Source organism: Vidua macroura, chromosome 3, assembly GCF_024509145.1.
Source record: "Vidua macroura isolate BioBank_ID:100142 chromosome 3, ASM2450914v1, whole genome shotgun sequence".
Lineage (NCBI taxonomy): Eukaryota > Metazoa > Chordata > Aves > Passeriformes > Viduidae > Vidua > Vidua macroura.
The window spans coordinates 11,031,704-11,090,398 of record NC_071573.1 but is presented as its reverse complement, the minus strand read 5'-3'; the positions used below and the strand labels follow the sequence as shown (position 1 = coordinate 11,090,398).

The 58,695-nt window shown below is 43.8% G+C and overlaps 1 long non-coding RNA gene across 1 annotated transcript; it reads left to right on the top strand.

Moving 5' to 3' along the window:
• Positions 1-17,291: 17,291 nt before the first annotated feature.
• Positions 17,292-42,631, top strand: LOC128805780 (uncharacterized). Its single transcript, XR_008436560.1, has 6 exons — positions 17,292-17,422; positions 17,552-17,597; positions 26,711-26,823; positions 26,951-27,218; positions 41,907-42,031; positions 42,571-42,631. It is a non-coding gene; the product is annotated as an uncharacterized LOC128805780 (long non-coding RNA).
• Positions 42,632-58,695: the final 16,064 nt, after the last annotated feature.

Sequence of the window (58,695 nt, the reverse complement as noted above, 5' to 3'; positions counted from 1 at the left end):
TCATCTTTGCTGTTACTCTGAGTGTCAGCTGCCTGTACCCTGTAGTCCTGGCCTGGAGTGTGGGCACAGCCTTACCTTCTGTGATGTCTTTGGCTGCACTGTGCAAACCCCCTCCTTCACCCATCCGGATCCCTAGAGAGCAGAATTGTGTTGACCTTTCTTACCTCTTGCACCAAGTCAGTAATACCTGTTTATGGTCACGTTCATGTCAGGAATTGCATTTCTAGGTCTGCAAGTTAAAGCTAGATGTGGAGTTTAGAAATTTTTTATCAATAGACTTTATCATCATTCTACCAGCATTGTCTGTGTTTTGGTATGTTTATGGGGGATGGCCTGACACTACTAGATGGCTCTTTGTTGTAGTTGCCTTGAGGCAGTACAAACTTAACCATTATCAGTGTCAGAATAATGAGAGACATTGATAGAAAAAGTATAAAGTGAAGTCTCAGAAATTACTCTTTCATGTTGGTATTCAGGTCTACCAGCAAAAGTAAAGAGACTTAGTCCAACTGTTTTCTTGGTGACCCTGTGAAGTTCTCAAATAGTTAAAAGTAGACAACTGACAGCCAGTTCCTGTTGAGTTGAACTCTAAAAATAAACAATCACAAATAATCAGTAACTCCCAAGGAAAGTGTTTTTTGTTGTTGTTGTTGTTTTTTTTTTTTCTCACAAAGTAGCATAGCATATATTTGTCCTTAATTTCTGTCACAGTATTTTCACTGTTTTCATCTTCAGCAATAAGTAAGGTTACTTCTTTGAAGAGTAAACTGGATAAACTCAGAGGTGAGGTTCGAAGAAAAAAGCATCAAATAATGGCACACCTCAAGACTGCATCATTTCAGCAACTTATCAGTAAATGAAGGTGTTTTCTCTAAAGTTCATGTATTTTTAAGCATCTTACACAGACAAGAGGCTAAGCAGAATTTTTTTTTTTTTTTGTGGGACCTTTTCAGAATGAATTCTATAGATTTTCAGTTCACTGAGGGTGACCTTTATTAAGCAGGTGGTTTATTAACTTCCTGAAGGCAGGAAGTTCCCAGGTCTTCCTACCATAGGTCAGTCATTGAGCAAACAAGTGTTCAGTGTTGATTCTGGTTTGCTTTCATACTCATGTGAAAATGAAGTCCTGTATTTTGTATCTAGGTCTTCTTAATATCTTGACAGATACATCAGTCTTTACCTCCTAGAGTAGTGTTTTAAAGGATTTGTTTCTAATTGAAGTTACTTCAGTGAAAAGGCAGGTTGAGTGAGCAAGAGTGTTATGGGAAATGTGTTAATACATGATAAAGACACTGGGATCACTGTTTTAGAGTCTTACTCTGTTGTGTGTATTAGAAACCCACAATGAAATGTTAGTGTAATATTTATCTTGTTATTTGTCAACACCTTTCCAATTATAATTTCCAGACAAGGTGGTTTTCATGAGACTAAAACTACTTTGTGCAGTTCAGAGGCAGGGAAACGACAAGGTAACCAGATCACTCCTGTGTATGTGCATTTTCATAGAGCACAGCCTCTTTAAGGTCTTGACCTCAGATATTGGGTAAAACATTGTAAATTTGTGATGCAGGGAGCACAGTTTATTTGTTAGCCTATCTGCTAACCAGTGAAAGTTCAAACATCGCTACCAGTTCAGAAATGTTACTGCACGTTAATTGCTGTGGCAAATTCCATGTCCTGTTTTTAACATAGATGCAATCTGGAGACCTTCACATGCATACTACTCTAGTTAATCTCTGGATCATTTTCATGATCTTTCATGAAGAGTGGATCCAGCACTGCTGAGGGGGCCACAAGGCCATTACTTGCATGCCCTTGTATGACTTTTCCCATATAACCTTAGTGATGAGACAATTTTGATTCTTTCTCTGAAAGGCAACGAATGAAGCAGATCTCCAGCTTTGTTTCTGAGAGAAAATAGGAAATGTATACCAGTGTGGACTGAAAGAAGATAAAGAATAACAATAATGTCAGAGCTTTGAACCCTGTCCTGAACAGATGACTGAAAATTACTCTGGACTTTATATAAGCCAGGAAGAGGAGACAACCCTAAACAAGAGCAGCACTGTCAAAGCCATACTGTGTTGACAAGAAGTTCATCAGAGACTGTAGGCTGGAATTTTAAGTGAAGAAAATTGAAATTATCTCAGGCCTTGAAGAACTGGTTTACCGTATCTCCCTGTTACCTTAAGCAAGGTTGCTAATTTCTCTGTTGGAAATTTTTCCCTTCTTCAGCTAATTTGAATTTCTTGTTCTTTTATTCTAAGGTTCTGCCCTGCCCCCTTCTGTGCTGTCTTGCATTTCATAGACAAATTCTCCCTTCATTAGGACGGTGAGGTGGCACAGGTCATTCTTGGTACAGAAAAACAACAAGCAAGACTTAAGGTCTAGATCAGGATGATGAAAAAAAAGAAAGCCTGTTTTGCCTACACGTAACTCCAAGCAGATGGAAGAGAATTATTTCGATTCTGAGGGCACAAATCTAATGTTTGTAATGCCTGGGTTTCAGGTGCTTCTTTCATTGCTGATGATTTGTGCAGTTTTGGGCAAGACCCCTGCAGCCAAATCCACAAAATACCACCATCACCTCAAGTGATGTGTCAAGATACGGAGAGTGGTCACCGAGGTTTTCATCAAAAGAATCTTTTTCACGGTTTGCCAGAAAAGAATACACCACTGCCTTCTCTCCTTTTATCTGTTTCAAGCAACACCATCACCCAGAAAGAAAACCCCTGGTACCCAGAGACAATATATCTGCCTGGGTGCAGGGGGGAAAGCACTGGTCAATAAATCCCCATCGTTCCACCTCACCCACAGTAACCAGCTAGGGAGCTTGCCTGCTTGGGTCCATCTCTGAGGCGTGTTTCCCCCCATTTTCACATGCATAGCATGCGTGACTGCAACTTTGCCTTTTGCATTCCCCAGCTACCCATGAAAGCTGCTCTTTTACTCAAGTACCTTTGGTGCTCTTGTTCTGAATCTTTGGCCCTCAGTTTCCTGACAGTGAAATGAGGTTAACAGGAGAACCCCAGTAGAGTGTAAGTTGTGGATGGCCACATTTAAGTTTGTAGTGCTTGAGCTGTACAATGCTGAATGCACTCCAGTATCATCACAATGTCCAAGTGTCTCACAATCTTGAATGTACTTAAGAATAAAGCATGAAAGCAAAACAAAATACCTTTGACTTCTTACTTAATGAAACCCATGATACAGTTTCCAGAATCTTGTAGGCCAGCTGAGTCCTTGTCTCAGACCAGATCACCTCAGAGGTTACCTACCAGTAGTGCTGTCTCAAGGGGTGGTCATCTCAACAAACAATGGGCACAAGTAACTCCTGGGAATATTCTGGTTGGGTACAAGAGGAAATTTTTTTTACAAGGTGGACAGCAGCCATTGGACTAATCTCCCCAGAGAAATGGTGGGTTCTTCAGTTTTGGACACAGGTTCTGCTGGACAGCCTGCTAGCCCATGTCTAGACCTTGCTTTTACCAAGAAAGGTTGGACTAGGTGGTCCTTGCCATCCCTTTCAACCTGGTATTGTGTGATTGTGTTCATAAACCTCAGTCCCACAGGCTCACTGGGGATGGACGGAGCTGTGTTCCCATTTTTCACAGTTGGCAAGACCAAGGAGAGGCAAAGGGACAGCGATGCAGTTGCAGGAAGCAGAGCTGCTTTGTCTCTTCACCAGTGAAATGTAGAAGTGGGGAGCACTGAAGTGCTTGAGACCTGGGAGGAAAAAAAATGGGATTATATTGAAAACCTGGTTGGCAGGAGTGAGATTTGCTCTGCAGTCATGCAAGTTTCACATTGTTCAACTCTCAGCATAACATACAACTTTTGAAAGTGAAATGCCTTAAAATATTAACTTCAAAGCAAGAACAGTTTTTGCAGGCCTTTAGTTGTGCATGGTTACATTCAGGATGGAAATTTTTCAGTGAGCTTTCAATGTGCTTTGGAAGGAGAGAGATAAATGCCATTTGTGAGAGACAAGTTGGGGTTTCTCAAGAAAGAACCAGGGTTAGCAGGTAGATATAAAACAAAATCACCTCATCAGCCATATCACTAACCTCAGCAAAATCCAGCATTAACCAGTTTATCCCTGGTCACACTTAACCACAAGACAGCTAGCAACCAAACATTTTTGGCCAACAGCAGTGTAGTGGAAGGTGGAGAATTTACCTCCTCAGGTGGAAAATTTAACTCCTCAGTCAAGACTCTTCCAAAATTTCACCTTGGTGAAGTAAACAACTGCATTTTACTAGTTGTCATGTGCCTCACAATGATGATAATAATAAATTATATTTATGAAGTAGGACTTTCACCTGCTGCAGATTTGTCTTCAGGCTTTCGTGTGCGAAGGAACCTTGAAATAAATGATATCTGCTCTGGCAAGCACCTGGTTTAAAACAAAGGTGAAGCCAATGAATGAAATAGTCAAAACACCTGACTCCTTTTAGGAAGGAGGGAAGCAGTAAATAATGTTGCCTTAGAGCAATTTCTCCCTTGTCATGCCTTTCCCCTTGCAGTTTGCTGTCACTAATCACTGTGAGCCAGGCTGTGCACGTGGAAGAATCCTTCAGACGGAGTCAGTGGGGCTGCTCATGTGAGTAATTTGCAAAGCACTCAATCAGGGCAGTCGAGCCCCGTGGTATTAGACTGATTTTGGCTATAAATTCCCCAAGCAAGGACTTTTATTCTTGTCAGTAAAACAGTGCATGCAATTCTGGTGCAGTGCTTTTTTTATTTTTATTTTTTTTTCCCTCTCCACAACTTCTCATTTCTTCTCACCTTTTTCTTCAGACACACACGTGGAGAGCACTAAGAGACTCAGAGAAGCAGCAGCTTTGACAAGCAATGCTAACATGCCTCCCTGCTCTGAGCAATTCCTTTGGGCAATTTAGCAATGTCACTCTGGCTCTCAGCATTTCTTTCAAGTCAGGAGCCTCACTGCTTATAGCAGCTTGGGAAAGGGAGAGCCCAGGTGCAAAGGCAGGAAAAAAGTTCCATCAGTGGCTGGCAGCAACAGGAGAGTCTGGTTGTGCCTGTGAGTCAGCCAAACAGCTTGCTCCACTTGCTTATTCCAGCCACATACAGGCAAGTGCAGGCAGGGAAAATTCCCAGCTTTGATTGTGAGGAAAGGGCCTGCTTATACTGCCACAATAAACTCTGTTTTCCCAGAACGAAATCTCACCAGGCATAATTGCCAAAATCCTGGGACAAAATACTTCTGCTTAACCCCTGACACATCTTGTTCTTTTCACTGGGAGAAAAGCAGTCGTTTATGGTTCGGTGTTTTGTTTTGTTGGTTGGTTTTTGTTTTGTTTTGTTTTATTTTTTTTTTTAATTCAATAACCAGCTTTGATGTGTCTAAGATGGGAATAATGGCAGAGAATACAATATCTCCTGTCTGCACTGCTACCTATACACTTGCATATAAAGAGCAGTTTTGTTTCATGGGTTGGAGTAGAGGTTGAAGAGACATACTGACAGTTCAGCAGCTCTTTTCCTTTGTAGTGGGTCTAATAGGCCTGCAGTATGAAACATGCTACTTATGCTTTGCTTTTAGGCTGAAACTCACTCTGTACAGAGGTCTAGCAGAGGGCAGAGGCCCCCCTTAAATCCTGCTGATTTAAGGGGGCTGAACCTTCAGAAAGGCTTTCCATGTTCCCCTATGGTAGGTGTAAGGATTCAGTCAGTTTTGCATTCTTTTTGTGGATAAAGGCATGTAAATAAAACCTTTATGACTCAGGTATGTCTTGAAATATGCAACCTGATGGCAGAGAGTTCTGCTTTATTGTGCAGATATTTGTTCTGAACCACATAGCTTGTAAGTCATGAAATATTAATGGCCATGCAAATCTTCTCTTCTGTATCACAAGCTTTTCTGTGTTCCTGACCCCTGGCTTCCTTTAATCATCTCCTGGGTGTGTGGTCTGTTACTATTCTGAGATATCTTGTGAACAGGGGCAAAGTAATTACTTGATCCTTGCCTGCTGCAAGAATCTTTTTGAAAAGAAAATTGATAACTTCAGAGACACTTCCTCCTTGCATTAAAATCAGCCCTACCTGCTTGCTTCACAAGATTTCTCCTTTGGTGGCCTGAATGCAGACCTGCAGTGTTCAGTACTATTTTCATGACTGTAAAAACAGCATTCTTGGATCTCCTAAGTTGTCACCTGCTTGTCCACAGATTAATTACAATTTTTGGTCAGATGTTTTCTCTCCTTCTCTCTCTCCCCCCTACTGATTTTTTCTGAAGGCATCCTTATAAATACGCTGTTTTATTGTGGCTTGTTACAGGAAGGCACAATAATCTTTCAATGAACAGCTGTAGGGCCTCTTATTTATAAGGTTATCTTTGCCATCTCCCTAATAATTGGAGGCTGAATTAATGCCTGAAACATTTTTTTTTTTATTATTTTTTTTTTTTTTTAAGAACAAGAGCGTGTATTTTTGGCAGAAATCTAATTTCTCCACCTGTTTTCTAGCATCCCAAACACTAAGAATAAGGACATTACCAATGTGGGGAAATCAGGAAATGCTCCTTAGCTCCCTGCCAAACATAGGAGAGGTTGGTGGTTTGGTGCCATGCAGGTCTGACAGCCAAAGGAGAAGGAGATGTACAAGCAACATGGCTGGGACAAGAGAAGACTAACCATGAAAATGCATTTCCCATATGGGAGCTATTTTAGTAAACCAGTGTGATGAAAGTACAGACATGAGTAGGTATTTGTACAAATGAGTTCATAGTGACTGCCAAGAGCATGGTGTAACACAAGGGCAAGAATGACCACGGAGCTTAATACAAGGTTAATAAATGTTGACCTACAAGTTTCTGATTTCTGGAGCAATTTTGCCCCAGTTGCAGGAGTCAGCAATGCAGCACCAAAAACACTGCTTCTGAAATGGTGGGTATATACAGATTAGGAGGTGGGGAAGACTAGCTACAGTCAAAACATTCATTATCAGAGCAAAGATAAAGGAGCTGGGATACCTCAGGTGCTTGTAATGTGCCACTTTGCAAAACCTGGGATGACACATAAGAACCTTTCTGGGGCTCTGCTGTTCAGTCCTCAGTGTGTGCTGTTTCTGAGGATCAGGTGCCAGCCTGGGAGGAATCCACACTCTGGGTTTTAAAATGTGCAAATAAAGCCCACTTCACCTTGATTTCATGCAGCAGCAGGTGCCTATGTGTCTTTGAGGACATAGATGTCTCTCGTTCACACTTTCCTTTGAGCTTTCTTTCCCCTGAAATGACCTTGGTGACTTCTGGGCCGTGTGAGAAGGGCGGACCCACAGCTTGGCTCACACAAGTGGCTGCTGTGAAGCAGTTATTTGGTGGCTTAAAGCCTGGCAGCCTCCAACCTGGGGACCACCCACACAGTGACTGACTGTTCCCAGTGCAGGGAGCAGCAGTTCCTGCACAGGGTGGTGGAAAGCTGATGTGCCACCAGCTGCTGGGTGCTGTGGGAGTTGTAGAGAAAGCAGATGGAGCAGAGAAGCCAGAGCATCCCTCCTGGTCCATGTGCAGCACCGTGGTGCCCCCCTCCCCTCGGGTGATTGATACAAGTCTAAATGATGGTAATGAGCCCTGCTGCAAGTCTGGCTACCCTGCAGTCTGCAAAGGTCACAATTGCTAACTCAGGTTTTGGAAGGAGGTGATCTCTGATCAGCTGAAAGGAGCAGTGAGTAATCCTCATCTACATGGCTTTGTATCCAAGCTGTGAGTCATTCTAATGAGCAATACCAAAAGTGCTGACCTGCCCATCTCATGCTTCCTCACTTGAGACTCCAAGCTAACCTGCAGCCTTGGTGTGCCTCGGGGCTGCCTTTTGGGCAGAGGGGAACATGGAACACTGGTTTTACTGCAGACTTTACCAGTGGAATAAACGTTGTTGTAGGATGTACGTGTGCCAAAACAGTCAGTGTAAGTAACTAGGAAGCTTTCAGTGGGTTTTCTGTATGTGGCATCCCTGTTAAAACTGCAGAATTGTTTTTGATTTCAAGAACATTTTCTTACCTGTTGCCATCAAGATTTCAGTTGCACATTACTCTCTCATATGCACACCAACGTGGCCAATTATAGCTGGCTGGACTGGTGTGCAGTGGCCAGGCAGAGGAGCATGTGGGATTATTGCTGGCTTAGTCCATGTCTCTGTGTTCCTGGGGACACCATGAATCCACAGGGACTCTCCTGTCTTCCCTGCTCTGCAGTGTGCCCACACTGCAGGGTGGGATGGTGCCCACCCTACCTCTTCAAAAGGCTGCTCCTTTGATTGCAAAGTCCTCAATGTCCTCGCTTGGCTTTAAGCTCCATGTGGTACCGGCATGTTGGGGAAGGTGAAAGCTGTTTGCCTCTGGTTTCAATGCAAGACTTGGGCTGGCTTGGCTGCATGCAGAAAACTGCACTACTGGATGTTTTCAGCAGCTTCCCCTGGGTGCATGGCACTATTTAAAGTGAAAGTACTTTGATTTGGAAGAGGCAAGGATGAAGGTGAAGGCTAATAATGGAAGTCTATATATGCAACTGACATCTTAGCACCCTGTGTCTTTCATGCTGTCCTTCATTTACTCTCCTGGTGCTCTCTCCTCTTTTAATGCTCTGTTGTTTTTCCCCCTGTGAGCAAAGTGTGCTGAGAGTTACTGAGGTAGCTGAGTTTAATCCATTTACGTGCCTATGGATATAGAGGAGGCTGTTATTTAACACTGAAATGTGTGAAATGATCCATGAAACCTCCAGGGTGAACTATGCTAAGGGGCAGACTTTTATAATCTGTGTATTATACTCTACAATACATGTTTATATTATAGAGTATACATTTATAGGTCATGACTAATATGGAAACCCCTCTTACAGTTAATTGCTTCTAGTAGAGACCCATCCACATAACATTCCTGTGTGGGTAGGTGGCTGTTGGCACCAGCAGTGGGATGACTGACTTTAGTTCTGATCTGGGCTTCTCAGCAAGGCTCCTGCTCCTTGTCAGCTGCAGGATGTGGGCAGCAATAAGGGCAGTCAGCCTAGATTATAAGAAAAGTCTGATACAAACAAGAACTTTTATCCTCCTCTGTTATCTGCCTGGGCTCTCCATGTAGGTGGCTTGGTTGGATGTGAACCCTTCAGACAGCAAAACCTGTGTGAGGCGAATGTGACTCACGCTGAGCGTCTCTTAAAGCTCACAGCAGGTGAGGTAGATGGTGAGATCCTGAGTCCTTTTCCACAGCCTTGAAATGGGACTATGCCTCCCCTTCTGCCTCTGAAGCTTCTCTGTTCCTCCTGCCTCTGCTTTGCCAAGTGAAAGTCCATCTGGGAGGTGTCCAGCAATGAGCACACACAGCCAGCTGGTTTACACTGAAACCTCGTGTATTTCACAGACAGGCTGAGCTTCCCCTATGTAGCTCACTCAACACCCTTCAGATCCCTGGGGCCTTCCTGTCTCAAAAGAACAGGGGGAGCTCCTCTGCCCCAAAATTTTCATCAAAAAGCACTTGCTCAGAGGTAGCGGAAGGCAAAACAGAGTGAGTTCCACAGCTGAACTCATATTTAAGGAATTATTTCAGTCTACATTCCTTCTACTTATAATTTATTATTAACAATCTGCGAGGAAGAAAAATAATTCATTAAACAATCAGTAAGGCATTCATAAGACATTAGTGAGATCAGGTCTCAGGGAAACACATGAGCCTTCACAAATATTAAGTTTTATCTACTCTGTTAAGTCATTTTACATAAGAAAGTGAAACTTAATCCAGCTGCTCTGTCTCTGTAGCTGCTGCTCAAGGGGAAACAAATTCAGATCCACTATAATCTGACTAATAGGTTGAGTATCAACTCCCTCTTATCAGAGGGAAAGGAGCATGCCCCATGCTTATCTATTCCCTGGTGGCCAGATATCAGAGCAGACCAGTGAGAGGAGTCCCCTTCTGGGAGCTGGAAATTAAAATGCCTTGCTGTGAGACTCTTCTCCCTTGCTGCAGGCAGTCAGCAGGTGCTTTCTTTTCCAGATGGGAGTGGCTTGTACTTGAGAAAAAAGTTTGAGAAAGTGCAATTTCTCCCATAGCTCAAATCTGTATTCTTGGTTTAGCCAGCATGGAAGCAGTAAGGCACTGCTCGGTCAAACAGCCACTCAGGAAATCCCCACTCTCCCTCCACTAAGGGACATCTGGTACACTTGCCTCTAACCAATGATGGATGATTTGGTATTGTTGACAAGCTGAAGCTCACCCACATCCTCAGTTCTTACCCCCATACGTTGTTTTTCGAGCCTCTATCATTTGCTTGTGCTGTGCAGTGATGATCCTGTATGGGAAATGACTTAAAAAACAGCATAAAGACATTTCTGGGAGCAGTGGAGTCTTCAAAGGAAAATTCTTGGGAAGCTGGAAATATGGTGGGAGGGAAAATATAATCTTTCTCTCATTTCAGATGAACTTCTGCCTTCCTTGAAATTCCTGTGAATTTCAAAGCCTTTGATAGTCATGAAACATCAGAGGAGCCTTTATGCTAAGCAAAACGTGTGTGAAAGCAGTGCTGCTTCTGATCCCGCCAGGAGCTGCTGCACACCCCGTTCCTCTTCCTTATGTTTGTCATCCCCCAGCTGATGCAGTCGATTTGCATTTGTCTGGGTGGTCGTGGCTGTGCCCTTATATCCTCTGCTGGGTGACACCAGAGCAAAACCCATTACAGGACTTGCCTGCATGGCCACTGGCCACCCCAGCTGCTCCCCTGCAGGCCAGCCTCGATGATCCACAGGGATGGCTGCACTCTGAGCCCTGGGATGCCCCGCCTGCTGCACAGTGCACGACTCAGTCTGGTTTTGTCCCAGCCTCCCGTTAAAGGGTCAGCATCAGGCAGCAAGGCCATGGCACAGGGATTTCCTGGAAGAGCTCTGATGGCACCAGGCACAGGTGGCAGATTTATAGGCAGACACAAATCACTGTGAATGCAGGTCACTGAAAAGGACAGCACAACCACCTGAGCTGGGGCAGCCTGTCCTTGGAACAGCTACAGCCTGGGTACAGCCAGTGGGGTGGGGAATTTCTTCTATCTAGCAGATCCAGCCACAGGAGACTATGCAGGGGATGCCACAGAAATTGTAAAAACTGCAGAGCTGGAATATAATCCCACAAGCCACTCCTGAAGAGGAGCAGATATCTCTGTGAGTAGGTACAGGCCTCCCACTTCCTGCACCTCACTTCCCAGCTGCTTCCAGTGGCACTCATGGGTGCTCTATCATGGACTCCTTCCAGAAAATAGGCTGCCAGAGAACAGCATCTGGTCAAGCAAAGGGAGAGAGAGAAGACCACGGTGCAGAATTCCCAAGGATAAAGGGACTTACCTGTTTTTCTATTTGTGTAATGGTTATCCTGTGAAGACTGATGCATTCTTGTCTTCTTCACTCAGTGGGAGGGAAGAGGCTGCCAGGGCTGCTGGGCAGTGGCAGGTCCAGGCTGGTCCCATGGGGCAGCCCCTGCTTCAGCTGCCTCATGCTTCCCTTCCCTAGGTGCCAGCCAAGGAGAAGATGCAGCCTACAGGGGCAGGACATGGCATGGGCACCCCCAGGGAAAAAGTCTAGGGAAACTGAGTTGGGAGAAGGCAATGAGGGCACTGAGGAGCCTTCCTGCCACCACAAGCAGGCTGCAGGTGAACCAGGGTGTGCAATGTAAGAGCTGCAGCTCTGCAGCAGTCATTGTTTACTCATTGTGGAGCCATTGCCAGATGAGCTTTGCCTCATCTCTCACAACTGAGGGCTTATTTGTGTTTGAGCTGCCCAGGTCAAATTCACCTCCAGGTATATCTCACCCATGTGGGTTTGAGAGCCCACACAAAAGGGCTGTCCATGCTTCTCTCTTGTCTGTCACTGCATCTGTTTCCTGGCATTCCCAAGACTTCCCATCCCAATTTACTTCCCCTGCCCCCTTTTGCTGCTTTGCACCATGTTGCTTTTCAGGATCCTGTTTGTCCTCTGCCTTGCTCCAGCATGCTCCTTGCCTGCAGCTGTAGGTTTTCTCTCCAACAGGTAACTTTGTTGTTACTCTTAAGCTGAAGTAGTGGACTATTTTTGGAGTAATGTCATGTGTTCCACAGCAAGTGAAGCTTACGCTTTCTGCTGGAGCAATGTTGAGAAGAAAATTCCTCTTGATGTGAACCAAATGTAGTTTTTAAACATGGGATTGGCACAAAGTACACGGGCAGTGACTTTCTACAATGATAAGCTGAACTAAGGAGTAGAACAAGTTGAACCTTTTTTTTTTTTTTTTTTTTAGCTACCTTGGCTGAGTTTCTGCCTTTGAACAAGGGTGGTTAGGTCCCGGGCAGGTGTGGGACACAGCTATGCAAGCATGCAGACACAGGTATGCAGGCAGAGCTGTGAAGCATGTCATGAAGAGTCAAAGGCCTTGATGACTTTTTGTTAAGATATGCCACAGAAGGATAATGTTATGACTAGAGTTATATGGACCAAGGTCAGCATATAAGTGAGGCAGAAGACTGCAAATAAAGCAACAGCATTGTTCCGTTCTTCACATGACTAATGAAGCATCACTTGATAATGCTGATTGTCACTGCCAAACACAAATTTAAGCACGGCTCCTGTTCCCACTCTGCAGTATTCATCGCACTGGTCCCCTTCAAAATGGACTCACTTCTGCAGAGCCTGCAGAACGATTTAATGATTAGCCAAGGGCCATGCTGAGGATGAAATAAGCTATCACCTCAAATTTCTCCCCACCCCTTATGTGGAAAACATGCAATAATTTTTGACTGAACTCTGTTTGAAACCCAGTGTACTGATTTCAACCCAGAGAACAGAAAGAATACAGCTACCTAACACATGTGCAGCTACAGCAGTAGAGCTGCCTTGACATCATGCTGCTTGTTACTGAAATTTCTACTAAATATGATTTTTTAGTCTACAATAGAAGTGTCCAGTAGCTGAGGAAAGATGGTGTGGCAGCACAGGTGTGGCAAGAGGAAGGAAAATTATGCTGAAACCTGGCAGTATAGAAGGGTGGTGTGGAAGACAAATTCTCCAGAAGATGAACAATTCAGGAAAGTGTTACTGTAAATGAAGAAATGAAAAACTGTGGGCTAGCCAGAAAGCATCCAGGACAAATTAGAAGGCTGGGTCATCATATGAAGTTTAACAAAGGTAAGTGAAGGATTCTGCATTTGGGATGGGGCAAACTTGGATGTATGCACAGAATGGGAAATGAGAAACTGGAGAGCAGTGCCGTGGAAAGGGACCCGGGGTCCTGGTTGATGGCGAGTTGAACAAGAGTCAGCAGTGCCCTGGCAGCCAGGAGGGCCAACCCTGTCCTGGGGGGCATCAGGCACAGCATCAACAGCCAGGCAAGGGAGGGGATTGTCCTGCTCTGCTCTGAGCTGGGGCAGCCTCACCTCGAGTGCTGGGGGCAGTGTCGGGTGACACAATGTAAGAAGGACATAAAGCTCTTAGAGAGTGTCCAAACAAGGGCCAGGAAGATGGTGGAGGATCTTGAGGAGCAGCTGTATGATGAGCAGCTGAGCTCACTTGGTCTGTTCAGCCTGGAGGAGACTGAGGGGAGACCTCAATGAAGTTACAACTTCCTCACGAGGGGAAGAGGAGGGGCAGGCACTGATCTCTGCTCTGTGGTGACCAGTGACAGGACCCGAGGGAATGGCCTGAAGTTGTGTCACGGGAGGTTGAGGTTGGATATTAGGAAAAGGTTCTTCGCCCAGAGGGTGATTTGGCATTAGAAGAGGTTCCCCAGGGAAGTGGTCACAGCTCCAGCCTGACAGAGTTCAAGAAGTGTTTGGAAACACTGGTAGGTATGTTGTGGAATTCTTGGGGTTGTCCAGTGCAGGGTCAGAAGCTGCACTTTGAGGATCCTTGTGAGAAACTTCCAACTCAGGATATTCTGTGACTCAAGGAAAAATCTTCTAAAGAACCTGAATGATTTTGGGACATTGGTCTAACAGCAGACTAAGTCACTGGTAGAGCTGCAACCCCAAGCTGCTATTCTTAAGCAGTAAAAATCAAGGAACTATTGGTCTTGCAGTACCCAGACAACCACCCACCACCTGACTGCTGTCAGCTTCCCTGCATGCAAGATCATTGCCTTTTCACAAAAACCTCCTCTGAGGCTTCTCATTTTTTTCCTGATTCTCAAGTGGAGCATGGTTGTCTGATCTGTGTGGTGGTTTTCAGATGTTTTGGAACAGAGGTATAAGTAAAATGCCAAGTGTTTAGCAGATCTCTCTATGGGGATAGCTGGACTTGACACCTCTTGCAGAGCTCTGAGAAAGGGAAGGAACAGCCCCAGTACAGAGGGGCAGGCAGCTCCTCCAGGACTGGAAATAGGAAAAATCACAGAATGACATTTCAGTTGCAAGTAAAAATGAAATCTTTGCTTTTACTATAATGTGGTTAGTTTCCTTCTTCTGCCACACAGAAAGAGATTTCAAAAGCATATGGAGCTAATATGACTGGGCACCCGTTAAACTGGTAGAAATAATTTCTTTACTTTTGTAGGGCAAAGTAAAGCAAAACTGCTTCTTGAAAGAAGAGCTGGTTGAAGATTGTATCCATCCTGCAGTAAGTTTTAGGGGGATTTTTTTCCCTTGCTAGATCAAACACAGGTTTTCAAGTCTTTTTTACATGAGAGAGATGTGCATTGTCAAAGTCAAGTTTATTTTGATTTGCACCTTTTTCTCTACAGATGCAACAGAGGAAACATCATCCAATGATGAGGCCCCATGGATGTCTTCCAGTTCTGACAAGGGAGTGGATGCAGGTAATCTACTCCCTTCCACCCCCCCCAACAAAATTTAATCAGAAATAATCTGATTTCTAGTAGCCAGAAAAGATCAGATGAAGCATTCCCTTCACTGCAAACTTCAGCAACTTCTATTCAGCCAGTAAAAAATAAGTGATTCCAGCTCTAGATTTCCAGGAAATTATCAAATCTGGTAGGTAGTATTTGGAGGAAATGTTGGGGTTTGCTTGTTTTTAAAATCCATGTATAATATTTATTATGTACATGCTTCATAATCCCATAGTAAATAACTGTAAATTTTCCATTTCACAAAGTTAACAGCCCATGTGCTTTCTTGCACACAGAAGAATTGATCAAGGTGCAGCCTGAGGAGTTTGGAAAGGTCATTTTCAAGACTAGAGAGAAATTGAAAATGTTGCTACTAATCAAATAAGGGATATTTAATATCTTTTTGACAAGAAATGCAAATAACATTAGTTCCACTACTGTCCATCTGGCCTAGAAGTATTGTTAAGACAGTTCTTGTACTTTAATATAAACATTGTCCACTGCAGTGTCCTCTGTTGTCCTGGCTGGATTGTGTGGTGTTTAGTGGTGCAAAATTCCCACTAGTCCTTGGGATCACATCACCACTGCAGGTATTGCCTTTTTTGCACTCGTGCTTCTTCCCTGGGAAACCAGCTGGAACAACTACAGGCACTAGTTCCACCTCCTCCTTCCTCCTCCCTGTGCTTTTAAGCAAGCTTACATTACCTGCAGTCTCTGGATATATCTCCCTCCCTGCTGTCCTGTAATATCAACATTCCCACCTTGCCCATCCCAGTCCCCTTCCTCTGAATGCTTAAAGACATGGGAGCTCGGCACTGCTGGTGGGATTTCAAAACCCAGCCCAGGCTCGAGTGCCAGATTTGGGCTAAACAGCTGCTATGTACTGTCAGGTCTGCACATGACAATGATTTGTGCAGCCCATTGCTGAGCCAGTTAGAGCCATTTGTTTAAAAAATAAAGAGACAGATAAATTCAACTCTTCCCCTTCTCCTAGCAAGCTGATATCATGTGCCTATCTTAAAAATGGCTTGCTCCAGAATGCATTAGAGCTAAATTACCATTTATGTTTGTCACAGGGATTGCTAATGTGTAATGAGATTTTAGAGTTAATGTTTTGTACAAAGCACTTAGCAGAGCTGGGATGAAATTGGTTCAGGATTCTGATGTGGTGTTTTAATTAAAGATATTTTCCAATCAGGGCCAAGCAAACTACTTGTCAGAAGGTTTTGTACCCATCAGCCAATATACCAGTGCAATGTCGGTCTCGCTTTCTGCTTTCAGATTTTCTTCAGGGAATTAGAGGAGAGAGCCTCTCCAAATCTCATGCAGAAGAACCTTTCTTAGCTGCAACCCTTACAGGAGAAGAAATATGTATTTGATTCTCTGAAATCTTTCACCTGGGTGTCAGTGGTCTGGTTCACTGCAGCGTGACAGACACCAGCCTTCGGCTGCCTTGATTTTGTTGAACTTGTAGCTGTAGGCTGGTGCAATGCATTCTCACAGACTGAGAGCAGTGGGAAGCCCAGTGCTGTGGGGTGAATCCTGAGGTTTTGTCTGCTGTAGCAGCATCTTGAGCTCCAACTGCAGTTTCTGGTCTCCTCAGCTGTTGGGCATGATTGCCAGGGAGGAAGCAGGAAAATGGGTGGTGCGGATCCAAAAAGAGAAGAGGAAGGATTTCCAAAAATTGTACCCGGTAAAACCAGCATAATAATGACTGAGGTGTCTGACTTAAACTGGCTTCGGATGTATGATTCAATGTAAACATCAAATGCATGCTAATAGGCACAACTTTTATTGATTTCTGGATAACAAGGGTCATTATTACCAAATTAACTTTTTTTTTTTTTTTTTTTTTTTTTTTTTTTCTTTTTTTTTTTTTTTTTTTTCTTAGCTACCTCTGGTCCATGCAGGGAACTTCAACCACCATCAGGTCTTAGGCTGGGATATCTGCTTGAAACAAAATCACAAAACTATAACCAGACACAAAGAGCAGCTCTCAGGGCTGGTGTCAGCCACAGGCAATGCAAATCTCTGGCAGAAAACCAGCTGCCATTGTCAGCATTTGCTTTGCCCATCCTCCAGCCATGAGAAACTCATCTGGGTGGAGCTGTGGAGGGAGGCTGAGGGGATGCAGGGAAGTGGCTCCTGCTGGGAAGGGGCAAGAGGAAGGAGTTTCCCTACTCAGTGCTCCTCCCACTTAAACCTTCTTCCTTTCTGTTCCACCTCGACAGCTGTGACCGAGAGTCCCCTTTTCCCTGCACTCCCTGGTTTTTGCCCCACTCCCCTCTCCCCAGGCACGGGAGGACACTGGCCCCACAGCCAGAGGCAGCTCTTCTGGAGGCTGAGTCAGCTCCATGGATACAGGATAGCACTGCTGGAGATCCACCCTGCGGGGGTGTGCAGCTGTGACACCACAGCATCATTAACTTGGATAATAGGACTGAGCCACAGCAAACCACCCTGGATTTGTATAGCTCCATGCCGTGTTTGTTTTTGCAGTGTTTCTGATATAAACCCCTTTAGAGCTGCTTAGCTGAGAACCTTTTTGTAATATGCATTGCATCCTGCTTGCTATGATAATAGAAAAAAATCCTTCTTTATACGCTCATGATTTCAAGTATGTTTGGTTGGTTGGTTTGTTTGCTTGTTTTTCTAAGAAGAGCAAGAAGAAAGCTTTCATTTTATAGACAGTTCTGATGTTTTAACATATAAATGGATGAGGGTTTTTTGTATTTTTCTTTTTCAGGTTTGCCCATCTACGGGTTCCATGACTGTTTGGAAACAGATGAGCAGTAAGTAGGGATTTTAATCCCAAAAGCAAATTGTAACCTAATCTGTTCATTAGGTGAATTCTTTAGCTCAGTATGGGAATTTGCCTGAGTGGTGTAAAAGGGAGCTATTGACTAGAATAGAGAGATGAAGGTGAATCTTGCAGAAAAAAAAATCTCATATTCTTACCTCTACTGTACAGTGAATACATGGATATGCTGGATATTCAAACATTTTGTTGTTACATTTTTTTATTATAACATTTTTTTGCATAAGCCTTACATCACAGGATTTTAGAAAATTCCAAAGACAGAAGGAGATCAAGGTGCATATTCAGGTCAGCCCCTCCTCAGTGAAATAGCATCCTACTCCATAAGACATAACACACACTGCAGCTTTCCTGTGCACCTCTTGGCCAGCCGTGTGGGTGCTTTATCCCTGAGAACACTGACACCCACTTAATGAGTGGTGTCGACCTTTTCAGAGACAGCAAGGTACAGACACGTATGGGGCATCTTTTCCTGCCAACCCCAAACGTTCCAAAGGCATGAGTCAGATCTCCCTGTCTCGTAAATTATAAGACTAGATGAAAAAAATGTTAATGAAAACACCAAATAAATGTGTTGATGTCCTTCTCTGCCATGAATTTTATGGAGTCTATGGATTTGAGCCCTCAGAGGTCACTCAGGTTAAATTTTAAGTCTTTTGTTCTCTCTAAGTGATAGAAAATTCTGCTGATTCATTCAATTACAGGACTAAGTTACAGACGCTGGGGAATTATGGTGAACTCTCTAAGAGAGGCACCTTTGTGGTGAACTGTCTGTTGCAAATCTCTGCCAACATGTGCTGAACTGTATGAATTAAATTCTGCAAAATGTGTTAGGATATACAGAGAGCTGGACTCGCATCCACAGGGATGGTGCTAAAGCTTCTGAGTTTCCTGCTCACTGCTGCCAGGATGCTGAACCACTTCACAGGAGTAAGTCCCTGTCGTCAGAGATCCCCTATCCAGAACTGTGGGGTAGAGAGGAAGAGGAGGTCTGGGTTGGTGGAGAGCCAGGATAATGAGCCATGAAGGGACTCCCCATTCTTTTTAGCATCTGGGAAGAAAGAGTATACTCTGTAGGAACTGACCACTCCAATGGAAAGGCTGAGGTAGTATTTACAGGATTGTTTCGGTAATGCATAAGACCCACACCTCCTTCACTTTGGAAAAAGTGAGTGAGTGAGTGAGTGAGTGAGTGAGTGAAAAGGCCAGATTTTAGCACAGGACAATGGCAGCACCAGGTACACTGTGGAGTTGAGCCATGGAGCAGGGGCTTATGCACATCTCAGTGTTGCAAGCACTGCCTTCACAATGGCTTTGGGTACCAGCACTACCACTACAGATTCAAGTCTTCTGCAGCAGTCCCAGCACTCAGGTGATCAGGCTTGGTGTTTTTGAGAGGAATGATTTCACAGCAACGTGTATGTGTATCTTATTTTACAGTCATACTTTCATCCAGCCTCTGTTACTGTTAAGGTCAGTCCTCCTCTCCTCCTGCTGTCTGCTCCTGAGAGACCTGTCCCTGCCAACATGCCTTCGACACAATTGGTCACCCTGGTGTGAGTGAGGCAGCAGTAGGGAGCTGAGTTAAAGCAGCAGGTGTAGAGGTACTCAGGAGCCATTCTCTGAGCATGGCCTCCCACTATCTGCAGTGGTGTCCCCGTGCTTCCTGTGGTGCTGAAGCAGGAGAGGCTGAGAGGGATGTAGCAGGGACAGCTGAGTGCAGGGGTTGTCCTTCCCTAGCACAAGGAAAGCTGAACATGAGGATGTGCTCCAGGCACATGTGTGCACATGAACCTTGAGCTGACTCCTGAGGAGCTGATTTCAGAGAGCAGCTTAAGGTGAAGATATTAGGCACTTACTAGGTCGATATATGGATTAAATTTTCAGTGAGAACCTGCTGCATACTCAGGACTACTTGAAACCAGGCCATTTTTTTAAGCTGTGGGGTAGCCAGTAGCCACATTGCTGAGTTGTGCTTCTGCTGGACCCATTCAGGCAAGGAAATCTAACCGTGTGCCCCCTTTTGAGCTCCCATACCTCATGATGCCTCTGTTCTCAAGGGCTCGTGTCTATTTTGATTTTATGTTCAGAGTCTTCATTTGTAGCTTACTCCTATTAGGTGATGCTTTTCCTTCTTCTGCACTGGCTTTTTTGTTCCAAAAGGCTTTGGTAGCCTCAGTTTGAGATGTCTCTTTTTCATCTGCAGAGACAGGGCTTTCAGACCCTCCAGGTGTCTGGCCTTGAATCCTGTTACATGTTGGGGTGCTAGCACTGTTCTGGAGGCTGCTGCCATCCATTCCTCAGTATCTCACTGCTTTAGCACTTTTGGCTGTGCCCTCTGGCAGCCTTCACTTGGTGCCTTGACACCACAGTTTTGATACTGAAAGTGGTATTTACTGAAAGCACCACTTTGATTCTTCTCTCACTAGTACAAAACTTCTTATTTTATAAAGTGGTGCATTTTCCAAGCCTCTGTAGCAGGACTCATCTTGCTCCACCCGTGGATTCATGGGAAGATGATGCCAGTGGGATGCCCTGGTTCAGCAGCTGCTTGTGCCAGTGTGCCTGTTTAGCAAGTACAGATGGAAAATGCTGTTGTTTTCCTCTCATTGATCACTGTCCAAAGCATCTGAGACTCCAACAGAAGAGCCAGAAGAGAGAAAAGTTTCTGTTCCCACAGCTTTCTTACTTTCTATCCTATCTCAATTTCTTTAAAATTTACCATGCTGTACTTAGGCTTGGCATTGTAGCTGTGTTGGCCCCTCATGACAGGTCTGTTTTGGCACAGGGAGGGCTGTAAGGACCTACAGCAAGTAGTTGAGCTCAGGTGTAGAGGGACATGGATTTCTCCAAGCCAAGAGGTTTGTTCATCCTTTAATTATGCCCTCTTTTTCCTTTCCTTTTTTTTTCCTTGTTGCTGGTGCAGGTGGCTGGAGTACACTGTGCAGTTCTGTTTCAAGCAGATAAAGACATCTGTAACTGTCAATATCTAGCAGCCTCGTCCCTCTGCCATTTTTCTTTTGTTGTTTTAACACTTTTACAAGTGGTTCCCTCTTAAATTTCCAATGAAATGAATAATATCAACTAAGCTTGTAAATCTTTCCCACTGAAAAGGGAGGGAAGATACTATAGGCACGGGATGCTGCAGGAGGAGCTGAGGATGACACAGTTGCAATTAGTCTGAACAAGTACAGCAACTTCCCTCTGTTTCCTTTTCCTCCCTCAGCAAGGTGCTCCTCTGCTGCCCATATAGGATTTCTGCTCCCAAATGTGGTTTCCTTCCACACTCTGCTCTTTCCAAAAGTAGTTGATAATGGGGTGTGACCCACACCTTGAGGGTCCCCATCAGTCCCCTGGCACCTCATCAGTCCAGGGTCACATTGCTGCATTGCTTTATTTCATTGTCTACCCAGGTAAGGTTCCTTTTCCCCTTTGCTGCACTAAAGCATCCCTGGCAGGAGTGATGCCATGGTGTCACTTGCTCCACCATCAGCTTCAGCTGCGATGGTTGAAGGGGACGTTGCTGCCAGCCAGCCCCCACCTGTCAGTCACAGCCTGGCATGCTGGTGACAGGTGATGCTCCCTCCGGAGATTGTCTGGACCCCAGCCCTGTGCTGAGAGCACCGCCACATCTGCGAGGTGCCAGGGGCAGTGGGGCGGCAGGGTCAGCTCTCCTGCTGCTGCTGGCTTCTGTGTAGGAAAACATCTCCTCCCTGACAGGCCACTGTGGTGGGAACATCGCAGCTCTGTGTAGGAAGGCACCATGGCATAGCAGACAAGGCCCTTCCTTCCTGCCTTCCTACCTTCCATCCACCCTCCTTGCCCCTGCACCTCATGATGTCTGTGGGAAGCAGCACTGAACAGAGGGATGTGCTGGCACAGCTAGAGCACACTCTCAGGAGGCTCCTTAAATTGCTGTTTTGGCCATGATCATTCCCCAGAAACCTTCTCTTTGTTGAAAGGCTGTTAAACTTTGCTAAGTAATTGCAGCAGGTGCCTTGCCCTTCCCTGCTGCCCATCAGTAAGTGGCTTTTCTTCTCTCTGCTCATGATGAGCTTGCTGCTGAGCACTCACTGTGCAGGACATCATGGAGGGCTGGACCAGAGCCCCCTGTCCCTGCTGTCCTCCTCTTCCAGCCCTCTGTGCTTGCCCTGGAATGGATTTTTCTTACAGGAGATGTAGGGATTTTTTATCTGGAGTGCAAAGCTTCTTTTGAAAACCCGTGAATTCCCGACTGCTCACGTGGCAGGGCCCAGCCTGGCTGTGCAGCCAGGAGTGGTTTATTATGAGAAATGGTCTGTCGGCTGCTGCAGACTCGCAGCACCATAAATGTGTTGTCTGCAGAAACACAGAGGAGTGGGGAGAGACAGAGAGAGATTAGCTGTGAGTGGGAGGGTGAAGATATGGGGAGTGGAGGTCACAGGAAGTGTGGGTTTCGAAACAAGACTAGAATGTAATGCCAATTGCCTTGTGGTTTTTGTTTTTTTTTTTAAGTAAAAAGGCAGATATCACTGGCAGGTTTCAACATTGGCAGGTGTCCAGAAACTCCTTCCAACTCTATTAACTTATCTGTATCAGTTCTGCAGCCCACCTCCTGTCAGCACTGCTCATGGGACCATCAGGAGAGTACTGTGGTGGTGTTGGGTCACTTGCTTCTCAGCCATCAGATCACAAAAAGAGGTTGCTATTTTTTGAGACTGAGAGTAAATTGGAGAAAAATCAGTGGGTCCATGTCTGACCGCTGACCAAATCAAAGCCTCACTTCAGAGTGGGAAGCATCAAAGAAGGTTTTAAGTACTGAATATTTGTCACTGATTTTGCAGGCTCCATTGCTTTTGCCCCTAATCTTCCTCACTTGCTCATGCTGTGCATGCAGAGGCAGGGAGGGATGATAATGGACTTGCAGTTGTACTTGCTGTTCCCATAACAAATAGCAGGATCTTCGCATAAATTGTTTGAACGTGTAACACTGCTCTTATTTCTTAACGATAAGGGCTTAGGAGCTGCCCTTTACCAAAATGAAAGAAATGAACCAAACGTTATCTCTTTGTTTTAAAAAATGATCCCTGCAACTACAACAACAAAAAGCCATTATGATGATCTGTAAAGGCCTTGCAAGCTTTTACAGGAGAGATTTTCCGCTCATCCAGTCTGGCTTCATTCCCGTTCCCTCTCCCTATTCCCAACCCACGTGGTTTAAGCTTTCTAGGGCAGTTTAAGCTCCTAGACACAGCTGAGCTGAATGACCCTGGCCTGGAGGACATGTCAGAGGTCACACCTGGGGGGAGAAGTATCACTGGATCCTGTGCCTAAAACTAAGTTCTTTAGATCTTGCTCTGGTCCCAAGTGCATCCATCATCAATTTCATATCTATACTCACTATTTACAAAGGTTTCTTGTTTATCATGAAATATTTGCTTCAAGGCTCTGCATCTGTTGTTAAGCCCAGTAGCATTGTCTATTGCTTATGCCAAGGAAAAAGATGTCACCATAACTTTTCAGTACTATGGCACAGATCTATCAGGTGGCTGGTGTTGGACCTCTGGTAAGCCATGGTGGGCTGCTTGCTGAATCTGTCCTGGACCAGTGGACAGATTAGGGGTGAGTTTAAACTTGAAATTTCCTGAGTTTAAAGAAATAACCCCCTCCTTTATCTTGCATGTAATAGATCTCTGTTTCTGGGGGTAGTGGGGAGAGATTAAAAAAATGCATTTGAGCAGCGTGTACAGAGACACCCATGTATGCACACACGCATTAGAATTTGCACTGATGAGTGAGGTAAAAAAACGTGATGGCATGAAGTCTCTTTGTGACCGTCCCAAGACAGAGCTTAAGCCCTTGGAGTGGTTTCACAATCTCTGGAACAGGAGGCTTGGAAACTTAACCCCTTTGATTTCTGCAGAGCCCTCCTAGCTTAAACATGCTTATGTAGGCTAATGCACACACCCATTAGCTTTCCCACTGTCAACTGCTGTTAGTGTAGCTGCTTAGCGCCCTGCTGGGAGGGAGATGGATGGACTCCTCCGGATGCCATCCTGCTGCTGCTTCTTTTAGATCAGTCCCAGGGGATGCAGACCCTCTATGACTCTCCTTGAGCTGTGAGTGGCCAAGCGAAGCAGTCCATACACATGCTCTCTCTCATTAAGTTTCCTATTTAACAACACCCCACGCTATTCTTTGGTATATTAAGTGGAAATAATGTTTTTTCAAAGGGGATAAGCATAACTGCTTCCCAGGTGGAGAAAAAAGAGCCACTGAGGGATTCAGAGATATAGGCTGAGCCAGCTGCAGAAACGTGAATTAGCTCCCCAGCTGTAAGAGCTGCCAGTCAGCCTTGTACCTAATCCACTATATCATGGCTGAAACCTGGAGTCGGCATGAGGAGGTGCTGGGAGTGGAGGGGGAGACAAAGGAAAAAGAGAGAGGATGATACATGAATGAGAAAAATGAGACATATAAAGGCAAAATTCTCATCTGTCTGCAGAGGCCTTGCGAACTGAATAGCTGGTGATAAGAGCAACTTCCTTCCATGCATTCTGTATCAGTATTTAGCATGGCTGTGTCTCAGCAGTGTGTTCCCCTGTGCAAGACTGTAAGGAGATGGTCAGCATCAGTATGCTGCATGTAGTAGAAAGCAGGTGGATTTGCTTAGCTCTATGGGTAGCAAAGAATTGAGACAGGCAGGAGTTAATATTAATGTATTTTTCACTGTCTTCCTTTGGATGCATCACAAAATCGGTCTGTGCAAGGGACTGCATAGGAGAGGAAAGGGGAGGGAGAGACATCTTAAGCCAGTGCAGATGGGAGGCATGGCTGAGTGATGGAGAGTGAAAGATGCTAACCAGGCTCAGGCCACACACGAAGGGCTGGCTGCCCTTCCTGACCCTCCCTAACCGTGGAGAAAGACAGACCTTGCAGGGCTGTGGCTGGAAGGGAGCATGCTCTTTTCCCTCACATCCGTGTGCGTGTACCATGAAACTGTGGGGTCAGTATCATCTTCCAGAAGGAATCCCCTATTGGCAAGGAAGAGAATGGGGCCATACAGAGTTGATGGGAGTGTTGTTCTCACAACTGAGCTAGACAGTTGGGTGGAAATTCTTCCAGCTGCTGGACACCTGCTACTGGAGTAGCTCCACCTCCACTGCTTGAGAAACCAGCCTGTCTTGGAAGTATGACCTGTGGGTGGAGACAGGAGAAAGTATATCCAAACCCTAAGCAGCTTCTGCTTTCCTGAGGTGTTGCTGCTTTGTACAATTAATTTCTGATCTCTTGTTGACAATTACCCTAAATCAAAATGAATAGTCAGCTGGCTGCAGTGCAGGGGTGTGAGGTACAGCCAAGGGTGTTTTGGCAGTGGATGGAGGAGAGGAAGGGAGAGAGCTGCTGCATTCTGATCCAGACCTCATTGCTGCTGCTTAATCTGGGTGTGTAGCAGGGAGAGAGGAGAGCAGTGCTGCCCACCAGTTCCAAGTTCCAGGGTCTCAGTGCAGTCCTTCCCTCTACTCAGCTCCTACACAGCCCAGAAGAGGACTTGGCATGGTGTGGGACATCCACCCATGCTGGCCAGAGCAAACAAGGTGGCTTCTCAAGGTGCTCAGAGTGGATCTAAACTCCTCCAAGAAGCTGCATCAGGGTGGAGGGTTTGACTATACTGGTCTGGCCCTGGGGTGGTGCTTGGCTGCTGTGCCTGATTTTCACACACAGGCTTGGCTGTGCCTTGGGACTGGCTGGCTTTGGTAGGTGGGTACCACAGGGATGAGAGAAGACCAGGGGGTCTGCCCCTGGGTCTCTCTCAGCTGTGCTGGCTCACAGGACTCTGTGCTGATGTCTGTCAGAAGCCTGCTGTTATTTAGGAGAGAAGTTGTCATCCTCTCATACCCACAGCTCCTCTGTATTTGCCCAGACACCCCAGGCTGGGGAAAGCAAAGGCTGTACAGATGTGACTGCACTGACCTGTGGCATCCCAAATCGAGGGCTGTGCTCCCTGGGGAGAAGCTCCATGCTGTCCTGTTTAGGCACTTTATATTGCTTAATTGGAGTTGCTACGGAGTGCGTACATCGATCAGTGGAGCGCAAAGCGACAGGACAACAGCTGTCATGTGTCTCTGATTTTCCCTCTCCTCCCTGAAAGAAGTCTGGACAGAAGACTACATGTGTTTGTTGGCCCACAGAAAAGCCTACATAGTTGTGTGTTTGTGTGCCCTTGATGGCACATCCTTAGAGGAGACACAGTTGGAGCCGTGCCCTTTGTGGGCAGCACAAAAAGGGGCAAACCTGCAGCAGCCTCTCTCTACAGGCTGAGCTTCAGCTTTGAGGCAGCTCTGACCCCATCCCGTTCCCCTGTGCTCTGAAGCCAGTGAGCACAAACACAGGGGTGGGAGGACAGTCCAGCTTTTATTTATTTTGCACGGCGGATTTTGGTGTTTTCTGAGTTCAGGAATGCTGCCTGCTCCTCCGCCTCCTCTAGTGCAGCTGCACCTCTTGGTCCCAGCCCCAGCTGCCACAGCTTAGCTTTGCCTCCAAACACATTCTTTTGCTGGGTGCAGTGCCTCTGTGCTCTCGGATGGAGATTGGCTTGAAGATGTCTCTGCCTGCATGGCATCTGCTTCCCTCTGCCTTTTTAATCCTCTGCATTTTCCATAACCTAACATAAACGAGTAACAAATCTGGGATGCATTCCTCCAGCCATGGGGACAGATATGGGGCTGTGGCATTTTAAACCTCCTGTGATTTCTGTAGCAGTCTCTCTTTCTTTTTCTTTTCTTTTTTTTTTCAATACACTTGTGAGAAATGTATTCTTATGTCAGTAATGTTCAAAGGTGAAAAGAAAAGCTGCCAGAAGAGAGCTTTAAAAGTCTGACATATTATCATTCAGAGAAGAATTTTCAGTACAATTATTCTGGATTTTTTCCAATAAATAAATTGTACAGACTTTTAAGGGAGAGCTTTTAGGTTAATGGAAATATTACTTAAATTAAAATACATCCCATTCAGCCATCATTTCCACTGTCATTGCAGCATGTGTTTAATCTTAATGACATGCTCAAATAAAAAGGAAGAAACTGATTTGTTTTGTTGTGTCCAAAGATGAGTATGATCTGTTGTGGAAAGTTAAATACAAGCCAGAGAGGGCACAAGGCAGCATCAACAGAAGCATGTACTTGCAGAAGGTATATTGCACAGCACTGTGCACGTGAATGGTAAGAAACATGTTTCATCCTGTATTTTCAATGAATTGATTTTTACTTTATTTCTTATCTTGGTGACTTTATCAGCCTTCTACAGCTTACAGGCTCTGTCCCTTTGTTTTTTTGGAACCTCACACAGGGGACAGTGGATCCCAGATTCCATCTGAAGCAAGTTCCAAGTTCACTCCTGCTCCAAGAAAATGGTGGGCAGCTTGGAGGGGAGCTGCCAAATTCAAATGATGTCTTGAACTCTGGAGTTTCCAGATGAGCTCTCACCAGACTAGGTTTCACACCACCTGCATTAGGCCCTTCTGCATCCAGCTGAGCTGGACAACATGAGAGACAACTCCTTGGGCCTTTGGAACCTCTGCTTTCCATTCTGGCAAGGGAGCAAGGTCAACAGACAGGTGAGTGAGCAAAGAGGAAAAGCTAACAGGCTTCTACCTCTTTTGCCATTTGATTTATGATTTATGCTGGATTGGGAAGGGGAAGGTCAGCAGAAGAGGTTTCTACATTTTCTAGTGTGTCACTTGTCAGCAGGTGACAGGACTCTTGCTTGGGATGGGCGTGAGTTTGGCTGCTCACCCACTGTAGGGGTTTTTGTCCTGACCACTAACTGTGGTGCAGGTGTGTGTCCTCGGGTTGGTCACCCAGGTTTCAGGTCTGCTGCCCCAGGGACAGCAGATGCAGAAGAAGCCTGGGAAGGAGATCAGTCTCCAGCAGTCAGCATCCCTTTTGGAAAGGGTGGCTCTTAATTACAGGGCCACGGGGAGCAAGGACAGATTAGCTGGCCCAGGCAAGATCTGTTACATCACAGCCACTAGTGCTGTGTTGCATACCCACCCTGAGAGTCCTCTGGAGCCCATCTTTCCTTCTGGAATCCAGATATACCAGAGATTTTCCCTGAATCCTTGCTGGAAAGCAGGTGGGCTGCCCACCCAGGGCACAGAGTACAGCACTTAAAACACCAGTTATAAACATAGTGCCCACAAAGTTCAGGCCTGAGGTCTTTAAATGGGCTTAAGAAGGGTTTCAAGGCAGCATCTACATGGGCCAAACTGTAGTGAATATACTTAGCGACTCAGAAAGGTGAGAGGGATCATTGCTCATTGGTGTCTTTCATACTCATGGCAACATCCAATATCCATGTCAGGATAACTGCAGTAACAGCAGTCTAGGTGATAGCTACTTCCCACCTTTCAGATGACAAACTGGCCACTGTTACTGGGGACACAGGATTGCATCCAGAAACACTTCATCCTGTGGAGAGAAGTGAACAGGTTTTGCTGGCTACAAGGGCAAGTTCTCCTTGCTGTATTTGTCCTTCACTGAAAATCTTAGTGCAGGAGAGCCACTTCCAAGTGGAAGGTACAACAAGGCCAGGCCTTGAATCTGTGAAGATTTTACGCGGAGCTTGTTCTTCAAACTTTCCTGACTTCTCAGTCCATTCAGCAACATGTTGGGAAAAGTACTGGATCTGATTTCATGCCCCTATGGGACTTGGGGAATGTTTGTAGCAAAGGGAGAAATTACTCAATTTGAATCTTCACGTGGCTTTAAGAGAACAGAGCTCCCAAGCAAGTCACCAGCGTATCCCTGGGTTTCTCATGTTCACTTCTCAGGCTTTGCTGTGCAAAATGAACAGTGCTTTTCTTGTGAAGACTAAGAATAACTTCCAGGCCAATTTCCAAGGTCGATCCATCCATCTGACTTTTTCCATCTATATGAATTAACTGTCTTCAGCACAAACTTTAACAGTGCAAATGCATCACTGCTAGAGCATATTTAGAGGACAGCTTCAGGATCACCAAACACATTTTTACTTGCACAGAGGCAGGAATCCCAGACATTACAATGCAATTGCTATTTGGGCTCAGTTACCACTGTGGCTTCCCACTCTCTTTTTTCTTTCGAGGTTACTCCTTTGCAACAGAAAAAATATTTATTTTTCACCAGTAGCACAAGGTGAATTTTCCTGGGATTCCCTTGAACATTCCTTGCTTATGAGCAATTGAAGAGACATTTGTGAATCTGACTGTTGCATGTTGTCATGGCTACTTTTCTATCCTCCTGGGGTAGGGGTAGGCTTTCACTTAGGGGCACTGTAGCTCATGTCAAGTGGGTTTTGTTCCTTTTTTTGGTCCTTCTCCACATTCACATTAAATTGTTCTTCCTTTCATCTTTCTAGCCTGCTTCTTCCTCTCAGATCCTCTGTCTTGGTTCAAAGGGTCCTTGTGCCAGCAGGCGAATGCATACCTGGTGCAACCTAGGGACAATTCACTCCCAGGGAAACAATGGGCAGTTTGTGCATTCTCGTCATCACCAGGGGCTTCCTGCAATGGAAAATAGCTCAAGGTTTCTAAGGCTCTCTTCTCCCACAACAAAATAAGCCTGTGGGCAGATGTAAAATCCACACATGTCTGTTTTGGCCTTGAGCCCACCACTGCCAATATTGTCTTCTTTGGGAAGTGAATTCTTTTGTATTATCCTCTGTTTCCCTGTGCTTGAACTGTCTGCTTTGCAGGACCCTGTCTGCTTAGTGCAGTCCCAGGGTGAAATTAGTGCTTTCCCTTTTAGCAAAGTATTTTCTTCATATGACACTGCTTCTTTGGCCGTGGTTGCCATTCATCACACTTACAGTAAAAGACCTCCTTGGTATTGGTACATTCTGACTGTTTCCCATTTGGGAAACGAGCATAGCAATTCTTCTGTCTCTCCTAGGGGCATTCTGAAGAAGCTGTGTTGAATTATCCTAGCCTCTGTATGAGACCTCTCTGGTCTGTATGATTAGTATATGTGATTACTGCCTGTCATCCAGATAGATTTATGTAGACAGGCAATGTAGGATATAAGATGGACTTTCTTAAAATGGGACAACTCATTGTTAACAAGTGCTTGGTGGTCACTTTGACCTGAGAGCGGTGGCAAATTTTATGCTTTCCTGGTTTACCAGGAACACCTGTACTGCCTGCAAGCAGGAAAATATCTCTTGAGGGATTCTGCAATGGTGGGAGGCATACATGCCATGGGGGAAGAATTTGGACTCCATCCAATTTATCTATGGAGCAATCACTTGTAATCGTTGCTAATCCAATGAGAGTAGTAAATAGTTATGGACTCCTGCATAGATTTATTGGTCTGAGGTGATACAATTGGCAGAGATAAAGCAAGGGACAATATTTACCAGAAATAAATGTTGATGTTTATGGAACAACTAGAGTGTGTGTTCACATCTATTTTGAATGTTTTTGTGAGAGATACCTGAGAAGTCTCCATTTTGGGTTTATCTTCATAGGGGTAATAAGTTTTTCTCTTAAGCTAATATTCTAAATGGATACATTAAATTAAAGGTTAATTTAAAAACTATTTCTTTTCCCTTGGAAGGTGAAAAATATTTTTCACTTACACTGCTGCAGTCCATCATAATGTTTATATTTGCATGTGTAATTTGGTTATCTAGTGCTACTTCAAGCTCAGTATTATTCATTTCTGATGAGCAAAGAACAATTTGACCTCTGGCTCTTTACACTAAATTATAAATTAAACCCATCAAATAAAATCTTTTCCCCATTAATTTTGACATTACAAATGCCATGGATGTCCTTGGGGACAGGGTTCTACACAATACTCTTAAACACTCACCTAAGTGTTTGCAGAGTCCTCATTTTACTGGCCATCTATGTGCCAGAGGCTCTTCTTGTGTTTAAAAATTACAAGTGACTCCAGTGAAGGCCTTAGTCTTCAAAGTTTTGTTGCAAAAATGCTGACTGCTTTTCATATTCCAAGAGCAAAACTGGTTAGAGGAGAGAAATCTGGGCTGTCCACACTGTTTGTGTGTGGTTGTTACTCAGGGTCAGTGTTTCCCTGTGCAGTCAGGCAGGGATAGATTTTTATTTGCCTAGGTCTATCTCACAGCAACAGAGAAAGACCTTATAAACATGGGAAAATCTGACACAATACAGCTAGCAAGGGAAACTGTCCAGTCTTTTCGAACTAATATATATGCATGCATTTAAGGAATGGCATATTATGTAGCTGAGACAAAAATCTATTGAAACATATCAGAATTGTGAGAATTGTGAAGTGAAACATTGGGTTATGGATGGATGCTGTTTCCTGACTAAATAAACATCCTCTGTGGTTGGCTTTGGTTTATTTTATCTCTTTATTTTTCACTCTCACTATTCAGTGGGGGGTTTTGGGTTCCTTGGACTCTGCAGAGGATCAGTCATTTTTTCCCTGTGGCACTCTCAGCAGAGCATCTTCATCCTTTGTCTATTCAGAGCTGACTGGGTGCACTGAAGTGTTCTTATTCTTTTTGTTTCCTAAAATCTTAGTTGTAGAGAGAAAAATAAAAAAAGAGGGTCAACTAACTGGGCAGGTCCCTGTAGGGAACTCAAAGACCTTGCTTTTGTTGAAATTGCTTGGAGGGCCATGATGTTAATATTTTCCACCTGATAAGTTAGCCAGACACAAGAGGTCATGGTTAGCTTTTACTGAAATGAGAGAAGTGTTTTCTTGGGGCTTGTTTTGTTTGGTGTTTTGTTTGTTTTAATACAAATCCTGACCAGAGCCAGAACCAAATGACAGTGTTTTTACCCAGCTTTCTGGTAGCACCAACACAAAATGATAACATAAATTCCTAGTTCTAGTTCCTTTTTTTCTATATTCTCTGCTTCCCTGGAGTATTGCCTCTCTGCTGCAGACACAAGGCCATAACCAGATAAGCTCTCCCCTTTGCACCTGCATTTACTTCCCTGCATTTAGGATGGAAGCAGTGAAGAGCCCTTCACATGGGCTGTAAGTGTAGGACAGCAACTGCATCCAAACAGCAAGAGTCTCTGCACATGAAACAGAGATCATCTTCTCTGTTTCCAATAGCACCTGCCTACCTTGCAAATTAATCTCTGGGAGCCTGAAGATAGGCACCCAGAAAATGAGGTACAGACAGTAGCAGTGTGTGACAAATTTAGATTAGGAGTGATCTTTCACAGCCAGAGTTGGTACTCATTTCTGAACTCATGGGCAGCAATACTCATTGACATCAGTGGGAGCACAATGGGGGCTCGCCTTGCCCACAGTTACTGTATTAAATGACCTGTAACTCAAAAGGTCTTGGATGAAATTTATTATTCTACACCAAACACATCAGTTTACAGTGATGTTTTGCTCAAGACAAACCCTGAAGAAGTGACAGGATAATGGAAATCCGCAGAGGGAGAAAGAATAAATTAAATCTAGGTTATTCTATTATTGATTTTTTTAGTCTAAATACCTGTGGATAATTTTGTTCCAATTCCACAGAAACAATCCCTCTTTGTAAAAGAAATTTCAGATCCCACAGTTTCCAGAACAAACCATGCACTTGGAAGGTTTTATCATAGAAACTGTGCTCACTGTTGAGTAAAGAGAAATTCCCTCCTATTTCTTATCATTAATATAGCTCCGTAGCTGACCTGCTGCAGTGTCCTAGTAGTCTGTTGATGGTGCTAGTCAAGAATATTGCAACTTCTGCTGTCTCTAGGTATGTGGCTGAACTGACATGTTTTTGAAATGGCTTCTTCAACCACTGTTCCATTGCTTTTTCATTGCTTTTGGGAATTCAAATGGAAAGTGCATTCACTCCTTAATATAGAAAGAAAAATGGAAATTATATATTAAAATATTTAAAGTGGTTAAATTAGCAATCAGCACAAAGTGAGTTTGGTCCATTTTTAAAAGCAGCCCCCCAATAACAGGCAAATTACAGGTCATCAGACTCAGATCCATTCTCCATTCTCATTTTGATGAGATTTTGTGGCTCTTTCATTCATTTATGGTAATGCATCAAATTATGCTTTAAGAAAGTTAGAAATGAAGACAAGGGATGCTGCTTGTTTGAAAGTATTTTGCATAATGCAATGACTTTTAAGTTTGGGTAACGCTGAAGATTGATAATGCAGTCTAGAAGCAAATAAAATGCTGACACCGTCTGCAAGCTTTTAATCTGTAGATAAATATCTTTGCTGCCACTGATATATGCATCTTTGTCCAGCTTTGTCCAGCTGTGTGCTGTAGTACAAAGCCATCATTTTATTCTTTAGACAGCCAAAATTCTGAAATGTATAGGCCAGCAATTTGTTATACTTAGTGGCCTGAAAGAGATTTCTGAATGTTATGTGGACATATCAGGGCAAAGAGATAATGTAATGATCAAAATCAACGTGTATAGGAGTACTTACCATGCAGTATTTTCCTTTTTTTCCTAGCTTGAAACTAGCTAACCCTTCAGACATGTATATTAGTAATAACAGAGATATGCTTTCATAACTGCAAATGGCAACCCTGCAAGGATTGTACTGCACCTCGGCAAATGATGTTTTCTCCAAAACCAGTTGTTTAGAAAAATTATTAATTAATTTACTTGTGCTTCCATGAACAAAGCACACTTCAATTATTATTTTCCCTTGTCTTTTTGATGTTTTGTTTAAAGGCCTGTTTTTTGTGATATTCATTCTTCTAACTCTATTTGGTAAGTATATTACCATATCCTCTACCTGACAAGTCATCTATAATATACCATCAAGTCATCTATAATATACCATTCAGAGAAATGGTGGCTAAAGGAGTCTGGGAAAGAGTGTGTTTCTTTTATTTGTTGGGCCTGCTAGTCATGAGGTGTCAGGACATAAAGGGAGATTTCACTATTTCACTTCCCTGGTTCTTGTCTGCTTATGGGTATTTTGAAAGCACAGGCAGAAGCGTCACTGAGCCAGTGCAAAATCCTGTGGGGCACTAGAACTGAACCCATCCATCCCCATGTAAAACATGGCCACAAATGCCTTGGGTCAGTTTTTCAGGGGAGCAGGGAGCTAACAGCTCAGCAGGAGCAATGGTCCATAGCAGTCTCACATTCTCCAGGTGTGGTCTGTGAGGCACAAATTCTGTGACTTCCCCCCTCACCCCCCAAGAGACCCAGCTAAGTGGGTTGGGAGGCTGGTGATCAGCATCCATGGAGGCTGGGTGACCAACAGTCGAGTGCTGCTGGTGAAGAAACGCTGCAGTATCCTGAGGTCAAGCACTGACCCAGAATAAGCTGAAGGTCTTGATGTGCCATGGTAGGAGGCCAAAGCACATGTCAGTGTTTAAAAGCAAGCATTGATTGTGGTAGCTCATAAATATTATACTTGTCATCTTTCCCCCTCCCAGTAGACCTAGATATTAGGTAGGTTTAACTCCATTTTAAATCTGCTATGTCTATGACTGAAATCATAATATTTATGTAGGGTAGTTTTTCAAGAAGCTTAGTGAATGTGAAAACAAGTTCCTAGGTTTTCCCCTTTCATGGAAGCAAGCTGAAGGTCAAATTTACAACATCTCAAGCTACATTCTGTGCTCATTTACACAGCTGTAATCTTGAGGACAAGCAATGGCCACTGAGGAAAGCCACTGAGGACAAGCAATGGCTCCAGACTTACAGGATATAACTGACAGCAGAATTTAGCTTGGGGTTGCCAAAGCTTGATAGAAAAGGAGCTGCAAGGGTGGAATTTGGTGCTCATGAAGTAGCTTGTATATATTCAAGGAATGTATGAGCCCAAAGATTTATTAGTAGTGTTTCAGAGCATTATTGAAATTAGACCTAATTATCTGTGTAATTTGCTGGAACCAGCATTTTAGCATTTTTGATCAAGTATATGCCATTAATTTAGAAAAGAGATGTACCAGGCTGCTCTCAAAAAGCAAAATAAAAAAAAATTAAAAAGAAAGCCCATCATTTCTAAATAGTGTGTTTCAAAAATTTCAAAGGTTGTTGTTGGTTGAGTCCTTCTGCCCCCTTTGCAAAACAGTCCATTTGCAGTCTAATCATATGGAAAAAATTTCACGTCACTCCCAAAGGTTATTCCAGCAAGCGGAGAAAAGAATGATCTCCTTGTTCCCAGACTAGCTCTGCCATCCCTCTCCCTCTTGTCCTTGCTCCAGCCCCATTATGCCACTTGGAAATGGTGCTGGCTGTCTTTGGGTGAAGGATCAGAAGACAAAGCTGTGAGCAATAACCAACCTGCTCCTTTGCAATGAAGAAAGTGCAAGGCTCCTGTTCAGACCTGTACCCTGTTCTCTCTGTTCAGGCATGATCCACAGGTACTGCTTGGTTTGAGGGTATCGTCTCCAAGCCTAAGCCTCTGTTTCTGCAGTGGCTTCTTGCCAGTCTTCTGGTGCCTGTGGTCACCTGAGCTCCTGGCAAAGAGGAATGTTCTTGTGATGAAAAAAACAGCCATGCAAAGGTGCAGTGCACCTTGCTTTTCTGCTGGTTTCTGTGCAAGCTTTGGAGAAGATCCTTTGCTAGTCTCTTTGTCATGCATTTAATAGCAACAATGATGCTTACCTCTTTCTGAAAGTGTGCTTTGAGGATACAACCATTGTTGTGTGCAAATAGCTTGAAGCTTACATGAACACTAAAGTTGAAGGCAAGAGGAAAGACAACACTGCCAGGTTATTAGCCATGATTTTTTGCCAAGCCTCTGCTCAAAGAAGCCTTTGGTTGGGGATGGATGCTGTGTGGTGCTTTCTTTGTGGGCAGCACTTCTCTAGTTCAGATTTTCACTTTTTTTTTTTCCTTTTTTTTACACCTTCTTAAGCCCTGCCTCCATGTAGGTCTCCAGCAGCATAAACATGGTCAGCACGTCATTTTGGGAGGCAAGCAGTAAACATGAATGGGGGGATGCTTTTATTGAAATGTTCTACACACTGGCTCAAAGAGTGGAGAAGCATCAGCTCAGACCTTCCGAGTAAATGATTAACTTTTGTTTGCGCAGAGGAGAGAGCCACAGTAAGAATGCAATTAATTACAGTGGCAGCCCAGCCAGGGCAGCAGTCAGCAGTGCTCTCGCTTGCAGCTCCTGGCTCTGCAGGTCTGATTTGAGAGTAACTAATTAAACGCAGGTGCAGGCCAGCAGACTTGTTGAATTAATGCAGTGTCTTCTTTTCGGTGTTCCCAGGCATTTGTAGCTCACAAAAATAGAGCAGGCACTTGGTGCTACAAATAATAATAGAGTGCTGATGACGGAGGTAATTAATCCTTTATTACTGTGGTGTGATAGGCTGCTGCTGGGGCTGTCATTCAAGTACTTCTTATGCAAAAACATGTCTGAGAGGTGAAAGAACATGGAGTAGGAGAAAGACAGAGGAGCGTTCTAATGGACTTGCTTGTGTTATGGGCACAGATACATCTTCATGGTTTTGGCAAGATTGTCAAAACCTGGTAGTCAAAACTCAAGACCAGAAATTCACTGTACTATATTCTGGGTTCTACCTTTGACTCACCAGGGCAATTTTAGCAGCTAGCAGCCTAAAATAAAAATGCAGTCTCATTAAAATGATACACAACCATGAAAGAGAATTGCAAGGCCATAACTGTAGCTCACTGTGGCCTTTCTTTTCTCTTTTATTGCTTCCTGAAAATCCTCAGCTAGCCGTCGTCATTAACAGGCTACTGACTCCAGTGGATCCTAGGTTTAACCTCAGTACTGTTCTTTGTGATGATGCAGGGGGTGATTGTCTTTCTTTAAGGGAGACTGGCTTTGAGTGGAGGTAATGCAGATGTCCAAGGAGCTGCAAAAAGAGCAAATACTGTTTAGGGTTATTTATTTCCAATAACAAATGCTGTTCCCCTCACTGGTTCAAATCAAGCTGCAGGACTCAAGTATTTTTTCCAGCTAAAATGAAGGGTAAACTGTGAAAATGTTATCAGCCTTCTCTATCTGTTGTGTTTTACTTGTTTGTAATATCCCTTCTTCCCAGACACAGGAATTTTGGGATTTTATGAGATGTCAAGAAGGAAACAACCTTCTGTGGTAGTTGCCCCAAGGAGTGCCAAACATTAAGATACTTCAGCCTCAACACAAGGAAAAACCCCAAAACACAATATATGTGTTTACTTTAAAGACAAGGAGTGATTTCATATTCTTCTTGTTACTTCATGATGAAAATGGTCCAACACTATTAGGAATGTTTATAGTGGGAAAATAATGCCAAGTCTAATAAATGATCAGATAGGACAGACCATGTTTTATTCAGTGTGGGAACCAAACACTGCCATATTGTACAGATTTGCTGATCTGGAAGAATCGTTCTTGCTTACAGGATGCAGCTCAAAAGCCGAGTGCAAGAATATGACAGTTTTCTCTTTTTTAATGCAGAGAATTTTAAGACAGAAACATTGCTTGGAGAGTTTTCTAAGGGATTCTGATCAACTTACGTAAATTCAGGAAATCAGCAATTATTTGTTATCCTTCCATAATTTCCAGTGGCTTTTGTTTTTCTTGCATTACAATTCTTATCCCATTAGATACAAATAGTATTCAAGTATTTGGATGAGAACTAGTATTCTGCTACAAATTTTAATGCTAACTCCATGGTAGGTAAATAGCTGAGAGCAGTTCTTAGAGAAAGGATAGTTTCTGATTCTTTTCTTCCTCTTTGCTAGTTACTTGTGGCCCTGTGGGAAATTTACATGGTGGAGTGTCTGCCCTCACAGGGTACATAAAAGGTTTGTAAAAACACTTTTCTATGACCATGTGTATTTTTCAACAGCATGAAACATTGCTGACCTTCTCCTGGATATGGGTCCTGATGGGAGAGAGCTGAGGAGGGTGAGGCCCTAAATTACTGCTCAGCTCACAGAAAATTGGAGTGTGTGTGTGTGTGTTCATAACCAACCATGTGTTGTGCCTGCAACAAGCATGATTTTTTGTTTTCTGAACTCCATGCTCTGATATTTCCAGGAAGCTGCTCTTTGCTGCTGACAGTTGCTATAGGGGTGATGGCAGCAGTGAGGTGGTTTTTGTTCATGTCTTCTTGTCTTCATTAATTTCCAGTGTGTCATTTCAGCTGAAAATATGCAATTGCTCTTAATGTGTTCAAAAGCATCATGTTGGCTAGGTGGTTATTTATGTCACAGTAAATATTTGATGAGGAGGTGTGTTATTTTTAGCCACAATCACAACATATTATTGAAATTTATAGGCCTGAAATAGGCATCTAACACATGATCGTTTGTTACCTTTACAGTTTCCTGAGATTTTTTTCCATTTTCCTTCACAATTTGAACTGAAGAGGTGGCAATTCACAGTGCTGGTACAGATTGTTGCACACAAGCTGCATAGTGGGGGCAAACATCAAGCCTCAAATCGCAGGACCCATGCTGATGGGGGATGCTGCAGCCACTGAAGCAATAAACCCAGAAAGGCTGTGCAAATATGTGAATGTACAAATGGATCTCAAAGCTGTGATTTTCATATTCCAGCAATCACTGCTGTAGGAGTGCATGACTGACAGCACAAAGGACTTAGATTTACTGTAGAGAGATGTAAATTGATAAGCCAGTAGACAGCCATCATTCTTCCTTTATTCTCTCTCTGTATCCCATGTCTTTCTCTGCTGGCATAATCAAAGTTGACACAGTGCATTCTATACCAAGTTATATTTTTCGTAATTATAAGACAGCACATGAGATCTGAAGTTGTTATTCAGGAAATGGCACAAAGCTCGCTGAAATACAGGTTTTCAGATTGATCCTCTGATAATATTGTTTTTCACATAGAATCTGGATACTCAGATTCTACATCTATGTCTTTAAGCTGTCTGGGTGCTTTAAGAAGGGATAAGTAGGAAGAAAAAAAGGGAGAAAAAAATATGAGGGAACTTTTCCTTCTGTGCAGAGGAAAAAATACACAAAGCGTGAGATACTGGCTTTCTTTCTCCTCACCAGCAGCTGAATCTGAAGCATTTTGCCAAACCGTTTCTAAAAAAGTTTGTAGGGAGCTGACTTTGGGGGGAAGAGTTACAAGAATTCAAGAAACAAAAATAGAGAGATCACCCATAAAGACCTAGATGAGCAATCAGCCTTCCCCTCAGCTGACTGACTGGTGTGGCGCACCTCTCTTGTCTTGAGGCCAAAGGGTCTTTTTCCACTGATTCATCTCATTAGACTCAGCTGCCTCTGATTTCAATTGCAATGTTTTTAGATCTAAAATGAACAGACTATGAGATATAATGGAGTTGTTACAATACAGATACATTTGGAAATCTCACTTTTCCTCAGGTCTGAAAAAGTGTGGTAAAATCTGAACGCTAATATTGCAACCCTTTAACCTCAAATGTGCAAGGCTGAAAATTCAGATCCCATCTGGACCCATTGAATGTGTGACTTGAAAGAAGGCAAATGAATGAAGCCTTCCATGCTCTGGAGCTCCAGCAGAGAGGTTCTGCAGATCACCTGGGAAAATCCCAGTGCTGCAAGTAATCTTCCATATGGTTTCATTTTTAAATTCTCTGGTATTTTAATTGAATTAATGAAAATAGCAAGGAGAAAGAAAAATGATATTTGGATTTTTACTTAAAACAGATTGACACTAGTAGGAAAAATGGGATTATCTCACTTGATAGAGATTATTACTTTTCATTGAAAAACTGTTGTCTCTTTCATTGTCAGACTATTTTTGCACTTCCAGAAACAAACTGAGAAGGCTATAGCTATACTTCATGGATGTTTATGTACAGGCCTTGTCTGCTCACTGGACTCCAGACTCATGATATCTCTAAGTCTTGCTTTGCCTCACTGATCTACATGCACAACGACCATAAGGCAGAAAGCAAGGTCTTTCTCTCCCTTTCATCTTTAATACAAGGAACTTCTTAATCCCAGTAGATCCTCTGCTTAAATATAATTAACATGTCGTTTTAAACAGGCAGATTTTATTTTTTCTTTGAGCAATTAACTCAGCTGCCAGAATTGGGAGCTTTTTTATGTTAAATTGCTTCTGTAGTTGATAGAAAAAGAAAGATGCTTCTGATGGGAGATGTAGCTCTTAGCTGTCCTTTGGAAGCACCTGGTCCTTGATGCAGATGATACGTGATTTCAGCATCTCAATTTTAAATGCTTCCAATTAAGCAGGATGGACCCAGAGTTCTTCATGCTGCTGGGAGCTTGCTGGGGACATGTGAGGAAAAGCATTGCTGGTCATGCACTCCTGTCAAAAGGCAGTTCCTTGTCTTAGGGCAACTCAGGGAATTACAAAAGAGGAAAAAAGTCCAAATATTTTTTTTGCTCTAACTAGTGAATAAGACAGCTTATTCTAACTCCTGATAACTTAAGTGAGAGTGGTTGTCTGAAGTACTCTTGAAGATGAACCCTAGGTTACTCCCATCAGTCCGACTACTCTTTAAACCTTTCGCTTGCATGTATTGATTAATGCATTATTGCTCATGTCAGTGAAGGACTTTTCACCAGAAAGCTTTTGGGGAGGCTATAAGGAGTATATTGGAAAAGAATTGAAATTTCTCTGTAATTTGTGCAGTGAATACATAGCTCTGTAAAGAGCTGCCCAATTGGACACTGCCAAATGATTTTACATAGGTCACTGAAAAAAATCTTTGGAATAGCTATGTCAAATTTCTACGAGCACAGATTAGTTTCAAACATAGAAAGAAAAATGCAACATCTTATTACTAATTTCCTAGGCCATCCAATTCACAGGCATCTATGCCAAAAATGTTTTTACTGGACTATTTTCTTAACAGGGTCATTATGTCTCCTTAAAGGTAATTCTTAAAGAAAGGGTTTACTTCTCCTCACTTTCTCCGTCAAGAGTAGGCCTTTGGGAGCATCTTAGAAGTGAAAGAAACCAGAATGTGTGCTGCATGTTTGTTGCTGCATATTCCTTCAGAACTTGCTTTTGAAATGCATATTGGTTACAAAATAAACCCGAACGAGCCATTATACTCTGGTGTGTAATTATGTATTTAGGACACATACTACACACAGCTTTAAAAGAAATCTGTATGGAAACAAATTGCATTACATTTGCAAATAGCTGAAGGTAGTTGAGCAGCAACACCTCGAGCCTTTCAAAATACTGAAGTCATTTACACCATTTTCTAAAGTAATTATCTCCCAAGCATCAGATTCCAGTTGTTTCAATGCCTTTGCTGCAGAGGCGCTGCAGAGGTCTCAGTATAGCATAAAAGACCTGGTATTGGCTAACAGCTTTGATGTAGATTTAGTGCTTCTGCTGATGTACCATGGCAGAGCAGGACTGCTGGCCTTTGGGAGTGGAACGCTACTTGAGCTTAACACCCGATGCTGAGAGTGGAGACATGTACCTAGTAGACAGGCACCCCTGAGGCAAGGATGAACCCAACTTCCTGTCTCCCCAAAGTTTAGTGAGGAGCAGAGATTTAAGTCTTGGTTGAACAGTTCTGTGATTTAGTGGAGTGATGGATTTACTTTTGTGGCCAGCCTCGAGGATGGAGAACCCTCTGGCTTCTTATTTCAGGTTTTTGAACTGTCACTAGAGCAAGACAGTGCATCTCCCCAGCTCTGACAGTGTTGTACCACTTATTTTTCCTCTTTAACTGGTGCTTGGCAAAGTACCTGCCTCTCAGGGGGCCAATCCTTGGAAATAGCCATGTGTAACAGAAACGGCAGCAGGCACCCGTAAGGAAGCTGTGTGCCTGCCTGGGCCAATGATATGGAACAACATCAAGCGTGCTTCCCTGCCTTGAGACAGCAGTTCCTGCATTAAATCTACAAAATGTCATTCTGTGCACAGTGCAGTTGGAAATGTTAAGAGTCACACTTATTTGCACTGGCACATATAAGGCAGAGCTGAAGTAATGAGTTAAGTGTCCTGAGGATTTGAGGACTGGGGTGTTGCTTTTCCTTTTCTGGAGCTGAGCACTCGAGAGACTTTCATTAAACCTGGGACTTGGCAGATCCTCATGCTGATTCTGCCACTTATTTGTTGTTCGGCCCCAGGCTAGTCACTTAACCTCTTGCCGTCCTAATTTCCCCATCTGGAAAATTATATTTACTTACCTCTCCTGGGGATTGCACGGGGCTTAATGAATGCCCGTAAGGGATTTGAAGATCCTCAGATCTGAGATGATACAGGACTGCAAAAGATTCACTGCATGTGCAAGGAGGAGGGGATGCATGCCCAAGCGGGAGAGCCTGCCTGCGCTCCTGGCCTGGAACCAAGTCAGAAAATCTAATCAGCAGGGGAGGATCATACTCTCTGTTTTAGATTAAATCCTCTTCCTTGTGGCCTTTTCAGATTTGCTGGTTGAAGAAGGAGGCAAGTGACTGAATGGGGAGGAGAGCAGCTGAGGTTAACTGCTTTCTCCTGTTGGTCCCCTGGATCTTTTTGTCAGTGCAATAGCAGCTGGATCTCCCAGGAAGGTAATGATCTTCCTAGATACTCCATCTTGCTGCAGGCTATTAGAGAAGCCAGACAGCCCTGTTGCTGCCCATTTCTTTAGCAGGAAAAAATGAACCTCTGACCAAAAAAAAAAAGTTCCTCCATATAATTAAGCAGCATTAGAATGAGGCCTGTGCCTTTACTGATGAACTTCAGTGAAAGCAGATGGTCACAATGGTATTAAAAACTAAAGACTTCAGTCAAGCTTTTAATTGAAAACAATTGGACCCTGCTGGATGGTAATTACCTTGGCTGCTTGCAAATAATATCACAGCACTGCTACCTATGAAGGAAGAATGAAGACTGAGTTAATAAGAACTGCTTAATCTGCATGCAATAAACAAGGAGCATCCAAAACTATTTTGTCTGGTAGCTTCTTCCCGGCAAGAGGCTTTTAAGTGGTTAGCAGTGTGAAAAGGAACACGGAGTGGCAGAAATTGAAACGTGTGAAATGTTTGCTAGGTTTATAAAGTAACTTGAAGACCCCATCTTCTCTCATCTCCCTCCTTTTTTTTAACAGCTGAAATTCCAGAAGCATCTGAGAAAAACAGCAAAATATAATAAAGTGGAAAAGCTCTAGGTTATCCAGCATTCCTTCTCTTCTGAATGGCAACAGTAACGAGAGTCTGTGTTTATCTTGTTTTATCCGCTTTCTTATTCCCTTGCCTGTTTGACTGGAAGGCTGGGGCCTTCTAAACACCCAGAGTGTTTTGCACCATGTTCTTAATTGGATTTTAACGATCATTAACTTAATATGCCTCAGTGTCTAACAAAGCAAATGTAGTATGTGGCATATTTTGCCTGACAATTTCCTCATTCCTCTGCCTAGTGCCAGGATCAGACGAGGGTTAGAGGGCTAGACCACCTAAAAGGGTTCTGAGTCCTGGTGTGCTATTTATTTGTTGACACACCATGACATTAATACTGCTTTACAGTGTATTCCCTGCTGTGGAAAAGGACTTGTATTGCTGTGGAAAAAACAGTCCCAGTGTCATCTCTTTTAAACACAGGTCCTAGACATGTATGGAATGAACCAAATCTTGTCACCTTCCATGTAAACACTATTTTTCATGTGGCAGTTTTCTTGGGCATTGCTTTTTGTTCCCCTATGAGCAGGCAAGATGCCTTGCTGCCCCAGTAGACCTCAAAAAGCAGCAGCTACTGCAATTTTGCAAAATTAATGAGTAGCTGTGAACTGCTAGTAAAAGTGATGCAATGATTTTCCATAACATATCATTTTAGAAGAAGTGACTTGAACTGCTTTTTCTTTTCCTATCCAAATATTTGTCTTTTCAAGGCACCAGCCAAGAGTTTGTCTTGTCTTGTCTGGCAGTATGATGAAATGAACTTTTCCAGTGTGTTTCGTCTGGATTTGATGATTTTATGCCTGGAGTCCAACTTTCATTCACTTAACCCACCGTGATTAACACAGAGAGTGAGGTCCTGAACCTGTGAGAGTCAGTAGAAGTTTTCATAGTATCTTTGGTATGATTTTGCTTATTTTTACGTTACCAAAATATGCTTAAAGCTTTATTGCTGTAATGCCTCAGAAACTGCTAGCTGACACAGTCACAAGACATAGGTGTATTTCACAGAATCATTAAAACTGATGGTTTTAGTTCCTGTACTGCCATCTAAGTTGAGGTATTCTCATTTGTGCTTAGGACTTACCCTTGGTCTTTCCTCTGCTGCTGGGCTGCTGGAGAACAGGTCTGCAGCTGATGAGACTGGTGTCCTGCTCTGTCTCCTGGCTCTTTTGTTCAAGTTGGTGGCAGGGTCTGAGCAGAATTTTGCTCGCAACCTTTCCAGCTCCTCCTTTATTAAAGAACTTGGGACAAATTTGAAATTAGGAAAGGCTACCTTTCAAAAGTGTCTTATGCTAGTGGCTGTGGTGATTTTATCAATTTTATAGCACCTACTTTTAACTCTAGAGTTTTAACTATACAGAGTACGATCTTACTTTAATTACTGCTTGCAGCTTTAAGGGAGCTGGTGCGGACCATACTATTTTAAAGGTATAAGCTCTATTGATCTAAAGTGTTCTGAGCGATAAACAGCTGCTCAGGTTGATTAAAGCTGAAGGGAAGCTGAAGCATTTAATCAATCTCCAAAGCTGCTCCAAGTATATTACAAAGCAATTGTGATTATTGCTATTATATGACAAGCTATATCATAATAAAGAAAGAGGGATCATTTTTCTTGGAAGCATTTAGAGGTGTTGTGGTGCTTCTTCTCAGCCTGCCTCATGCTGTCACCTCTGAAGCTTGGCTAAGTGACAGAGCATGCCACTCAAGCAGACTAATCTTGAAGGGAAAATACAAGAGCGGGGCCTTTCAGCTCCCCAGAGCCTTCTCTTCCCTGTGTCAATCTGTGGCCAACAGCAAGTGCTTGTGGAAGAAAACAAGAAAGAAGGCAAGTATACAGTAATGCTGGCCACATTGTAACTGCCTCTGATCCTTGCATCCTGCATAGCTTGGGATGTTTTGTGCTGTGGGATATGTTTGTGCCTGTCTAGAAGTCCTGAAGGCACCTTTGTTTGATTACTTTTTTTAATCACTTCTTGAACCTTTCTTTGGACAGCCATGGGCTTCACACCATCCCATGGTGTTGCATCACACAGTGCTCTCATGTGGTTTTGTAAAATAGTAGTTTTTTGTTCTTGTTTTTCAACTTTCATCTTGATGTTTTCTTTTAGTGCCTTCTTACCCTCGTGATAAGAAAAGCAATGGATAGTAGTTATCTGTTAACCTTTTCTATTTCATAGACACAGAGCTGTCTGCTTATCCTGCTCTGTTGTCTCCCTCTTTTCCAAGGCCTATTTAGTCTCCCTTTTTTGGAAGGTGACTTATTCCTCTGACCATCCCTTTCACGTCTGCATCTGCCGCTCTTCTCATTTTGCTGCATGCTCTTCAAAAGGGTGTAACCAGAATTTCATATGTTACTTTAAGATGTGGGCTTTTCTATGTTTATTATTTCTTTCTTTTTCAGGTGCTCAGTGATCTGTACTTATTACATAAAACATACATACGTTATGCAATATTGAAGACATGGATATATGATTTCTGAAAACTAAGGTGCTAAGTGAAATAATCTTAGGTTTAAAATTCATCTTATTTTGCATTTAAAATGTAAAAATGGATAGTACATTAACAGAGTAGGACTCTTCCCCATAGAAAATATAATATGAAAACAAATTAATATATAAGCTTATTAAACAAAGATTAATAAATAAATATTTAAATTAATAGATAAGTTTACTAAACTTTGCCCTTGCTGTAATTGCAGCAAAGAAATTATAGTACTTTAGCCTGAGAGGATAACATTTACACAGGCTAACTTCTGCAGAGGGTGTCTTGTGTCAGTCCTCTCAGTGCTTTCTTTAGTCTTTCTCCACCAAAAATAGTTGAATTGTCTCAAAACCAGGTAGTCCATGATGTCTGAAGAAACCTCCAAAGGTATGCTCTTGGGAACTTTTGCTTTTGCTGAATGCACCCCATACAGGCAAGTCAGACCCCCTTGGGATAGCAGGCAGACACAAGATGTCCCTTATTTTGTTTCTCTATTGTGATATCTCTTTTGAAACTTTGAAACATTTGAAGCCTCTCATGACCTTCACATGAAACCTTGTGCATGGTCCTAGTGTGCTGGAGGCTGAGCCTGGTGCAGTTATCTCTGTTGCATAAGATTTTTATTGCAACAACTGCTAAATCTTCTTTATGGCGGTTTCACATGAGAGTCACAAGTCTTCTGGGAAACTTCTCTTTAGTTTCACTTTATAGTGGTATATAGAGAGTCTTGTGAGTCTTGTGAATGTACAATTTTAAGTGAGAGTTTAGACCAGTGAATAAAATTTTAATTGGGAAATCTTGAGGTCCTCTGTGGATGGACTGTTTGCCCTCTGAGAGGAGGTGTTGGGTCCTCAGCCTGTTCAGCTAGGGGAAGAGAGCTACAGGTAAGCCTAAGAACAGCTCAGGTTCTTGACTTAGATTGGCTGGGACTAGTTTCAGTGTGCTGAATGGGTTGGACAGCTGAAACTACAGACCCAGCTGTCAGCGGTTTCGCACTGGAAAGTGGGCCATAGCAATCTACTGGCAGTAGCCCTCCTTTCCTTAGGATGAAATTTGAGGAGCATTTCCTTTGCACTCCTGTGTTAATTTAGTGGCACCAGCAAAGGTCTGGTACAGCTACATGGCAAATCATCAGGGAACCAGTTCAGGTTAAAAGTAATCTTTCTTTTTTGTTCATTTGTTTTAACCAGTTTTAAAATTGATTCCTCCCACAGCTCCATGAAAATTCATCTTTGTGCCACTGAGGCACAGGGCGACAGAAGGTACAGCCTTCAGGGAGTGCTTCACCTGGTACTGGGTTTCAAAGAGGCATTTTTCAGACTCTGGCTTTACAGTCAGTTTTTAAGAGTCCCCTGGAACTATCTCCCAATCCAATGGCTTCACGGATTGCCAGCTGAAGGTGACCATTTGTGAAACCAGACTTCAAGTCAAGTCTGTGGCAAAAATAGACTGCAAAAACGATGAATCACAACTCAACACTGCTGCACAATACTACACTAATGCTGTTCTGCCATTTTTTGGGTTGCAATCTAACCATCTGTTAATTGTCCCCATTGCACATTGCTATGGGGTGCTGAGATTCACTGTAGGCCTACAGGATAATTGATGTCTCCTGAGCCATTCAGGACGGGGCCTTGCAGCTTTTCAGGTCCTGCTGCTGTTTACATCAAGTTCACTGAGACTGGCTATGCCAGCTGCCATCCTCCATCTGATTGCCTCAGCCTCATTGCTATTTTATGACCAGAGATTGTGTCTGAGCAGAAGGATGTGAGTGCATCACCTGCCTCCACGAAAATCAGTTTGTGCCAAGGAGGACAGGATTTTTAGGCACTGCAACTGTCAGTTAACATCACCTGGAAACCAAGTGTGATGCTTTGTGTGGGGTGAGACTGATCCTGCACCCCAGCACTCAGCCTTGGCATTGCTTTCACAGGGATCAGAATAATTCCTGGCCAAGCTAAGACCCACTTCTGCTTATGTTCCTTTCTAAAACTTTCTAAAATTAATCTCTTTTTTCTCCACTGCACATATTTTCACATTTGTGCTAATGAAAGCATTGGATTGTTCCAGGGGATCACATGGAAAATATCTGTGAGCTTTGGCCATCTCTCTGAAATACTACAGTCAATTTGGTGTTTGCTTTGGCGTGTTGCTGTGAAAGATTGTAGAGTGCTTGTGTTTATACGCATACAGGGAAAGCGGGCTCCTGCTCATTGTGCCTTTGTGAGGCTGCCAGACTGTCTGGCCCCATCTATTCTACTGTAAGTGAAAAGAGCCTCGCGAGCGCTCGCTGCGTGCTTGGACCAGGCTCTGCTAGGTACTATGCTTGGAAGCCGTTCTGTCAGCTTGAAAAATATCTTTCTGCCTGAATAGTGTTTACTCCCTGTTGTTACAAGTAACGTGTGGGATTTCTTGTCAGTGAAGAAATTTTTCCTTCTTCCCTTTGTTTCTTCTGTGAACTGGGCAGCTTTGCATGTAGTGCATTTCGGTGGCCCTCCTGTATTAGGGCAGCCAGCTGCCCTTTGAGAACAAGAGAGGATTTTCCATACAGAAGAATGAGAAATAATGGGTGAAAATTGGTGTTATGATGCAGCCCTGGTTGAAAGATTTGGACAATGCCCTTGAGAAAGGACTTACTTCCCTCCTGTAGCCCGCTGCCTTCTGAAGGAAGATAAGACAGAGGTTTTCAGGTGGAAGACTTTTCTGTCCAAAGTGAGATTTCTCTGCTCTGTGTAGAGAGATATTGTCCAGCTGAAAGCCCCTACAACACCCTTTGAGAAGATGAAGGATGGCTCCAGCAACCCCTCTATTAATTTTCCTGTCTACAAGAAAGCTTGTTCTAAAATTTAATGATATCTGTGAGCTCCTGCTGAAAAGTCATGGGCCGCAGGACCTGCATTTGACTAGTAATTATAAAGTGCTTTGATATTGAACTTGGAGTCTGAACAGCAGTTTGCAGAATTCAGGTCTCCTTTCCTTTTTCATGTGACAACAAATACTTATCTCAGATTTCCTCTTCTGGAAGGAATAGCTGGAAAACAAATGCGCATTGATGGGAATTGCCAGGTACCTGGACCCAACCTGTAGTCCAGCTATCCTTAAGTCCTGTCTGTAACTGCACTGAGTATTTGGAGGAAGATGCAAATACTGCTGGAATGGATGATTGCAATTAAACTGCAAACAATCCTGCTCACTGCTTCCCAGAGAGCTCTTTCAGCTTTTGTTTCAAGCAGCGGCTCTGTTAATTTCAGCAGGGGAGGTGCAGTAGCTGATGCTTAACAATTAATATTTTTTATTTTCTTTCAACTGTCACACTTTGCCAGCCAGTTTTGCTTTACAAAATCTGTAAGTAGGGAAGATAGGTGTTTTCTTTTGTACAATAGACATGAAGAAATTAAAGGATTCAAGACTTTAAAGCCTTAATGAATAATTTAGGTTGTTTTTACAACAAATATTCACTCTGCTACGTACACACTGATACTGGGCTCAGACATTTTGGTATCAGCAACAGAGCCAAACCCCCAGGAGCCAAAAGTAAATACACTTTTATTCAGTGTCAGCCATCAATCTCTTTCCAACTTTCAGGACTTACTCTTGTCAATTAGGTGCTTCAGCTTGAGAAACCTGGCCTGTTAGCTTGCAGTGAAAATAACTGCACAAAGCTCCCCTGTGAGACTCTGTGCAGCCCAGCCAGCCTTGTTCCTCCTACTGCTGTTCTTCGTGTTGCTCCTGTGAATAAACAGGGCTGCACGTGCTTAGACCAATAAACCCAGGCACTTGGCTTCTCACTAAAGCAGCTGAACTACCTGAGGCAGGAATAGCAGGAGCCTTCTCAAGAAAACCAGTCAGTGAGCTTCTCTGTATCTTGGCCTGATGGTTTTGAGGGATATTTGTGATATTATGGAAATTGAAGAAAGCTTAGGAATTTGCAGTTGCCTGGTAGCCAGCGTCAGATTCTCTTAGTCCTGCCAGTGTGAGACCTTTAAGGAAGGATTTTCCCTGGTGTAGCCTTTTAGTTTTTTGGTTGGGGGAGTTTGCCTGATATTTGGAAATACAGAAAGCAAACTCTAAGAAGGCTTGCTTTGTCAAGAAAGTGCCTTACCAAAGCTCTGCCTAGTACAAATGGATCAATCCTCCAGCTCAAGGGCTGTTTCATACTCTGTGCCTCAAAGCATTGACCACCCTAGCATCAACAGCCAGCAGGGTGAAGAAGGATCAGCAGGCCCCTGGACTTCACTAGTGCCAGGATTAAATGTTTGTTTCCACTTCTCAAACCACCTTATCTGAGGGTTCAAAACACCGCTGTGCCTGCTTGCATCCCCCCTGCTAGGGCATGGGCACATGCTTCTGTAAAACCTGTCAGAGGTAAGCTGCTGCTGAGTGCTACACAGCACTGAGTGCAGACCTGTGCATTTGAGAAGATAAATGAATCCAGAGAAAGAGGCTTTTGCTGTGCTGCTGCTATTTCAATGGTAAAGTGGAACCCTGAAATGCTCTGTTCTACTTCAGTAGCACTAAGAGAAGCCTTTCTCCAGAGGTCTCTGGCACCCAAACTAATTGAAATAACTCCAAAGGGCTCTTCTAAACCTAATTCTTCCTCCATGTTTTCAGTTTCTCTTTTTTTTTTTCCCTGCTGTCTACACCCTCTCTTGAACAAAAAGCTTTAAAACTCTTTTTTTAGAAAGGATTCAAATGTAATTTGGATGAAATTAATGTGAAGTCAAGGTTGATTGCTCATCCCCCTGAAACCACCAGAAGTGGATGAGTGCCGGCGAGTGTGAGAAGGGAGTTCAAACATAGCTGGGAAACTTGTGAGCAAGCTGAACAAAGGGTGGGCTGGAGGCTGGGGATCACTGCTCCCCCTCCCCCCGTGTGACTTTCTCAGCTCACGCTGAACCCTTTGATCACTGTCCAGCACGGCGTTATGTGGCAGCCTGGGCTGGGGCCAGGGATGTATACATGGGTGGAGGCTGCTGTAATCTTCATATGCCCTTGATCCACCCTGTACCCTTATTTCCACAAACACTGTCGCATATCACAGTGGGGTGCATCACTGCTGGTGCTCCTTCAGCTAAAATACGGGACTGTCCCTGCCAAGCACAGCTCCCTTTTCCAGAAATCTCTCTGATAGCAACATTTTGAAAAGTGTGCTTGTATTTTGTAACCATTACTCTATTTTTTGCCAAGCACATTTGTATTTGAGACTGAAATACGACACTGTGAGTACAATGGTGCTTTTCAGCACACAGAGTTCGTGTCTCTCAGCACACAGAATTCGTGTCTTTCAGAAGTGGCTGTTCTGGGAGAGCTGCATAGGCAACATGGCTATCTTGGGAAGGGGCTGCTCATGAAGAGAGCACTGCCAGAATCTTACCTCTGGAAGCACATTCTCCAGACCACCTGCTTTAGGGCAGAATTTTAGCTCCATATTCCTCGAATAAGGATTTTAGTACTGCGCTTAGTGGCTATTAAGAACTCTTGAGTCCAAGATAAGTTCTTACAGATGTGCTACCATTATCATTCATGCGGCGTGGGTTTTCGCTCCAGGATGCAACACATTCATACTTAAATGTTGACATAGTAATCTGCAAAATGAGCTGAAACTCTTGAAGAAAAAGGCTAACTGTCTCTAAGGTAAAGTGGATGAGAATCAGTGATGGAGAGGCAAGCTGTGGTCCCTTGTGCTTTTCAGTCACATTTGTTTGTGGTAATTCACCATCAGAAAGTGGGAAGAGGGACCTGGTTTCTCCTGTCTGCCTCTGCCACTGTGTCTTTGGGTAAGTTGCCTTCAGCACAGTGGCACAAGTAGACTTTAGGCATTTGAAGACTGCCAGCAACATGTGGCATGCCAGATTTTAAAAAAATCTCTGTTTTCTATTAAAACCTACAACAAAACAGATATGGGTTCCACTCTTCTGTATTATTCCCTATTTATTTTGGGATGGCCAGAGGACCCTAAAGGAATTGTATCAAGCAAAATCTCTTTGGCTAATTCCTACAGTACAATCATGTATGGCCTTCTGGTTAAGTGACACCAGGTTTTCCCAGATGGTAGATCCACTACTCCTAACAGGTCAAACTAAGGATGTTGCAACCCTGCAATTATTTTTCTAGTGCAAATGCTGAAATTGGTTGAAGAAGATTGAGAAATCTAGCCTGTCTCTCTTCAGCTTCCCCCTCCCCCCAAATTACTTCAAAGGTCAATGAAATACAGTTTTGCTCAGACAGAGGAAAAGCTGTGTCATGGAGTCTCCTCATTCCTCCACATTTCAGCACAACAGGACCAAAACAATACACAGTCAAGTGTGTGGAGCATGAGACTGTGAAACTGCCATGAGCCTGCCAGTTATGCAGCTCAGAGTCCATCTGGAGCCACAAAGAGGGGCCAGGATGTGTAGGAGCTGGGGCTTGGGCATGAGTAGCAGGCCATGCTGTGTGATGGTGATGCAGAAAAGCAGGTCTGACTTGGGGACCCATGGGACTTCTGTCTTTCCTGTCCACTTCTTACAGAGAAGCTGTAGCCAGGTGAGCTCAGCCCCTGCTCTGGGACAGTAGAGCTTGCTGCTCTGCTATATAAGAGCATCCCCTATCCTGTTACTCTGGTGTAGTTACAGAGGTAAAAATCCTATGTTGTAGATAAAGATAGATTATTTATGCTCAACCAGGGAATAATCAATCTTTTTGTATCAGGTGGAAGATACAGCTGAAGGAGCCTGGGGTACCTTTATGCCTATTATTACTGTATTCACACTGGGAATTGTGGTGCTGCATTAGGACAGAGGAAAAATGCCAAAGGCTGCTCCCTCTAGAGTGCCTTGGAGCTTGATGGCACCCCGGGAGCAGCCTCCCCAGATTGCTCTGCAGCATTCATCAGCCCCAAAGATATGGATGAGGATGCGGTCCTTACCCTGGGCCTGAACTGCAAGTCAGCCCTGAGGTGAGATGCTGTGATGAGCAAAAATTGAGAGAAAAATGAATCTTGTTTAGGAAAGCTACCTGTCTTTAAGATTATTTTGAATGTTCACATTTTTTTATGCAGCATTTTAGAACATTTCAGCTGCTCCCATTTGGAATTCAATTCTTCTCCCTTTTAATCAATAGCAGGCTTTAACAAAACAATATCTCACAGGAGACACAAGCACACGGTGCTGAACAAAGCAAAAGAGCCACTGGCTTACAGCAACAATTGCTGCTACACAATGGGTTTTCAAAGCTCAGTATATATTTTGTCCCTACTGGGAAAACTATAACAAGACTGAATTAGTGGCTAGGCTTGCCAAAGAGAGAAATTAAAGTGTGACGACTTGTCTGACACCTTGAAGTACCTTTATTTATTCTGGGGGAGAGGACAGCACAGGGAAATAAGATGCCTATTAGGGAAAATGATTTTCTGCTTCTTTCCAAAGTGTACAACAGATCTGCATGCCTAAGGGCTTAATCTAGGTCAGGGATCAGGAGTACCTTCTGGTGGCTCTTGAGAGGAGCTGACAAGTGTGGGGATGCTGCCCACAGATCTGGGGACACCCAGGGGTGGATGTAGGAGTGTGGCTTTCAAGGGCAGGATGGTCTGGGAGTCCCTTGTCCTTGCCAGGGGAGGCTTGGGGTTAGTTTGCAGGTGGCTGTTTGGTGAGGGAGAGAGAAGAGGGAGAGCACTATGTGAGAGCAAAGCAAATTCCCTTCCCCGTACATGTCTGGTCACCCCTGAGCTTGCAAACTTGGCTTCTCATCTGTGGCTCTCCTTGCTCTGGCACTAATGGGTTTCAAGAGCTGTAATCACCTTGGTTCAGGGCTCAACTTGCACCTTTACAAGCACCTTCACCCCTTGCTGTTAACCTGTGGTCTCCTCTATTCGGCAGCTGAGCTTGTAAATTCATGTAACCAAATAGCTGTGCTGTTAACTGCCTGCACGAAAGTGAACAACACATCCATCTTCCAGTGCCCAGCCAGCAGCCTAATGACACTGCTCACCGTGCTTGTGGGCAGCCTTTCAGACATAACTAACTCTGGCACTGTAAAAACAATTGTTTCAGTGCTCACACAGGCCACATGGCTCATCTGGGCAGAGGAGGGAGGTTGTGCAGGCAGAAGCCTTCCCACGGACTGTCCCTGTGCACCAGTGCCCTGCGCCATCGTCATCACATTCCATGGTCTGATGGCTGGCTAGGGAGAACTTCACCCTGCTGGTAAATTGTGCCTCATGCCCAGAGCAGCAGCCTGCTTGCAGTGGTTTTATTTTTGATTGTGATTGATGTTTGACAAGTCTTTTTTAAAAGGCATGCCTGAGTTTTGCTGTCTGTAACCTGAGTGCAATTTTCTAAAGTAAAGTGCCACCAGGAGGACAGCCGCTAATGAAACACTGAATGGTGCTGAGGTTTTCTGGCCTCTCTGCTTCTTGCTGAAGTCCGTGGCTTGAATCCTCTAGTCTTGAGACTGATCTTGTCATGAAGATTGTCTGAATGCAGCCCTGGAGGAGGCTGGGCTGCAAGTTCACCCTTGGCTAGAGACCCCACAAAGGAGCTTAGCTGGGGACACCACTGAGGGAGACAAGGTGTGGCTGCTTCCACTGGTGCTTGTGTCACTACTTGTTGCTGAAGGAGAAACAGTGCAGCTTTCTGTCTGCAAGTAACTTAGAGGTGCCATTGGCATCGATCTGGTATGTTACCTTCCTCGCCCCAAAGCAATCACAAGCAATCAAAGTTGGGAGCACACGAGCTGACAGGGGTTGAATGGTCATTGCTTTTCTTTATTTGCTGGCTGCTTACCTGATGCAACAGGCACTACAAGAGAATTTCTTAATTAACTGGGCTCTGTCCTGGGTGGCACATGTACACTGCCAATGGGCACTATAAAAGCGCAGTTATTGCACTTTGGCGTGGGAAAAGCCCCGGTGCAGTTGTATTGTTAAGGAAAGAATCTTGGAGGAAGGGAGAAAAGGAGACTGGTCTCCACTCCAAAGGCTGTTTGTTGTCTTAAACGTGGCTGGATCTAACCTCGGGGGAGGTGCAGGGTTAATTTGAGCTGCCTTTGAAAACAAATTTGAGCAGTGCACAGCATGATCTCAGGGAAACAATGTTTATAATCTGTATCCTGCTTCAAATTGTATCGGCACCGCGCTTCTGCCCCACTGCCAAAATTAGCTGCAGTCACCAGGAAGCAGCTGGTGTCCCAAGCATGAGACCTTGCACTCAGCCATCATTGGGTAGTTTTTATACAGATATGAGGATAGAGTTCTTCCTGGCTATTGAGCATCACCTACTCTTTGCCTGTGCAGCGGCAGCAGGAAACTTCTCATATGTGGAGTCTGATCCAGTGTTCTTAATCATGCACAGCTCAATCATGCACAGTTCCTGCTGATTTTAGCAGGAGAATTGTTTTACAGTGCATAGTTGAAATGTGTTCCTCGAGAAGTGGTCTGTCTTCTGTCCTCTCTGGAGGAGGGTGGGGAATGCATTGCTCTGCCAGCTGCCTGCCTGTGCGTCATTAGAAGTGTACAGGTTATGATACGCAGTCCTTAAATTTAAACAAAAGTATTAGGGATTTTGTCAAGCTAGGTAATATTGAATCCACGGTGGTTGTTGATTAGCTTTGTCATCCATTAAATCCAGGGTGCTTTCAGCTTTTAATTCACTCTGCATAAATTAGTGCACTCCTTTCCTTCAACCTTTTGAAAATGAATGGCTGCTTCTCCCTCCAGTTTGCACTGTGGAATATTTGAAAAGTGGCAGTACATTAATTTCTGCTCCAGCAGAGCTTTGCAGGAGAAACAACTCTTTAGGTTGTTCTGTGACCACAATATATTTGAGAGAGTTAGTGTCAGAGCTTTATGTAATTATTTAAAATATTGAGTAAAGCAAACAAACAGAAACAAAGGAAAATAATTGGGGAGGGAAGGAATTCCTCTGCTCTCTTTCTGCTGTTGCAGATTTTACTCTGACAGGCCAGTTTTGCATTCCCCAAGGTGGAGACTTTTATCATGTCTTTGTGACTGTTTTACTTCCCTTTTCTCCTGGGGGAGGGGGAAATGAATAATTTCTGCCTTCCTCCTGTGTCTTCACCTTCATCAGGAAAGAGGACATGAACAATGCCAGGACCCTGCTCATTTGTTGCTCTTTTCCCTTTTCTTTCTCATCACCAAAAGACAGAAGAGGGAAATGATGGCAGGCACTCAATATCCATTCATTTTATCAATCCAGCTCTTTAACTGCTTTTGTTATTCAGTGGCATGATGGTCTTTGGCTTGTTATTTACCAGCTGTTTAATTTAAATGTATCCCCATCAGGGAGCCAAAAGATCCAGTCTTAGAGCTCTTTCGCAGGATTTGTCTAACCACTCTCTAAATTATTTAACATGGCTCTGAACTGTTTGGAGATTTTTTTTTTTTTTTAAGCACTGTGATTTGATTCAAAACATCTGTGAATCTTTGATTCAAAAAAATCACAAATGACCTTACATCTGGGCAACAGCTCAGTTCTGTCTTGAACCTCAGTAGGGTCAAGTGTGCGAGCTATTTGAAAAGCCTAAAATTCCTGACATGTTGAAATTCTTTTCCTACTTGTTTGTTGACAGAAGATGGGCAGGGAAGACAAGGCAAGGCAAAGCAAGATCAAGATGCTGTGCCGCAGGGCCAGAAGTGAGTAGAACATTTTGTTACGGAAATAGCCACGAAAAGGCTCCTCCCTGCATTAGAGAAGCAGCTATTTAAAGCAGGATCAATTGCCAGTCCTCTTTGCCGCTGTTGTCATTTGGATGTGGCATGTGCAAATAATATTTCCTCATGAAAGAAAACTTCCAGCAATGACAGCGCTACTCTGGTGTATCCTCCTACAAAGGGGAGAAATCAGCTCATCCACAGAAATGGCGTCTCCCTCTGAAAAGAATCCCCAGGATCTGGGTTTTGTTTTTCGTCTAAGACTTTAGGCAAGTGGATTTTGATCCGCCAATGACATCAGGCTGGTGCAATTTTAAAGATGTGTTTGGACATTGGAGTTATATAGGACAATGCTCTTGTTAAAGTAAAAATACACAGAGAAAATGAACAAACCTATGTGACATAGAGCAAAGCCCACTTTCCCTTAAGATATGCATAATAAGACTGGCCTTTGAAAGAGATTGCTTTACCTTTAATGATGTCAGTGAGCAAAAATCCTTTTATTCTTGGCAAATCACAGTGGGGTGATATCTTTCAAAAAACTGGAATTATCAAACACAGATTTTCCAGGGAGGTGAACCCATGCTTGGTTTAAGCACCCTCAAACTTTCCTCTAGTTGAGATTCACATCTGTATCCCTGCTCTCAACTCAAGCCTGCTGCTGTTTGTTATTGTTTGCTTTACTTCAGGGCCCACTTAGGGATTGTACAAAATGTTCTTTTTTAAAAAAATAAATATTGAAGTGTACAGAATTTGTGAGAAACACACTCCTTTTGTAAGGTGCTGCTGATCATTGCAGAAGTACAGAAAAGAAATCTTGGGGGCATGCAGGGTGCTGAGGCTTTGGGGATAAATGTTTTCACAGTATTAGGGGCTAGGAGTCATCCTCATTTCCACGTAAGCCCCTGTACCAAGTAAAGGGAGAGCATGAAACCTTTGAGGAGCATTTATATGTCCTATGTAAGCGAACTTAGACAACTCACTGGGCACAGGGATTGGAAGAGATTTAGACCACCTGAGCCTGGATATTAGAGCTAAGGATCTCTTCTTGTTCTAGCAAGTCCTAGCTGAGGAAGAATTGTTGAGCAACCCTGTTGCTGTGTCCTGAAGGCTGTGAAGAGACAGCAGAGTTGATGGAGATGCCAGAGATACAGATCATCCTCTTGTCTCTCCTATATTTAGCTCCTTTTCTCCAAACTCCTTGTTTTATTTTTATTGGGATTTTCTTTGGATTAACCCTATTAAATGCATCACTAGTCCTGAAATTTGCCGATGCCAATAAACCCATCTGTTTTATTAACTAACCACAGTCTCTGGAGTGTTTCTCATTGGCTGAGACATGAGCAGCCCTTTCTGCTGTCTCCAGCGTTGTGTGTCAGCCCCGGGAACAATGGGAGGGAACCCAGGAGGTCGCTGACAGGAAGCGCTGCTTCCCCTGGATAATTAGCCGGCTGGGAGACTGAGGAATGAAGATAGCACATAAGACACACACAGTACAAACTGCTAAAACAATAAACAAACAAACCAACGACCATCACTTCCTTTTCTTATATTGTTAAGGCCGCTTCCTTAACTCAGGTTGCCCCAAACCCACCCCTCAAAATGAAGCCTTTTAGGCTCATAAATTCTTAACCTCTTCACTGCCAGTTCTTGCTGAAGGCACAAACCAATTTTTGCCAAGGTGAGGCCAGCACAAGGTCTGTGGCTTCTCCTTGGGGCTTGCTCGATAAACTGGAGATTCCTGTTTCTGAAAGTGATAAAGGCACTTTTAGCAAAAATTCAGTGAAGAGAGACTTCACTGCATGGTTGTAAACACCCTGGTACCAGAGCTGCTCCTCCTGTAGGTATCAGCTTCCAGATCAGGTGACACAGTCTAGCTCTGAAGAGGTTAATTTCCAGAGAAGCTGGCCTCAGAGCCAAGACCTGGAGGAAATCTGGATCAGGGCATTGTGTCTCAAACCCAGCTTTCATATCAAGCCATCCTCTGATGTGCCATTGTTTCACCATCTCTGGTAGAGGGAGGTCAGCTGCACAGCCAGTGCTTGCTACCATCTACACTGGTGAGCATCCAATTGCACACTTCTACTGAGATCCTCTCCTCTGACTCCAGGTTGACTTATTTGCATGGTTTTGTCCCCCATCTAAACCATTCTTTGGAGAAGCTGCTGTTTTGTTTTTATGACCTGCTAACACCAGAATTATGAAAGCAGACATCAGGCAGTGGCAATGCCAATCCCCGCCTCCCTCCAGCTAATTTTTCCAGATGTCTCATTGAAGAGTAGTCGGAGATTGTTTTTGTGCACAGAGCATCATGTGTGTCTTTAACCCCTGGAGGCCAGTGCCAGTGACCCCCAAGAGCTGAGGTGGCTATGTAGCCCAAATCCACCACATATTGATACCAGTTGGTGGATCTCATTTCACCATGTCCTCAGCAAAACACTGCCAGTAAGAAGGCACTGCCAAGGATTTCTGGAGAGAATTAGGCTGATCCTGCTGGAACTGGGAAATTTGGTTTTCAAAAAAGATGCTGATGTTTCTCCTCATCAGCCTGCAGATTCAGAGCAAGGCAGGAGCACTGGTACTCAGGACAGGGGTCTGTGGCCTGTCCCTGGACTGGCCACCTCCTGTCCTGGGGCAGGTCCTGCCTGCTACTGAGTGCTCCCAGCTGGCACCTTATTTGTTATTACTTTAAATACCCGGTGTTTTGTGTTGGGCACAGCAAGAAACCTAGTAAACTGAAAAGGTGACATCTTAAAAATGAAGTCTTTCAAGCAGATTTTTAATCTTTCTAATAAGGAAGTAATCTGCTAAATATCATGTTTAACAGTTTGCAGTAAGTCCATGTCATACAATCATAGAATCACAGAATAGTTTGGGTCAAAAGGGATCTTAAAAATCATCTAGTTCCAAGCCCTGTGCCATGGGCAGG